We start from the raw sequence: 60,948 nt of genomic DNA on the forward strand, positions 1-60,948 counted from the left end.
CTACTTGCCCAGGCTTATCTCATAGAGGGTTCAATTGCACAGAAGAATCTGCAGTTCCGTACCATGTCAGCATCAGGATAAGGAGAGGGAGAAAGAATAGACATGCTAATAAGCAATACCTTCTAAGTAGAATTTACATGGGTTCGGACTAGGAAATTTTTAAAAGAAATCATATTAATAATAATAATAGTAATCACTTTGTAGGCGGAAAAGTGAAAAACTACCATATTTACATTGAAAACTTACGTATAATCGGAAATGAGACCAAACAAACCAGTTGGGTTCCAAGTGAAGAAGTCCTCCTTTACATGTCATGGTTTGTCTTAGTTTGTTTGATGATACTCCTTTGTCTTCTACTCTTTAGTTTGTTTCCTCGGTTAGGTGAAATGTATTAAAATAAAAAGAAAGCACATAATTGTGTGGCGGCGTCTATAAGGATTAAATATATAGAGCATAAAAGTATTTGCATGTTTGCAAATTACGAAAATATTAAACGTTGGTTAGGGTTGGTCGGTTTGGATGCTATAAACATAATCCAAAATAAATAGAGAAGCAAAAATATAAATCATGAGACCAGTAAGAAATAAGTACCATGTGGATTAATGGACCAATGCAATAGAAACTGCAAGAATACCTGGAAGCCAGGAGGTGGTTGAAGGTTCAACCTATCTATTGCAGGAATCGAATATTTAATTTTTTTTGTTTGAAGGATCCTGAGATGGGTCCATTGGTCGTTTTCCCTTGTCCACCATCAGGTTCAATCCTTCATAGAAATTGTACGCTCAAAATTTAAAATGGAGAAAAGAAAAGGAATGGTAATTAGCTATAAGAAACATTGATTTTTTATAGTTAAGAGTGCAATCCTTAGAAGATGCGATAAGATGCCACGAGAAAAGAATACATGTCCAAAGAAGGATACATGTCTACGTAACATAGCTATAATTACATTATGTGAAAGCTAGAATGAGGATAATTATTCATACTAGCATAGTGCACGCCCTCTGGGCGTCAAATTGAATCGGGGGGATGATGCATTTTTTTTAATGTTGACTCACTTGTAAATATACTCAGTAGTAAATATTTGTCTTTCGCTTGCAATGTAGGCCTTCTCAGCCTCAACTTATCCCTTATTGATGGAATTTCACTTTACTTGAGCCAAAAAATAAAATCATATTCACAGAAAAACAAAAGTACATTATCAACTACAATGCTTTTTCTGTTTCCAAAATTGCATTGGTAGCAATCATATTCACAGAGATATACTGAATTGGACCATTCAAAGTTATCACTGCATCCAAAATAATTCCCGTGATGAACCCTTAAACAAAAAAAAACGTACATAGATATTTGCAAGAAATGATCACGTATCAGTGACTGCAAGTTTTCTACTTTTTCCATAGCTGCTGTATGTACCAGTGTACTTGTACCCCTACGAACGATCATCATTGGGTACTACTATAAGAGCCACCCACTAATGAGGCGTGCTTGCTTGCCCACTACCATGGCAGTCCCGCTTGCCTACTAGTGAGGCGTACTTGCTTGCCCGCTACTGTGACATCATTTGCCTACTAGTGAGGCGGGCTTTGCTTGCCATTCATTGTGGCAATCCCGCTTTGCCTACTAGTGTGGCATTCGGGCATGCCCTATTGGAGCAATGACACCGCCCACTAATATGGCACCCAAGTTATATATAGCAGTGTCGGAGATATGTCAAGGATTTTTTTTCCATATGAAGCTTTTGAAAAGATTTCATACAAAGAGAGAAATATCTCATCAAATAAGGAAAGGGTATTTTAATCAATAAGATTCCTATAAATACCCAACAATCATTTCAAACAAAAAACTACGCACATGGAGACTTGATTCTGGAAAACACTCTGGATACGTAGGCAACCACCTGGTTTAGTCTCTCCTCTGCCACAATCAATACCCCTTACAACTTCATTAATGTGTTTAGGTGAATCATTACCCAAAGCGGTGCCCTCTGAGTGTGCTTGTAAAACGTATGCGATTCAACTTGCCTATATACCCAGGACCATAGCTTCCTACACTTCAACTAAGATTGTACGTGTGTTGTTTGTGAGCCCTTCCACTTCCAAATACAGAGTCGTACTAAAAGGGATTGCTGGAAAATTGCTCACATATTGTCTACTGAATCAACCTGACGTTAAAAATAAAATAAAGAAGCAATAATAATTTTTAAAAAAGGCTAAAAGAAAACTGGAGAGATGTAATCACACCACCGCATCACACAATGGAAAGATAGGTTCTCACATGAGGAGGCATCCTTGATTGTTATTATACATCAGGAGAACGTGTGCTTTTGTAAATCAATATGTTTTTTCACCAGCAGTCCTTTAAAGCATGCTACAGTAGCATCAATTCAAGGTGGCTGCTTAAGTTGACATAGTTCCATACATGAAAGCAAAAACAACAATATGAAAATTAAATACGATACCAACGGGACCTCAACAGTATAACGTCAGTACAACGTATGTAAAAGGTGTTATTTGATGAAGCAAGAGCGCGCAAAAGATCCTCTCAAAGTGGAGATCATGGAGTCCTAACAAACACTCATTTCTAGCCTTCTAGGTGTAAACAGAAATGTCGAACCAACCAATAAGCCCTGACATCCTATTGCAATGGTTCGGTCACTTTCTGCAAGGGAAAAACAAATCGGTAATCGTATCGTTTAGATATCATGCCAATTATTACATTTTCTATCACCACCAAAATATCACATACAACCGATACCGAAACAGAGTAGAAATAGAACGTATATACTTTCATGCTCACTAGAGGAACAACAAAAGCACAGGTATTTTTCATATAAGATAGGGAAAATAGAGTTCCTAGAAGAAATGTTCAAATGATTTGCTTAATAGTTTCTGACATATATTAACAGCTAATGGGCGTCTATCAAGTCTGAGAAATCTAAAATAAGGTCAAAGTATAACCTAACCAAGGACAAAGTATAACCTACCCATCACTATGAAAGGTTTTAATTATCACTTTAGTTGAAACAAAAATTTTGTTTATGTACGTTTACATATAAATAGGTAAGTTAAATTTCTGAGACAGTATTTTTTTTTCAATATTTGTAGGGTTAGGCATAATTTCAGAAAGAGGTTCGATAATTTCAATATAACCGGTTATGTGTTTATGATGCATGGTGCACCGGTTAGTTGGAGGTCTATGTTACAGGCTACAGTTGCTCTATCTACTACTGAGGCAGAGTATATGGCAGTGGCAGAGATAGTGAAAGAGGCATTATGGCTTCGAGGTCTTCTAGATGATATGGGTATTGAGCAGAACAGTGTTGCTTTGTATTGTGATAGTCAGAGTGCTATTCATTTGGCGAAGAACCAAGTTCATCATGCTCGGACCAAGCATATTAATGTCCGTTATCACTTTATACGGGATGTCGTTGAGGATGGTGATGTAGCACTTGAGAAAGTGGACACCCATGACAATCCTGCTGATATGCTGATGAAAGTTGTCACCGGAACACTGTTTGGACTTGCTCCAAATCCTACATGTTTGAAAGAGCCCTGTGTGGGCATAGCCGCGCTTGAAAGATTATTCATGAGTCTTCCTTACCTTTGGATGTGTTCCCTCTTTGGATGTGTTCGGCTTGGTTTTATGTGTTAAAACCTCATCGAGGTGGAGAATGTAGAGAAAACGGGATTTTTTTTTCTCTTCCACGTTTAGGGCGCACCTGCACTCAGAGTAGGCGCGACCTGCGCTCAACATTCCAGTGTTTTAGCGCACTGCCTCCGAGTAAGCGCGACTGCGCTCGGCATTCCGGTGTTTTAGGGCGACTGCGCTCAGCCAGAGTAAGCACTGCTAAGTCCAAGTCTTTTTTCGTGGACCTCGCTACAGTAACATCGAAATTTGTTTTTTGGTATAAAAACAAAATCAAGGTTTTGGAAAACCTAACTTTTTCCAAAACCAAGAAAGAGAGAGATTACAAGAGAGCAATTCTTTATGAGTTGAGTGTTCATTCTTTGTGAGTGAATTGAGAGACTTATAATCTGTTACTCCGGACATCTAGTAAAGCTTGGAACTCGCAGTGTGGACGTAGGCAAATTGTCGAACCACGATATATCTCGTCTTGTGGTTTGTTCTTCTTTTACATTAATTGTTTTACTTTATATGCTTGTTATTTGATATTGAGAAGTGTTGGAAGATTGTTTGAAGGGTGTTGAAGTCTTGTCTATTGAGAAGGATCGATCCTTGTGTTGGATTGATCCGTTAGTTGTGGGTAACGTTGTTTCCGCAGTTTATTATTCCCAACAATTATCATTTATAATTATACTAGCATTACTCATGTCAAAACATACAATACATGCAGAGAGTCATTTTCGCACGTCAAGGCAAATCAAGCACTTAAATATCAATAAATGTAAAACGGACTTATAATCAAACAAATACAATTTACATAACCACACTCATATACACAAATAAAGTAAACAAATAGTTCATTAGCCCAAATTTAAGTCCACACACACTAATGTCGAAAACAGATCCACATATACTAAAGTCTATATTCATATACAACTTCTATCTCACACATATATATTTATGTAGTCTCAAAATAACAATAATTTCTAACACAATCACATAGTTATCACACAAACTAATATATATATATATATATATATATATATATATATATATATATATATATATATATATATATATATATATATATATATATTATAGATATAGTGTAGTGTAGTGGCTGCACTTTGCTCAAAGCTGCCTACGTATCCAAATCTTTTAAGATTGGAATCAAGTCTTCGTAGTTCTTACCAGCCACATAGTCAATGTATAGTTTTTCCTACATTCATCCAAATGACATGTAACTTAAATATTTAGAAACTAAGGTATGTAGACATACTTTTTCATGTAGAACTCGAAGTCCCAACCTCAGCCCATCTAGAAGATAACTTAAGTTGAAAACGGTAAAAATCCTAATTTTTCAGCAAACTAGATTTCTGACGGACTATCTTCTGAATGGCACAACTCATTCCACAGGTATCCAAACGCTACAAGGCTTTTTGCTTTGAAAAGAAGACTCAGAAATTACTCTTTCATGTTTTACAAAAATACTAACTCTCACTATAACTATATGAAAACTGGACCCGAACACGGTCTTTGAAGCGGAATTCGACGACTTGTTTTTTCATCAACCAAACTTCCCGACATCATAGTTGTCTCTACAGACCTCGGAATACATCGAGTCTAATTGGGTTGGAAAGAATACTAAAAAAATCACTCTTTTATGTTTTGGAGAGTTTGAATCGGAACCTAACTATGTGAAAAAAGTGGTTCAAAACAGTACACATTCGGATTTCTGCAGTCGAGAAAAATTTTGACGTATTAACTTCCGAACACCGTAACCATATCCACAAACCTCGAATGCAACAAGGTCAATCGGGTTGAAAAGAAGACTTCCAGACCTTACTTTTTAGTGTTTTCTAAAAACTAGTTCGCACTCTAACTAAACCAAAATTGAGCTCAAGTCAGACCAGCTAACCTTTCTTAAAATTTCAGCAAATCTATTCTTACCTTCAATAATTGTTTTCACATCAGCTATAGCTATACCGAACTTTTACATACTCATAAGAATCAAAGATTCAAATATATATTAAGGGCTTCCAAATAATCAATGCCCTACTGCAGGACCAACCAACGACAATTACAAAGCAAACCCATATATACGCGGAGTATAGAGAGAATCAATGTCGGACTGTATAAAACTATACTCACATGTAATTAATTCCTTGGATCTATCTGGACACACTTTTTCTTGGATTTTATAACTGTTTTGTACTTTTGTAGAATCTATATTATGACAGTCCATTTATGTCAGAGAGCATTTAAACTATGGTTAACTAGTATTACCCCACTAGATGAGCCAATTAGGATTTCCCCCACTAGATGAAATTAGGGTCTCCCCTAAATACACACACAAAAAAAGTCAAAGTGGGTTGACCGAAATTTTTTTGTGTGTATTTAGGGGGGAGACCCTAATTTCCCATCTAGGGGGGGGGGGGGTAATACTAGTTAACCCTTTAAACTATAACCAAAAATAGTGGCTCCATGAAGAAGGAATTGAATTGCTTGATAAAACTTTCAAGTCTGTAAACACATAACTAGAATAAACAATTATTGTCAATCAACTATATATATAAAGTTAGTCTACTCACTCGTGATACACTCCTGTTACCAGCAAATCCCCCAGCAAAAAACATCCATTTCTTCTTTGAGTAAAACTCTTTCTCTCTCCACTCAAGCACTCTCCCCCAGTAAACACTCCTTTTCCTTTTTCTCTCTCAGACGTTTCTTTTTTTTTTTTTTTTTTTTTTTTTTTTTCCTTTTTTTTCAAAACCAGAAAAACCAACAAAAAGAAGAGTTCGGTTGTAACCAAACCCCTCTAACTCTCCCGTTTTTATCTTATCTTATTTTATCTTTATCCTTTTCTTTTCTTTTTAATATTATTATATTTTTTTTAAAACCCTAATAAATAGGGAAAACAAAGAAAATAAACGGGGTGTTATAGAAGATGTCGTTGTAGATAACATTTTTAGTGTAAGTTCCAAAGAGACCCCGTAATGTTCCTTTCTTCACTAAAACTTTAGTCGAAGATTGTGACACTCCTCTTGATAAAGCAACATAGAGTTGGCCGTGGGAGAAAACATGATCGGATAAATATACTCTAACATTTGGTATTGTTTGACCTTGTGATTTGTTTATTATAAAAGCAAAGCTTAGCTTTATAGGAAATTGTTTCCTAGTCAACTCAAAAGGTAGCCTTGCATCTTGAGAAGGGTGCTTGTGGAATTGGGGCAAGAAAACTCTAGCACCAGCAAAATTTCCAGTAACAATTTCTGCATCAATTACATGTGTGTCGAACCCTCTACGTATTAGTCGTGTTCCATTAGATAGGCCATTCTTACAATCTAAATTTCTTATAAATTTACAAAACCAGCACAAACAACATAAATTTAAAAATTAATAAATAAAAAAAAAAATAGTCTACACTTGAATAAAAGACACAAATAAGTTAAACATACCTCCAAGCACCTGAGGCTCATAAGCAAAAAGAATCAAATATATAGTTGTTGATGCTCCAAACAATTAAAATAACATCATCATATTTGGTCAGGCACTAAAGTAATATTTAAATTAAAAGAAGTTGCGGAATGTAGTTATAGTTTATCTTGAAGTGCATGCTGACAAATTTGTTATCCAAATTATTCAAATTCGATGCATGAAAAGCTGGTAAATACGAAAGTGTATTTCATTTGATTGAAGAGAGGAGGAGCATAATCAAAAGTAGATCCAAAATATCCCAATAGACACTTTTTATTCAAATAATACCGGTTTCGAGAAAGAATAAGATGTTCAAGAGTGAAACCATCTCACCTAAATTTCAACTGGACGAAGATAAACTTATCTTTATAGCGATGCACACAACTTGAAAGATCGACAGAGTGCGTTTGAACCGTATTGATTTGCAAACAACAAAAGACAACATGTTGAAAAACTTGTGGAAACGTACAAAAGGCTACATACCCCTCGCAAAAATAGTGAAGTGAAAGATGGGAGAGGAGGATGATAAATGAAGGGGATGAGAATGGATGGTGGTACTTTAATTTATTTATTTATTTTGTTTTGTTATACGGTTCCCTTACTGTCGAACCATTTAAGGCGCATATCTATTAACCATCTAATAAAAATGAAAACAATATCTTAAACAACTGAAAAGAAGCCAATTTACTAACCCTTCATTGAGCCCAGTTGAACTCCTGATATAGATATGGCATTAGGACATCCTCAAGAAACGGGATCCTCCATGACAACGAAAGAATGTAAATCCTAGAAGACAAAAAGTCAACTTTCAAAATGTTCAAAGCACATAAATAACAACTTTTGATTAGAATGATGTCACGCAAATGTCACATATTACAACATAAACTTAAGGATTCAGTGAACTGTCTCTTAGATTCTCAGTTATATAGATTGTCCTAAATCCTATCCCCAGATCTTCTTGGTGTCCTCGTTTCATTGAACAGTGCAGATAGACATTATCTCCAAGCCAGCAACTGCATAGTAATTCATCAACTCCAATTTATTAACTTGGACCAAACAATAGTTCTAAGGAAGCATCATTCCTAAAACTATAAATTGATGACCATGAATAAAGCAATAACAATAGTCGTGTGCTTGGAAGTACCATTGAATTTATCCTTGGTTGCACCGTTGTACACTATCATTGACAATATATGAAATCAAACCCTAGTCAACCCCCACACGCTCATTTTTATCCTTGATCATTATTAGGCCACATAATATAAGCGTAAGTCTATATATAAATAAAGCTAAGAACATGAAACCCCAGTCAACCCTCAAGACACGCATAGCTTTAAAACATGAAAGATACAACACTTATACTTGACAACAATCATCAATATAGAAATAATGTATTTTCTTTCTATTGATTATAGAAATTCTAAAAAGAACATACAATTAAAAATTGCTTACCTGCAATTGGCTATTGGATGAGAGGATAGAAAACTAGCAAAAGTAATTATGGAGGTTGATTGACCACGGGAGTTTCTGATTTTCGTTTTGAGCGGGCATCCCTTCTTTTGCTTCAACTGTCTGGTGCAGTCCATTACTCCATCGTCTAGGGTTTAGGTTATCTAAAAATGAGCAGGCATACAATTCGCATCCCGTATCAAGCACTCCACATTGGTCTAGATGGTTTATGTTACCTAATTGAAAGTCTATTCCTGGAGACTAATGAAAAATGTACAACCTACACTCAGTTTTATACCCTCCCAAAGTATTCTAGTAAGTTCTCTCTCACATAACCGTGAATAATACAGAAACCAGCACAATAAAACAATCTCTAATATATGTATTAGCCCCCGCTACCCAAAGGTTATTCTTAGGCAAGTAGCAAATGCTATTGTATATCTACAACAGGAAAGTTAAAGCTTTATTTAAACACTCCTAATGGTTATATATTATAAGCCTAGGCCCAGTAACCCGTATCCTAGCTACAACATTTAACGGTCTAGCCGGCGCCTTGAAATGCATAGAATAAGAATCATAATTCTGTAAACTACACCAGCATATGACAATGATCAAGAGCGATAATAAATTATTAAAATGCGGAATTCAAATATAAGAAATACCAAAACTCGAGCAAAAATTACAACTATATTAATTCCTGAGGAGATGAATTATCATAAACTTCGTGCTCTGTGGCAATGAGAAAGTAACTTCTTTTCCTTTGACGACTTGATAGGAAAGACTACTAGAGTTGGGTGAACTCTCATATCTAAATTATTCGAAAATGTAAGAGTTATAACTTATAATCATAATTTTGAAAACTTTACCAACATCTGAGAAACATCAAAGCAACAATAGTTTATCAAAAAGGAGGAAGTCAATTTTAAGAAAACCCAAAACCCGAGGAAAGTTATATTTATTATCACCTCAGGAGATGAATGATCAAGCATAGCAAACCTTCTTCATGATCTGACAATGAGACCTCGACTCCTCATCCTCTAATGAAGAATGGCCTGAGAGGAAAGAGAACAGAACGTATGATTTCAAGTGTAAAAGATTTTCACATTTTGCTTTTCTATGGAAAATTGGCCCATAAAGAACTGTAAAACTGAATCCGCTCTGGACGAATTAGGCTTCAAGCCATACACCATTATAAACATTTATGAGTTAGCTTTCTAACGCAAAAAATGGATTGCCAAACTGATTCTTGAGCAGAAAGTTATCGCAAATTTCGTCAATTCTGTCATAACAGTCCGAATTTCGAACGAAGTTGGACTCGTGAATTACAAAAGAAGAAAATCCATTAGAGTAATCTTTCTAATAACATGTTAGTCACTTGCATCATGAACCATAAACATCATCATTTTTTACTTTAAGTGAATCCTTCCTTCCATAAGAAAGAACATTGCACGCTTAATGTCATGTAGTTAAAGCAACTTCACACATACAAAAAGAAATAGGTTAACATGATGTTTACACACCTGACCTATACATCAAGATGGTCAACAAAGTGTCTGTGTTAAATACTCAAATCCCTTTTGGCTATACTTTCTTTTACTTAGCTTGAACAGTTCTACTTCAATTGTCGTTAATATCGTGATGTATAGCCAGACAAAACACAATGTAAATTGGCTTAATTGTCAAAATCATGGTCGTAGGTAGGAGTGTAAAAAAAAAACCGTTGACCCATCATCCAGTAGGGTATCCGGTCTTCACCCACCACCCAAACCCACACCGACCCGAAAATAGACCCACCCCACCCGCCACTTTTTTTTATGCGGTCGGGCTATGAGTGTAGGTTCTATGCTCAAACCCGACCGTCAAACCGTCAGGCACCTTGCCAGGTGTCAAAAGCCGTTGACCCAACCGGATTGACCCACACAATTTCAAGACTCTAACTCTAATATTTTTGTATTTTGTTTATAATTTCTTTTTAACTTTTGTAGGAATTTGAGAGATATGAATACAAACTTATGAGTTCAACATCAATTTCACATATTCAAGTTTGAACATTGAGAAAATATCAAAAGTTCAAATTTAACTTTCGAATTTTGGAAAAGATAAATCATTTATCCTTGTATTCATTTCGAATTCTTTTAGTTTATATTTTATTGTTTTGTACCATAGATCCTTGCTCCCATCTTCATTTTATCATACTATGGAAAATAATCAATTTACAAATAGTAAATCACGATAAATAAGTTTCAAATTTACAGATATGGTTTTGGGTTCAAATTCAAATTTTTTTTATTTTTGTTTATTTTTTATTGATTGATTCCATTTTTTCTCTATGCTGTGAATTAGAAATATATTACTTGCAGAATTAGAAAGTTTTTTTTGAATGAAATTGGGTTAAAATGATAATTTCCACGACGCCGGATGACCGCTTAAAAACCCGTCCCCAGAACCTGACCTAACGGGCGGGTGATGGTACTAAGACATGACACTTCAACCTGCCCGCCCTGCCCTGCCCCGGTCGGGGACCGGATTTGTATCCCTAGACCCGCCCGCCCCACCCATCACTATTTGACCCATGAATTGACCCGCCGCCCATATTACACCCCCTAGTAGTAGGCATTTCATTAGTTATTTCATGGGAACGTCGATATATCATGTGATGAACTTATAAGTTATATCGATCATAGAAGAAAAAATTGTTTGCGTAAAAAGCATAGACTTGGCTAAATACATACCTTTTCAAGGGACCTTCTTTGACATAAATAATGATATTATAGTCACATAAAAAGGAAAAAGAATATTGGCATCGTGGAGTCAGGTAACAGCCACATCCAAGAAACTGGTTTTGAGTAGTGGGGCTGTTTTGAAACAGAGATTTTTTTTTTCTTTGCTTCTAATAATATTTGGCAGTGGAGAGATAATCAATGAGAGAGGGATCTTTTTTTTTTTAAAGAGAGCGAATGAGGGGAGATTTGAGAGAGATAAAACTCATAAAAGAGAAAAAACGTCGGTTTCTTAGCATTTAAATTCGGTATAAATGGTAATAATTTGACAATTAATGTGAAGGCTAAGTCGCGAACAATTGAATAGTGGCGTGTAGTTGATTTCCAACTTGAATTTACACATACGTCCTTAAGGTACTATGTAATCCTAAGAGTATAAATGGTAGTAAATTTTGAAATGACGAAGTAGTCCTTCTTAAAAGCATTGAATAATTTGTTTGAATATTTTATCAAGAGTATTTAGTGGTAGAAAAAAGGTTGATCCAATTTAAATGTCTATGTTAATTATGGTGTACTCTACTAATTGAGATAATGCATGAGTATAAACGAAAAATCAATGTTTTTGTTATTAATTTGGTTATATACTATTGAAACTACAAATACATCGAATAATAAATAGATGTTATTGTGATTTTCTATTATTATTTTTGTTATTTACTATAGAAACTACAAATACACGTTGCCTCAACATAGAACATTCTCATGTTATTATTTTTGTTATTTACTATAGAAACTACAAATACACGTAGCCTCAATATACAACTTTTTTATATTAATGAAAACTCACAACTGTAATATAAGGAATAAGGCATTAGAAACTTTAAATCTATATATATAAGAGAAAAAGGGTCCATCAGTAGAGAAACTTAAAGAATATAAAGGAGAAAGGGGGTCGTTGCCGATTATGGAAAGGGAAGTTAGTGTCACCAATAATTTATAGGCGTGAACTAACTTATCCAACAGGTACGGTGCCATTTGGAAGAGGTAAACTTTTGATTGTGTCTGGTTGAGGAGTGTCAATGAGAAGTCAAGGTTTGGGTGATTGGGGTAATTGGGTTACATTATGCTGCTGTATTTAGATACCATTATCAAGTTGCTAATGTCTAAAAGGTAATATCTTGGTACAGTGAGCATTCTCTTTTTTATATATAGTAGTTGAATTTTTTGCTTACCTTGTTTCCTTGCGCTCCGCCCTTTCTGTCTTCTGCGCAATGCTGAAACACTTGTTGAGCCCAGTGATGAATATCCTTGTGCTGTGGAGAAACTATGCCACTAGCTGCTCTATGAAGTTATCGTTTATTTCTTTCAATCTCAGTCAAGGCGCACACGCAAACATTATTACACTGATGTTAGTTAGCATTCTTTGCTTGGACTGGGAGAGAAACAATTACAGTTGCCAGCCATTGGAAGAGACATCACAACAATCAAACACTTGAACCACCAAAGCAAATTTGGTTCTTAGAGTTTCTCTAATTTCCACTTCATGCTTGACAGGTACTGTTGTTCCAATGCTTGAAGCTGTAATGTCTGTCGTTCCATTAGAGAAGCTCGCTGTTCATTTCCATGACACTTATGGGCAATCTCTTTCCAATATTTTGGCGTCATTCCAAGTAAGTCACGTTTATACTTGACTTTTTAATAACATAACAATCCAGAGACCTGCTCATGTCAATATCAATTTGGTTGAAGATTGTGTTGGGTTTTGGGAAATGAGAAGCAGCCAAGCAGGACAGCATGTTACTTGATTGTATCTTTCTAATAGGGGTTTAATTTCTCACTCCTTTGATTGCCAAAATAGAAATAGGGGTTAAAAAGAAACCTTACAAAGTTCAAATAAAAAGTTTCTCCTCCACAAGCCCGCATGCTATGTCTTCCAATTTGCACCCCTATTGACTAAAGGACGAGGGTTTACTAAATTTCACAGAAATATAACGAACTCGGTAAAGTCTCAGGTAAAGTGGTTGGACCAGTGGAAACATTTTAAGATTTGTGTAAAACATGGATAAGAAGAGAGAAAACAGGAATGAGGCTGTTGAGGACTTGAGGGCAACCCCCACTCTCTATCATCTATATTCCTATAAAGAAGGCAAATGAATCATGATGCTAATGGCCTGCGTGGCTTGTCTCAGTCCATCACGGGGATTCTAAAAATGCCTGAGCTGGAGAGAGTTGTGTTATGTTTCCCATATAATATCGACTCAATTGGATGCCTTAGCTTCCAATTTTTACTTATCGCCTTTCCAATTCCTTTGTGCTAAATCATGAATGATTCTGAAGTAGAATTGGTAAATGGTAATCAATGGATTGGGAAATCGATCTGTACATACTCAAAATGTCTATGCAATTTGGTTATTAAGACGAAGCACTGTTTCAGTTGGTAGGACATGGTCCTCCTATGCATCAGAAAGCTTATGTTCCTAAGCGCGCTTTTTGTGAAACAGTTCCTTACGGCTCGATTGTAGCTTCAGTGTATTGGAAAATTCATACATTGAACTGTTCCTTACTGCTAAAAGTTTTTTTTCTTCACAGATGGGAATCAGTATTGTCGATTCATCTGTTGCGGGCCTTGGAGGTTGCCCGTATGCCAAAGGTGCTTCTGGGAATGTTGCAACAGAGGATGTGGTGTACATGCTCAACGAGCTTGGCGTGAAAACCAATGTAGACCTTGGCAAGCTCATGTCAGCTGGGGAATTCATCTGCAAGCATTTGGGACGTGCATCTGGCTCAAAGGCAGCCGTTGCTTTAAGCAGAATCACATCAAATGCCTCTAAAATATAACTTAATGTAAATCTGGTTCCTGCCAAAGAAGACTCCAAAAGCCAAAAATTTGGCGGTGATTTTTTAATTTGGATTGCACATTGATGCTTGATATATGTACACAAGTTAGGGTGTCTCTTTTGCCGAAATTTTTTTAATGCAAATTGGTTAAGCTTTGGGTTAGTTTTAGAGCCGATTTTGATTTGAAAATTCAAAAAAAAAAATTGGATCGGATTTGGATATGTTAAAATTCAATCATCCAAAAAGATATTATTCAAATTTAGCAAAAATATATACTTTTTTCACTATCCACTTGATTAGATCTCGACCGTTCATTCATTTTCTAGTTTTTTACTTTCAAAAAAAAACAAAAACATAACTTTGAAATTTACGTAGGATCCAACAATGATTGAAAAAATGGATACACTCATACAATTACTTGGAGGATAAATTTCAATAGATAGAATATTATGTCATTAAAGTTCAAGACCATAATCCATTATTTAGATTATTTCTGTGATTTTTCCACACACAAAAAAGATTTTTCAAATATAATGCAATGACTTGCTAAAGGTACGGAGGTTCTTTTTCTGTTTTTTCTTTGGATCACTTGTTTGAATGAAAATGGGTTTTCGACGGAAACAAGTCTCGTATTGTTGTTGGTACATTGGTGTTGTAGACATGGTTTTCACATCCCTACAATGAACATATGATATTCAAAAATAATTGAAATAAAGAGATCTTTGAAAATTAGGAAGTATTAGAAATTAGGGAATATTATTGAAATTTCGAAAAGTTCAAATTGGAAATATATTTTGAATCCGAAAAAAAATTGGATCGGATTTGGCTAGCATATTAGGTTCCGAAAAAAATTCGGAAAAATTCCGAATGAGATTAATCCGATCCGAAGTCACCCCTAACACAAGTACACAAATAATGCAATAAGATGAGTTTGGATTTAGAGCCCTTGATGAAACGGATGTATGATGTATCAGTGAATATGTTCCGATTCTCATCGAAGAGACATTCTCATAAGCAATAATAATACTTTTTTTTTGTACCAATATGCTATGTTACTTCCATTATCGGAAAAAAAAAATGCTATGTTACTTTGAAATTTACGTAGGATCCGTGTTGAATTAATGGATACACTGTTATATGTAGGATATATTTCACACATATATTGTCATTTGCCTTAGATTATTACTGTGATTTTTTCTTTTAAAAGTTGAAATAGGCTAACGACGAACTAAAGAAACTCGTCTGAAATCTACTATAATGCGCTTTTAAGGTAAAAGTTGGGACATCTCAAAGTCATGTACCTGCAGTGGTACATGACGTTCAATTGTGACGGGGAATATTATTATAGATGTTATATTAGGAATGTTATATTAGTGTTAGGGAATATTGTGTTTTCATTATAATTATCCCAAATACATTGCCTTCAAAGTGCCCTCACCAGACTGTTTCTTTTCTTGTTTTACTGAAATGCTTTGAACATTTCAAAGTATTAGCAGTACCATATCATCTAAGATCTGGCCTGTTGTTAACACTTGCGGTAAGAGCAAATCACAAAGTCATTATTTAAAAAAGAAAAGAAAAATCACTTATTTGAGACTGTAATTAACCCGTAATTAATACTTAAATCTCGAGTAGTAGCAGATAGGGGTGGGCCGGGCCAGCCCAACCCTAAAGTCCCCATAGGGCCGGGTCGGATCGGATCATAAGTCTAAATTTCAAGCCCTGACCTTACCTTAATCTCTCTTTAACAGTTTAGGGCGGCCCGGGCCTATATATTTATTTTATTTTTTTATGCATCGGTTTTAAAACTCATTTATATTACAAAAAAAATCAAAAGATTCAAACTCAAAGTCCACCACTTTGAAATTTGAATAACAACCAATCTAATAATAATTCGATAAGTCCAACAATTTAAAATGTATATCCACAATCTAATAAACTCAAGACATGAGACTTATATATTTATATTTCAAAATTACAGTTAAAATGCACAAGACACATTTTGGAATGAGTTTTCACCGACATAAGTCCGTTATTTTTTCAGACTCAAATCTCACCAAAATTACATTTAACATTGAAGAACACAAAGCAAATAAGAGTATGGAATGAGTTTTACCGACGTCAACCTATTTTTTATTAGGCTAGTGCCCGGTGCATTCATTATTATTCTTGGTGACTAAGTTAGGCGGGGAGTTGTGAAGTGCACGTGAGTTGTGAGATAGAAACAATTAAGTTTACAAATTTTTATGATATAAGACAAGTTATTAGAAGTACCCCATACGGTAAGTGATAAATTCTGAAAGGGCGGTGTTATTTTAATTAAAAATATGTAACAAGGAGTTGGATAATTTTAGTTGTGTATTTTATAGTGAAATTATAACTAGGGCTTGGTTAGGGTCGGGACTATGTTTTAACCTTAGCCACCCCGCTTTAAGGCATTAGAGCCGGGTTGGCCCTGCCCTAAACTCTATGAGGGTTTTAGTTGTGAGGGCTTTATAGGGCTTAGGGTCGGGTCGGTCAGGGCCGGGTTAGGGTCGTTAGGGCCAAATTTCCACCCCTAGTAACAGAACCGCCAAAATGATTTATTCAAACTTGAGTTATCGAACTTAAATTTCGAGTTGTTAACTTCACCAAAAAAACAAACTTGAATTTTGGTCCCAACTCGGCTTAGGCTTCCAAACCAACACACTCCAAGTTGTGCCTTGGGTAGCAATCATAGCCTAAGCGGGCAACCGCATTGGGGCATGAGTGGCAACTGAGTCAGACGTTACAAAGGTACAATCACACACCTTAGACACGTTAATGGTTGCTCAACTTTTTAGCCTACTTAAAAGTATCAACAGTAATTTGGAGAATTGGAGTCCTGGTTTATTAGGTCCTCTCAAATTGTTTTAGTAATTCCAAGTTCAATCACAATGTCTTCCCATCAACAAATTAGAGGTAATATAAGCCAAGACCATGACCATCATGTTTGCGATCATGGTGAGAAAAGCACATCACAATCTCCCTCTCTCTCTCTCTTCCAACCAGTTTGGTGGGTCTATTGGCGTGAAATCTGATCAGATGAAAGACAACAAGCCATATGTTGAAGATGGGTCTGGGAATACCAAGGAAGGATGTCCAAGCTGCACAGGCCGTGCCCAGCAAGCTGACCACTTCAGGTGTATGGACTAGATCAGAGATCATCTAGACCGAGGTAATAAAAAATTCATAAATAGCACGCCTTTTTGTCTGTAATGTAATGCAACAATGTGCTTCATGCTTGAGCATCTGGCTCAATTCATCGTGTAGCAAAGGCTTATGTAGCTATTCTTGACTCAGAAAATAAGAATGAAAGAATCTACTGCTTGGATATCAAATTTACCTTTAGAAAAGCATCGCCAGCAAACCTTTCTTTGGTTTCTTGTTCTTTTCATTTCTCAAAAATATTTTAAAGCCACTTTTTGTTTGCTATGGTGTCGACCAAAAATATTTGAATTGTAAATGCTATGGACATAACACTTATTACTAGTATTACTACAATGAATTTCATTAAATAGAATAGAATCACAAAGAACCCAATTACCATTTTGTTTTATTGACAGAAACAATACAGTAGAATATATATCCAATTATTCACCTTAGACAAACTTTTGAGCCACTCCAATCAGTACTACTAGAATACTGGCATACTGCTAGTGACGGGAATGCCGAGAAAGAAGACCAGAAGCAGCCAAAATCTGGAAGAAGGAAGGACATAGAGAAGATGAAATTTGAATGGGAAAGATGAAATTGGAGTTGATAATATGAATATTTTAGCTGAGAAGAGGAAGATTTGAATTTATTTCAGTGGAAAACCAAGTCAGAATTTTTTTTCCCCCACCCCAAGAGACCTGACGTTCGGATAAATTATCTGAAATAAAGAAGATTATAATTATTCCACCAAGTGACCAAGACATCATCCTTTTCTTTTCATTAAGTTACTCTGTAAATTCTTTGCCATTTGGCCATAGGCAGAACACGACCAGGGCAATATTTCAAGTTTGAGTTTGGCAAACATTTCCCCTGCTGGTCAAAGTATAAGTCTAGAAAAAGTAAATCAAATTTGCATGAACTCCATGAAGTAGATGATTAAATTTCTTGAGGTCAGGTGGAATCTTCATCTACTGCTTCATTGGAATCTTCTCCCTTGGACTGCCTTAATCATTTGCTCTATTCAAATCTCCATACCTATAAACTATATAAAGTAATCTTGTATGAGTTGAAAAGAAGAATATTTTGTGCCAAAAATAAAATTGAGGTGGATGAAACATAAATAAAGAAAGAGGAACAAGGTTTAGCACTTCACCTTCAAAAGGGTTTGCAATTCGGCCTTGATTCTTTGGTCGTCCCACTCCAGCTTATTGAACCACTCCTGGTTCGTAATACGAAATTCTTCAAGTTTGGGTACACTGTGAGTACCCAGGGGTAGTCTCTTCAAATTCGAGCATTCAAACACAGTTAGGGATTTTGCGGAGGGCCAATCAACAACAAGTGAATCGTTTCCACTGAAACTTGACAGTTTTGGTAAATCGAAAAGACTGAATTCCTTCAGAAGAGGGTGACTGGCCTTGTCTTTATCTACATCTCCACTCTCTATATCACTGTCATCTGGAAACAGTATCTCCAAAGCGGAGCACCATACCACATGCATCACTTCCAACTTGGAAAGACGTTGAAATACTCTCAATGGGAAGAGGTGCTTCAACTTAGGGCAACTTCTAATATCCAGATCTGTTAAATTATGGAAAATTGGAGAAGGGGGCAAGTAACAGAGTCGGGTCGAAGACGACCCCTGCTCCACCTCATCTCCCACATCTTCTCCCTTATATTGATTGACACTTTCCGGTACAAAATCACGACAAGGTATAAGAGTGACTAACTTGCCGATTACAACTAACTCCCTTAAATTAGGGAATGACACCTCAATTTTATCAACCTGTAGTACATTCTCAATCCCCTCGCACTTTAAATACAAAGAGATTGTTTTTGGTAACAACACTTGGATCAAATGTGAAATTGAAATTGATGAGAGTGTAAGGAACAAACTTCTCTGGAATTTCGTCCTTCCCCGTCGGTACCTGATGATTGAAATATCGTGTTTTCCAAGTGAAATTTTAAATCTTGTCATCTTTTTCCATGGACTAGAATCGTTTTCTGAAGAGAATTCAAGATTTTCTATATAATTTCCAGAGAATTCTTCTAACCGAAACAACTTTGATATAACTTTCGGTGAGATGGTTGTATAAGGCGGGGTTGTTCTTAAAAAGTTCAACGACTTCAGACTAGTTAGCCTACCCATCTCTTCTGGAAATTTTTCAATTCGAGATTGATTAAGACAGAGTATTTCAAGGCGGTTAAGTTTTACAACTGGGGATATATTCTTCAGCTTATAACACTTATTCATGTGAAGCGTACGGAGGTTTGTAAGGCTTGAGAGTGATGCTGGAAGTGATCTAATATTGGTGTTACTTAGATCTAGAGTCAAAAGGTTTGTCATTTCTTGAAAAAAATGGAAGGAATTTCATCTAAATCATTGAAGCTAGTCAAAGATAAGGTTAAGAGGTTTGGAGCTTTAATCTGAGAGGGGAGATGATACCTGATTTCTGTATCCATCAATGACAATCGCTTGCATTTTTCCAACTCCATATCTGGCCACTCTCTGAAATTCATTTTAGCTTTAACAATAAATTCATTTCTTTGTTCACATGCAATTGATACTGCCACATCGCGGACGACATCATGCATCATAATGTCTCCATAGTCGTCTTTCAACAACAAACCTGCAGATGTAAGCTTCTCAACTGTGGCCTGCAATCTGTTCCTTGCTTCCTCGAAAGTGTCTACATCTCTAATCAGCTTTTCTCCCATCATGTAACCAAATAGCACATCAGTTCGGATCTGAAAGTCTTCTGGAAACATACAGCAAAACAAGAAGCACATTTTGGTTGTCTCATCTTGCAGAAAGTCATAGCTCAATCTTATGGAAGCATTTACAGGCTCCATATCTTTAGAGATTGACTTCTTTAGTCGTTTTAGTGTATCGTCCCAAACAGCAATATCATCCTTGTTTCTCAAAGCCAAACCCAATGTAACGATTGCCAAGGGCAAACCTTTACATTCCTTCACAATATTTCCAGCAACCGTTTCGAAAAGAGGCGAGTCCACAACAACACCAGCTTTACTTCGAAATAGATACGATGAGTCTCTTTTTGATAAGACTCCAACTTCAATCTTTTCGTCCATTTCCATACGTTCACACACGCCTTGGATCCTTGTTGTGAAAATGACCTTGCAGCGATTTCCCGCATTTTTGTAAGGAATGCCTACTTCAACTAACTCCATCGGCTCCCATACATCATCTAAGCACAAAAGAGTCTTTCTTTCTTGATGAAGTCTCTCCCGCAGTTCTGCTGCTCTCGTAGAAAACAATTTTCCTTTAAATTTCAGGTCCAATTTCTCTGCAATAGCATCTTGGATCTTTTCCAAGTCAGGCTTCTGAGACACGACAACCATCACAACCTCATCAAAGACTTTCTCCTTTTTCAGTTGGGCCATTACTGCTTTCATCAACATGGTCTTGCCAACTCCCGGCATCCCATATATCCCGACTAAGCTGTTTTCATCAGCTCTCAATGTTGCAATGACTTCCGATTTAGTCGCCTCCCTTGATGCAAAAGTTTTAAAATCACCAACAGGCTCGAGTTCATAGCTTTGAACAGGCATAGGGTTGGACACATTATTTTCGCCGAACTTAGACCCCTCTCCCAAGTGTTTCTGGATATCAACATTTTTCTTTGCTGCTTTTCTACCAAGACTAAAACGAGAGCAAGTAACCCACCCTTTCCACCAGCTATTAATATCACCTGCTTCACTTTTTAGCCGTGTTGCTTCTTCAAATAAACGATCTGCCTGTTCCAACCATGTGTCCACAGTGTTCCTTATCAAATGGTTATTATTCCGGGCTGCATCGACCCAGGACCGAACATCTCTTATATTTGCGTCTAGTGCAGTAATATTGTCACCAAGGTTTTTGATATTTCTTTTGAAACGGAAAATATAATTAAGCTCACGTTCACCATGAGTAATAACAGACTTGGTCGCTTCTCCAGCAACGCCACTGACGGCCTCCATTGTAGTTATCTGGTGTCATTAAGAACTACAAAATGATAATATAATTTGGTTTGGAATTCAATTGGTGATTGTTGAAGTGAGAGCATCATCAACGCGTTTCTAAATTTCATTGTCACACACCAGCAATTTAGATCGATCCAAATGGTTAAATTAACTTTACGGCAAAACTTTGTCTATTACTATTTAACTCTTTTCATAGCGAGACTTTCATGGTCCCTTTTTGTGTTTTTTAATGTTTCTATTTCATTTTTCTTTTTGTTGTGCGTATTTTTGGAGTTCTGCATGTTTACGACAGGATTCAAAGTCAAGAAAAGCAGGTAGTCTATGCCCAAATAATAAACCAACAAATATATATATTTTACTCATCGTCAAATTCTATATGATTTTTTGTTAATGATCTGACCGGCAGATAAAAATAATTTCAATTGTTTTTTAACGTTGGCTTCAACTCGTGCAGAAAGCGCCCTCTGTGGCGTACGGCCACAGACAAACCCTAGTTGTTGATAATATAGTCTCATTTAATTTTGAATTCTATATGTTTGATAAATATAATTTGTGCTTCTAGATTTTGGTCTCTAATTCCAGTTTTTTTTACCAGCTTGGCAAGATTATAAACTTGCAAGTACTTCGCCCAAAGATAAATTTACAAATAAAATGGACTTGTCAAGTTACAAATAAAATGAAGGAATTTGAATAAAGGTTTGTGTTGTACACTAAACATTCGAGCCAACAGTAACAACAGCCGAGAACAAAGTTTTTATTGACCTCTTTACCAAACTTTGAGAACTCTCATCAACACCCTCCCTTTCCACTCACTGTCATATTCATCAGTCTTCCAGTACTGCCTCCACTTACAATCAGGACCAAGTGGTCCTATATCGCTTCAAAAAATGTTATAATTATTGTTCTTTGGTCGCCTCCAACATCTCATTATTTTCATACATATATAATATTAAAAAAAAAATGTTAATGAAAAACATAATAACAAATAAGGATTCCAATGCATTTATATGATGTGAAGTTGTATCCTTGGAAAAAAGCTTTATAAAGAAAAACTAAACCCATGCTAATTTGTTGCTATCACAATATGAGTTTCGCTAGAAAGGAAAAAGATATGAAATATGGCACGCACTCATGTTGTGTTGGTCAGTTAAGTTAGGCGATACTCGAATTTGAACTATGAAAATATAAAGTACGTTCAGCGCTTTATTTCTTAACTGTCCAAGGACAAAAACTTAACTAACTTCACAAAACTCATGGTTTGTCTCATAAAGGGTTCAATTGCACAGAAGAATCTGCAGTTCCGTCAGCATCAGGATAAGGAGAAGGGAGAAAGAATAGACATGCTAATAAGCAATATCTTCTAAGTAGAATTTACATGGATTGGCACCAGGCAATTTTAAAAAAAAATCATATTAATCTTATCTTATCTTATCTTATCTTTATCTTATATATAATGGGAAAACTTTTCTCCTTTATTAGTCTCCGTATTTTCGGTTTTAACCCAATTTTTGTCCAAAAGGGTATCCAAAAGTTTCACCCAAGACAATTTTCTACCCTTCACGTTCAAAGGGTCAATTGGTAATTTAAAATATTTCCAAAACTATAAAACTCAACGTATTCAGAAAACAAAAACAAAGACACCTTTTTTTCGGTTTCCCAATTCCAAAAGTATCCAAAAAAACCCTTCACGTTCAAAAGGTCAATTGGTAATTTAAATTATTTCCAAAACTCGCTTCAATGTATTCAGAAAGAAAACAAGACACCGTTTTCTTCTCCGTTCATATATTCTCAAAACCGTAACCTCCAAAATGGAGTTTTGCCTTTGCCTTTGACTCCCAGAGAGTATGAATTTCAATTTTATTTGTTTTGTTCTTCTTCGTCCTTTTTTTTTAGATCATTATATGTTTTTTTAGCAGAGAGACAGGGATTGTGTTGCAAACCCCAAGCTTCTTTTCTCTAGCGTAAGGGTTCTGTTGTTGTTGGTCTCTTCTACACTCAATCATTGTGCCAACTTGATTTCATGCATGTATGTGTGCAAGTAGTTGTCGTCTAACATTGTTGATTAAGTTGTAACATAACATGCATCAATATTGATCTTCGGATTTATAGTTTGGAATTTTGGATTGAGATTTTTTTTTTATTTGTGGTTTAAGCAACTTCCAGGCTGCCAAATTGTTGGGCCTACTGTCACTACGTGCCAAATTCACCCTCGATTTTGGGCCTAAAACTATAAATTTACATGTCAGCAAACCCATTGAATTATGTCTATAAAACCTAAAATAGAGTAAGTGTGTCCAGTTAGATCTATTAAGGTTTTGGAATTTATTAGTTAGTTTGACTTGAACATGGACGCATTTCCATCATTGGCTACTGGAAGTTTGAATGAATGTTTTCCTCTAAGCGTCATAAGCCATATGGCATTATAGTTTGAACAAAGAAGTCAAAAAAAAAAAAAAAGAGTATAGACTTTTAAATGACTTTTATCTATAGAAATTATCAATTAAGAAAACAAACAATTTAATTTTAATGAACTAACCTACACAATTAATAATCTTGTTTACTCCTTATTAAGTATAATAGATGTGAGTTATGATTGTTCTTTCAAATAAAATTTCATTACGTAAACTTTAATATGTTTTGATTTTGAAAAGTTTATACTAAATTAATAAAGTTGTATGTTTGTAAAAAAAATCGAAATAGATTGACAAATCTTTTAAAGTAAAAAGAAAGTAAAAAATGGTTCTAATTGAACTGAAAACTAGTAGTGCTTTGATTTGTACACTACGATGTCACCATGAAGAAGTCCTTAAGGTTGGGCTCAGTCCATCATTGGAGATGCAATAAGACTATGTCATCTATCTTTTCGTTGTGCACACTTTCGGGTGAATTTCTTGCTGAGAATGATTCTTAAAATAAAAATGAAATTAATTCGTTCATCTTAATTACAAAAACCTTGGTTCTAGCAACAAATTTGTAATCGTTGAGATGCTAAACTATTGAGCGTTGTAATTTCTTATGATTCAATAAAAAATGTTTTATTAAAAGTCAAATTGTAATACTGAATAAGCACCCTATCGATGATTTCAATGTGATGTTTTTTTGGGTGTCACTTTTCTGTATTCATGGGCTCGAAGGACTTGCACTCAAGCCTCGTAGGCTTTTCTATTCTTAAGTAGCATGTAATTTTGTGAAATTACTTAACGATGTCAGTATTTGCAGGAGTGTCTTTCATCCAGACACAGAAGGTCATTTCCAGAAACTCGAGGAGATGGATCCCATCAACTTAAGAACGGTCAGTGTATCTGTAATTTTCTTCTCAATAAAACTTACGATAAGTCATTGAAGATTGAAAGATTCGGTTACTCTGGTTATCCGGATCAAGGGTGGTTGGTATTTTAACTAATTTTTTTCTTCTTCTCTTTATAGATTTTAGTTGCGTTGCTCTCTAAACTCTTTGTTGCTGTGGTTGGTATTCTTCATTGATGGGGAGAAAAGGCAAAGAAAATATGTTTGGATGTGTTTGTACAAGTCACAAACTTATTTTACGTTTTAATCTATTCTTTTACTACAAGTTCTGAATAAATTAATAATCTAACTTGATTAATTTCTTTGTAATTAGATTATGTTTGTTTTCGATCCTCAATCATTTTGCAAGGAGGTACTATTGGGGATGCAGATAATGAGTGATCAAGCTCCAAGTTGGTCAACTACTAGGTTAGTTGCTACCTTATTCCATTCTTTGGTTCTTCATTTTTTTTTTCTTACGTTTACTGCCATGTAGAATATACTCAGTTGTTGTCAGAACTGTGTTAGCAAAAGGAGAAGAAAGTTCCATTTTACATTCTTCTATGCTCACTAAGCCAATAATTTTATATATTTCATTTTAGTGTGCTGCGTACATGGTTTTCTCCGTCATAGTTTAGGGGTTAGTTTATTGATATGGGATAAGCTTTTCAGCGCATATGGTCAACCAAAAGAAGGAAAATATTGTTTGAATGATTGTACCATTCTTTGTAGTAAATTATCTGTCTCTTTGTTCTTGAGACAACAACATAGATAGCGAGTTAAACTGCCAATTGTTCTTTGTTCTTGGATGCACCCATCGCATCGATAATTGAATATAATATTTTTCACCTTCTTGAAGATGAAAACTTTCCTGATCATGTTTTCACCAATGTCTCAAGCATTGTCGAGGTGCATCTCAAGCATTAACATAAAACTTTTAGTAAAAAACAGAACCTTAACTAAACATAGTGGAACTTGCACTAGAAGTATAGTATATCGGGACATGTTGCTTTCAGACGATGATGATGCTATGGATGATTTACATTGAACTTTTTTTCATTTCATTAATTATGCTATCATTCAATGAATCATTGTTTGTTTTTGTTTTTTTTTTTTCCCCCCCTCTTCTTGATTTTCACGTATGCAATAAAATGTTGTGTATAACTGCATTACCTATTTACCTTTATAATATGATTATTTTTTATGCCGTTCAAATAAACAATATGGTTAGTTTGGGATATCCACCCACAATTAATCGTTGCAGTTTGGGATACATCTTCCACAACCCTCCCCACTTTCTAAAACCCAAAAAAAAAATTAAAAATTAAAAATGGAATACCCGCAAAGTTAACCATTCCCCAGCGCTTAAACTTTTTTTGTCGTAAACAAATTCTGTTAAGGTTGCCTTTTGTTTGTACAATACACGAGTGCCTTTTGTTTTTGGACTCTTACTGTAAACAAAGCAAATGGCCCGACAATAAGATTAGCAACTGTTAAAGGGGAGGGTATCCACGACTAGCCAAAAAAAAAATTTAACTCTGCCAATGCATTCTATGCTCATGCATTGCTGGTCCCAAACCCAGATAAAGGAGGAAAAATAAAAATATTTTGATGTTCTATGCTCATAGTTATGCTTAGTCCGAATAACTACAGTTGGGACTTTTAACATAGCATGTCAGGCACTTGAACTTTTCTTAGGAAGTCTTGACTATCCAATTTATTACTTACTTTCGTTTCAAACTTTTTCCATTTCAGAATTGCTTTTGATGCTTGAGCAATTTAATTATAACTGAATTTGTTTTCAGTTCCTGCGCCCCACAAATTTCCCTTTTAAACGCAAAGGTATGATATACTTCACATTCTTCATTTCCAAATTCTTTTATTGCTATGTGTACTGACTACTCATGCTTTTTTCCCCTTTTGGGATTAATGTGCACTACTTATAATTTATGCTTTAATCTGAAACGAGAAAATAGTTAACAACGAGAATTCAAACACATTTTGCGTTTTATTACTGAACTGAGTTTCTTTCTTTAAATTGCTCTAAGATGTGGAGAGCTATTTAACCATTATATTATTTGTTTTGTTCAGCATTGCTTGATTCTCTGGGCAAAGCAAGGGACTATGGTTTGGTTGCATTTTCTTTCATTCTTTGCTAAAGCATGATGTTCTTAACCTCCTACATATATAATTATATACTCTATACATGATTATCCCTTTATGTTCTTTGTTGTCCAAAAAAAAAACAGAGAGTAAGGCCTCTTTACATGCTATCCATGTAGGTTTGAATTTATTACTCTTATAACATTTTTGGTAGAATTTATTACTTTTCTTTTAATTCTGAAAAGGAATATGCAGGTGAAGACGGCACTAATAAAGAATCCCAAGTCTTATGGAGCATGGTATCATAGGAAATGGATTTTGAATAAACGGTTGCTGTCTTCATATGATCAGGAAGCTAATGGGCGGAACTTCCATGTTTAGAACTATAGGAGGTGGTTATCTGGCTTTGGTTGGGGCAAGGTTCCATAATGTGCCGTAACTCTTTAATTTTTGCTATCCTTTTCCAAATTTGTTGCTGCACTAAAGAATGTGCCGAAAGAAGAGGAGAGATAAACTTCACAACAGAGATGATATGTCACAATTTCAGTAATTATTCTGCATGGCATAATCGTAAGTAAAATTTTGTCTTGCCTGGTTTATGTGCTTCATTGTGTTCTAATATTTTTAACTTCTAGATCTTATTCATATTATTATAAATAACCCCTCAACATATAACACCATAGTCGATTCTATATTTCTCCCTTACACAAGGGCGATCAATGTAGAATAAATAATGTATACTATGTGTCAAGTTCTCGGCTGCTAGGTTATGCAAACTAACACACTCTTGCGGTGTAAAAATTTAAAACCAACAACAAACAACTCATAACTTAAAGTCAATAGCAGACCAATGCCAAATATCATTATAACAATATATGGACAATTGATTTCCACATTTTCGTCAAGTACATTGCCCGGGGAAGGGTCTTTGTTAGGATTTTGGTGTTTGCCCGTTTTAGACCCTCGGTGCCCTTGAAGTAATATCTCAATCAGCTTTGTGCTTTTGGAGCAAAATGATTAACATACTATCGGATTAGTTGATTCTAAGAGGTATAGGCTTAGCTTTTCAATCCAGTGTGTGCACTGAGGTCGTTGTTGTGAAATCTGTACCTACATGGTCTATCGAGGTTCTTACAAACTTTGGGTTTTCTTTTTTATGTATCATTTAAAAGGTCGGATTTTATGTATCACAGCAATAACAAATGGATTTGGTGCATGTGAGCCTTCCTAATGTATCCACTGAATAGGTTATTTTTTATGTTGTTGACAATGCATTCCAATAGCCGTCAAATTCTCATGACACGTACATTGTGCGCTTTTAAGCCGTTACTTTTGCTGATAATGAATATTAGAGTTGATTGTATTCAACATGAATGAATGTGACAATCATTCACCGTGGTACGAGAAAATTTATGAAACCATCTGATCGAATTTGATTTTTCATAAGTGCCATTTGATTATTTTTTTATGTGCACCCAGTATTTGGTCTATAAGATTTGTAATTACGAATTTAACTCTGTACAAGACTGTTTTTTTTTAGAGTTGATCTATGCAGTTTCCTTACAATATGTGGACTGACCTCTTTTGGAATCCAACAGAAGTATAGTTCTATTTGCCCATCATCTTATCAGCTTTCCTGTTATTCTCCACGTGCTAACCTCTTTCTTCTTAACTTTGTGCAGTTTGTTCAAAATAAACAGGTCAGCACGCCTAACTTTTTTATAATTAACAATGGATTGTGACTCTGAATAGACCAATAGAGTCAATGGTGTCGCAGAGTATGGGATATGGATTGTGCTTTGGTGAACAAAATGCAAGGAACAGATCTCGGAGGATCGGTCCCCACCCCATTGCGAGTTTGCGGCGGCTTTCATACATATCTCACCGTGTACCCATGGCGGTTGCAATAGTCTAACACCATCTCAACTATCTGAGTAGCAGGAACTACATACAAGGTCATGGTATGATGTGATTAAAAATAACTGCAACTTCACCCTGAATGGCAGTTCTAGATTTAAGTGATAAAGATCCAAGATACTTGACGAACGAGTGTTCCAATTTCTGACATGGTGGAAGGGACACAAATGCTTCCACTATGTAATGGCTCATGTACAGAATGTGCACACTTCCCCACTTGCAAGAAAAGGTAGTACGAGATATTAAGGAGGCAACCCAACTTAAGTAAACTATAACCGTTACCGCAGTTCTTAGAAAATACAAGCTGCAATATCTTCATGCTGCTCTATCTGAGCCTCTTAGACTCCACCCTCCAAGTACCCAAAGCATTATGTTCATGTCTGGTCAGATGGTGGCGCCTATTGGTTTGTCGCAGGACAACCCGATTATGGCGAGAGGGGAAGCTTACTCATTGTTGACGTTCACTGATTTCAGCAGATGTTTAGAATGGTTCTGATTCGTTTCAATTTAGATAGGATCTTACGTCAACTCCTATTAATCACTGCAAGGATCCAAAATCCAAGCCTCAAAATAGAAGAGCAGTACATTTTTTTTGTGCTAATAGGCTATATTGAAGTTTATTGATTGATTTCTCTGACATACCCTGCATCTCTTTAGGAAACAACAAATGGAATAGAAGGGACTCCAACAACAGTTGAACCGCAGGAAGAAGTGAAGTTCCTCGGTGGTACAATGAAAGGATTGCAAAGCGCATAAGACCCTCGAATGAAGCAGAATAAATTGAAGCAACACATGTACTTTCTCAAGAGTGAACACGCTCCATCATAAAGAAGCCACTCAAAAATAACGAGAAGAATTGGATGATCGTTTACCATAAACCGATGTTATCACAAGGTTTAATTCTCCAAGCCGGGGTAACAACGTATTTAAGGACATCACATTTCTCATATGCAAAGGGAAGATCAAGAAACAACCACTTTCGAGAATACAAATTTGAAAAAAAAAAAAATGCTTGCCCCGGGGAAAGACCAAGAATTTGAGCTCGTTGGCGTCTCACGAAATATGTAACTCATCGAGATTAATCTCCCGCGTACCCGCATTGTTTTGATCCAAATTGGTCGGATAGTGGTGCCACTTGGTTCGATCACGATTTCGCATATGTTTATCATGGTCCTTATTCGCATACTGAGTTTCGATTGGATCCGAGGTTGCCAAAATTTTTGATGAGGTTTTAGTTACACGCGCAGGAGCTTTCGGAGACAAAGATCTGAAAGGGCGTTATAGAGATGTTACCGGGGCATATAGGAGGCCCCCTACTTTCCTCAATCCATTCGGATGGTTCAGAGAGAATTCCTGATCGGGGTCTTCACATGTGCCGATACATGAACATGTCGCATGATCCAAGAATGAAAAGTCTTGAGAATTTGTACGTCCTGCTATGTATGTTTGCTTGATTTTCCATCGAGTTTTAAACATACGTATTATAATGGAGTTTCCCTTTGGTACTGAACTCTTGCAGAACTGGGAGTGCCTCTTATTCTCTTTGAACAAACAATCCACAGAGGTGATTGGGAAGGACTACCCATGTGACTCATGTTGCAAAAGGAAAGCATGGGATATTCGTTGCTGCAGATGCAAGCTGTCGGGTCTTGGTTGATGTTCGAAAATAATAGGCTGAAAAGCTTTTTTCTTTGTCGCCGATTATCTAACTTGCCAAATTTGTGTTTCTAGGGCGCCGGATAAGCGATGTTGCTAGCATTTTGTGATTTGTCTATTATCTTGATCTAACTAACATCTAATAGGTTAGGTTCGGATGAGGCCTTAGTTGCACGCAGCGCGAGGAACGTCGAGACATAGATCGGAAAGGTCGTTCTGAGAGATGTTACCGGGGCATATAGGAGGCCACCCTACTTTCCTCAATCCATTCCAGATGGTGCAGCAGAGAATTCATGGTCGGGGTCTTGACATGTGCCAATACATGAACATGCCGCAGTCCAAGATTGAAAAGTCTGGAGTATTGGAGCGTCCTCCTATGTATTTTTGCTTGATTTGCTATCGAGTGTTTAACAGTTGTATTATAATGGAGTTTCCCATTGTTACTGCGATCTTGCAGAAATGGGAGTGCCTCCTTTTCTCTTTGAGCAAATAGTACACATAGATGATTGGGAAGGTCTAGGCCATGTCACTCATGTTGCAAAAGGAAAATATGGGATATTCGTTGCTGCTGATGAGAGCTGCCGACGCTTGGTTGATGTCCAAATTTAAAGCTGGACAGCTTGCTGATGTCGTCAATATCTAACTTGCCAAAGTTGGGTTTCTAGGAGCACTTGAAATATGAAATAGGACTTAAACTCTATACGAGACTATATTGTTGTCGTCAGTGTTAATGTACGATACTGGGAATTCATTTTGACATATATAACACACTGGGCTTTGTTCCTTCATATGAATTCATACAGCGATACCTTTAATTAGATCGTTTTCACTAGTTTGAAATTTAGCAGTTCAACCCTTTGTCTCTGTCTTCAACATTCTTTTAACATTATTTGTGTTCATGTGTCAATTTCCAAAAACTATCATCGCTAACATTGCTTTTAAAGTTCAATATAGGCTTGCCTAACCAAAAAATATATAATAATTCTTTTTGAAAAAAAATTATTACTATGTAACATTGTTTGTTTTGATTTGAATCAGCATTTTTAAACACATTTTAAAGTCACATACAAGCATTTTATCAGGAATTAATCTACATTTTACAGATTTTTTTTTCCGGACTAAAATGGTGGATACTTATTTCATTTTTTTCTTGCAAGAATTGGCCTCGCTTGGATATATGCCCATTTAGACATCTTAACCGCCATAGTTTCTCAGTTATAAGCAGTTACTCAACTACTTCCCTTGAAGCCAATATTCTCGGGCTGCTGTTTAGTTCATTTGAAAAGAGATACTGGACTCATTCATAAAATAAGATCCGCGTTATATTTAAAACTTTCAAATTGTAATCTTGCCACATAGCTATTTTCTGAAAAGCTACTATTTACACATTCAATTTACTCCACATATTATATCCGACTTAATAGATTTATAGAACAAATATTAAAAGTGTCCAATGTATTTTTTCTAATTTTTTATCATTTCTAAATAAATAAATAAATAAATAAATTGCTTTTGTTATCTAGCTACAAATTCTTTATCTTTCCAAGCTACCTACTTATTTAAACTGACAAAAGAAACAAAAAAGTTGATGGATTATTTAGATCATTTTGAAGATTCTAAAAATGATAAAAAAAAAGTTATACTATTCTAATTTAATTTGCATTATTCCTTTTTTTTTTTTAGATTTTTTATTCTCCAGTGTATAATAACAATTATGTTGCACACCATAATATAATATTCTTATATCTTACAGATAGTACACTCATATGAATCCAACAACGACAAGATAATTACACAACTAGCAGCACAAAAGTTAACTAGCAGCACATTGAAAACTTACGTATAATCAGAAATGAGACCAAACAAACCAGTTGGGTTCCACGTAAAGAAGTCCTTCTTACAAAACCGGTGGCCAGTATTCAAAAGCTTTGTATTATTTTGAATTGATGAAAGGGACAAATATCCGTCCTGATACAATCACCCTTAACATAGTCATAAATTGCCTAGTAAAAGTGGGAGAATATGGGAAAGCTGTAGACATATTCAACTCAATGAGGGAGAAAAGAGCAGAGAGCAATCCTGATATTTTGAGTTTTATTAGTATCGGTTGAACAAGCAAGTATCCTTGAGACCCTGGTCCTTTAGGACATCAAAGTTACCGAAAGTTTCATGAAAATTTCGTTCTCAGTTGCTAAGTGAGCCTGTCATAAATAGTTTTGGTCGGATTTTTCAATGTTTTCTGAAAATTTCACAAAATTTTCATGAAATTTTGTTTTACGGTGCTACACTAAACATTCTTCGAAACCGAAATTTAGTTTCTTACCCATGACATTTGGGTTTCTTACCCATGACATTTGGGAATAATTTTATGGAATTTGTACTCGCTGCTAAATATAATGTCCAAGTTCAAGTGGGCGCTCACACACACGACCGAGAAAATGAGCTAACATTCTACAAGTGTGAACGAATGCGCTAACATTCTTCCGAGCTAGTGCTTTACACGTTACAACTTACAAGTACGTTACAACTTACAAGTAACACACTAACGCCTAGTGAGCCACAATAGGACGGGTAAACAAACCAAATAACAGTCAGAGGCTTCATCCTATGGTACATTGGTGACAAATTCATATATTCATTTTCCGACCTCATTCATTTTATATATATTCGTTTTCTTTCTAACGCTTATGTGTATCTCAGACATTAGACAATACAGGGCCAAACTTAAAATCACTGAGAAATTACACTTTCGAGTGAGACAAATAGATTGACGATTGAAACATGAAAGCAAACCCCAACAGACTTCATTAAGATAGCGTTACCATGGCACTGAGCAGACGTTTTCAGTGACTTAAGTTCAGAATTGTCTAAAATCAACAGGCAGTTATACTGCTTTATTTGAAATATATTTGTAACTAAGCGAGAAAACTCAGATGCTGACAAAATTCTTCTCCTTCAAGCTTTCGACAGTTTCCTTCAAGCTCACTTCCACAGGAATAAAGTCAATGCCCAAGTTTTTGGTCTTCTCTTTGGAGACCTTGTAGGTTGGTACAAAAGGCTTGTCATCAGCACACCTGCGAAAATGTCGATAAGGAGTTAAACCTTGGAAGGAAAGGTATCAAATGATACATTCCTCCCCATTGTAGACAAGCAGATAATTAGCATAGCTTTAATAGAGGGTATACAAATTCTTGAGTTCATTAGACAGTATAAAGTAAATTGTTCTCGGCCAATGCGTTTTGGCTTTCCAATTATTTATGTGTTGTAGCCCCATGGCGTTTTCCCTTCACATAAATCGATTTGTTTAGGAAGAAACAAGCAGCAAATCATCATTGGAAGTAGTAAAAATGTCAATACCCAGAAAGTAAACGCACACACCAAAAATTCCAGAAAATTGCTTAGTTTTCTTTGAGTTAAAAGTTATCTCAAAGACATTCAAGTTGGAACTGTTAATAGAACACTAAGAAATGAAAATGCAATTACATCAAAGAGGTGAATAGACTTACTTTTCAGGAAGTTGAATGCCAGGGTAGAGTTCCCGTAAGATCTTTACAACCCCTGAATAGTGAAGAACTTCATCAACTAAACAATACCTTCCATTAGCTGAAGGAACCTCAAATGCAAGAATATGTGCCTTGGTGACATCTCTAACATCAACCCATCCAAAAGTTGCATTGCTATATGTTTGTGATCCTGCATTAAGTAAAATCTTTACACCCCATGAACAAATTGTAATCTATCCAACAATACGTAAAGAAATCAGATGAAAGGTAAATGTGAAGTCAAGCCTGTTGACCACTGTAAACTATAGCAACCATGTATAACACCACATCTAAAATATGTTCCTAATGGAGGACTCCTATAGTTGAGATGGATGAATTTCTGACAGAGTAACAATGTTTTTTATCCCTGATAATTATCAATTCAGCATCAACTCCTAGAGAGACTTTGAAGAAGAAAATCTGTTGCTTCTAGGAAGAAAGCTGGAATATCTTGGTAACTTGGTTCCTTCAAGTTGTAACAAGGATATAGCAAATTAACTCCACAGACACATAATGAGGGCATCATGGGGATCAGAAGGAGCGATGATAAGGGCAGATTTTGGAGAGAATAATCTCCTCGTAAAGCTTTCTAAGTTATTAATTGGCCGAAACTTTAATTAATGTTGTTGGCATAAGGTTTCAGAAGATGCCATTTGAACAAAAGCTAGTGGAGTATCCTAAATTCTTCCATCGTGTTATAAGAAGTTTTTAGAGACAAATTAATTGGGCTAAATTTCTTAATGATGAAAAGTACATCGAAAGCATGTGCAAGAATTGTACACTTTTAACAGTATAGAAAAGTTTACCATTTAACAAGTTCCCAATGGCTTCAGCACTTGTATTAAGAGTTGGCTGCAGAAGAGGACCAATAACCATCGCTGGATTTATAGTAACCATGTCAATCCCATGTTCTTTTGCAAATTTCCAAGCAGAATCTTCAGCTAAAGTCTTCGAAAGTACGTACCAAAACTGGTCAAATAACATACTGTTAATTATTTCTATTGCAATACAGATGTACATTTCTTCAATAACTGTAGTACTAAACAAAGGTCCAAGTAGACATAAAACAATTATTAAGCAGTTCCATAAACTGATCATAATGACCAGCACGAGAATATTGGTGGTGCCAGGATTTGGATCCACTGCAGTTACTGCTTTACTAGTTCTAGACAATGACTAACCAAAAAAAACCTGCTCCAAATCTTGAGGGGAAAGTATCACTGATGAATCAGTATAAGTACCTCAACTGTTATTTGTAAAAAAAATAATATTATTATTATTTTGATGACCCATAGACAAATGACAATGCATGTATTCTAGCTCTTTACCAGTCTCCATAAAATGCTCTTAGTTATGCAGGAAGAAAATGAAAGTTCATGGCTTAAATTTTCCGTCAAGGTCAGTTTTCACTAAGCTACTTCTTTCAGGTTCAAAGTGAAGAATACAAAACAGAAGGAGACAGGTTATAAGCTTATAGCACAAGAAAAAACAAATAGATTATTATAAATTTTAGTATGCCCCGTATTACGTAACAATGTTTACACAGTGTGTTCTAAATCTTGCCTAATTCTTGTCTCTCTACCAATTGATCAAGCAAATGAGAGCTTCCTACCCATAAAAAATGACTATACATAGATAAATAATGTAAATTCAGTAAGATATGAAGAAATTACATGCTCAAACTGACATCATAAAAGGGAGATAACAAGAAAACTTTTCATACTTCTTATTTCAAGAGCTCCTACAAAACAGAAACAGGTAAAGAAAAACACCTTTGACTCCTCACACAGTTCAGCATTAGAAAACCACGTCTCGTCAACTACAACTTCAGGAGTTCGAGGTTTTCATTGTAAGTAACTGCAGCCATAGAGGATGTCACGATCACCCTTTTAACAGAGGGTGTTTTTGCACAAGAACCGAGAACATTAAGAGTTCCTTTCACAGCAGGCTCAATTAGTTCGGCCTGAAACATGGAGACATCAGAAAAGTTCAAGAATGCCTCCGCCAATAGTTCATGGTAATATATAAATAAGGGAAAATAACCTATCATATATAATCGTTAACCGGAGAAGAACAAGCAAACAACTTCTACATTTCAGAAGCACTATTCCCTCGTGTAGGGAGGAAATACTATTTTCTATAAACACTATTCCCTCTTGTATCCACGACTTATACTAAACCACAGTTTTTGTTGAAAATATTAAATACACTCGAAAGAGGATCCTATAACACAAGAACTCTACTCCCTTCAATATGAAGATAGCACCAAGAGGGAGGAGAAAATTTCTTAGGCAGACTGGACCGCTTAGCTAACTGTGACTATGAAAATCTACTCACTAACTACCATAATAAACAACTTTAGACCCCCTTCATGATCTCCAAAAACTAGACAACAATGTAATCTTATAATAAAGCATCCTTTCTATTAGATTCCAGCACGTCTTACATTAGAAATAGATCACTCTTTAATATACTGCTCAAGGTCCTTTTTCCTTATGGGTAAGAAGTTTGGATCCTAATTCAATTTCCTATTACTTAAAGCATATGGTTGAGACGAAAGAAGAAACATTTCAAAGTGCAATCTCATGAGCTTTAACAACCCGTATTAGACATCAACTGGTATACAATTCATCCAAGATGCTGAGGTGCCTTTTGAGACTTACATGTAAGTGGAATTCAAAATTGAGACAGCAGTTTAATAAAAAAAAAAAAAAAAAACACACACACACAAAAAAACACAAGGGGAATATAACAAACCTTAGGATCTGTGACTTGCATAAAAAAGGGAGACGCAGTATGAAAAACACCTTCACAGCCATCAACAATGGAATCAAAAGATCCTTGATCCAACAAGTTAGCTTTGAACAAATGAAGTCTTTTGTCAGCTCCAGGAAGTCCACGTAAGTGCGCAGTCTTTTTAGGATCATCTACAAGATCAAAATTACTACAAAATCAACATCAAATAAAACATTTGTAGGCATAATCCTAAAAAGAGTAATCTTTTATCGAAATTGAATAAAAAAATAGGAAAGGGATACTGACTTGGGTCACGAACAGAAGCTTTAACAGTGTAACCACGTTGAAGAAGAAGCTTAACAAGCCATGAAGCTATGTAACCTGAAGCACCAGTGACACACACTGTCTTCCCTTCTCCTGAATTACTACTCATTTTTTTGAATATTGAGGAACTGCCTCAAATTTTTTATTTTTGTTTCAAAGGATGGATGGTTTTTTTTTTGGGTTTTGTCTTATCAATCAAATTTCAAAGGGTCCCACAAAATATGCCATTTGTACAAAATCTCGCCAATTTTGCGATTGATTTGGGTCGTACAAGGCCCAGAATTTTTTTTTTTTTTTTTTTTTTTTTTCCCGATATTAAAGGCCCAGAATCAATCTATTGATTTACCGAGTGGCATATTTGTAGGACCTTTAAAATTTGATTGATTATTATACGACAGAGATCTAGAAAAAAATAAAGGACACGTTTTTTTTTTTTTTAATCACTCACAGAATTAAGTATATCATTTACGCGGAATTAAAAACGGTTTGAATAGATGAAAAATTAAGTATATTCATAATGGAAAATAATAAACGATTCAGCCCAACCAAAATGACTCAGTGTATATAGTATGAACAATAATTGTTTATACTTCATTGTGAACTATAAACAAGTATACATATTTGGGGTATGAACAATCGATATTCATACCTCAAAATAATGCATAATCAATAAAAATACCTATTGGAGTATGTTCATACCTCAATATAATGTATGATTAGTAATAACACTTATTAGAGTATGAATATTTATTTGAAGTATGAATATGGGTATGAACAATCAATGTTTATATCTCAATATAATATATGATCAATAAGAGCATCTATTGAAGTATGAACAATTATTTTTCATATCTCAACATGAGCTATGAATACTTATTGTTCATATGAACAATCATTGTTCTTACTGATCATACATTATGTGATGTATGAACAATATGAACACTTATTAGAGTATGAATAATCATTGTTCATACATATTTAAGGTATGAACAATCAATGTTCATAAACAATCAATGTTCATACCTCAATATAATGTATAATCAATAAGAGCACATATTGTAGTATAAAGAATCATTGTTCATATATCAACATGAGTTATGAATATTTATTGTTCATATGAACAATCATTATTTAAATATATATATTTGGAGTATGAACAATCACTGTTCACACCTTAACGTAATGTATGATCAGTAAGAACACATATTAGAGTATGAACAATCATTATTCATACTTATTTAGACAACATGAGCTATGAACAATCATTGTTCATACCTATTTGGAGTATGAACAATTAATGCTAATACCTCACATATAATGTATGATTAGTAAGAATACATATTGGAGTACGAACAATCATTGTTCATATCTCAACATATTGTATGAAGTACGTTAACCTATTTGGGTACATTAAACACAATTCATTCGATCCTTTTGGTTTTCAAAATTTTGTGAGAACAAGAGTGTATTGTTTGTTTTAAGCACATTTATCGTTCGTGATTTCAAATGGAATTTTAGGATTCCCTTAAATATTTCCGTTTTTGGAGAAATCGAAATAACATTATTAGTATTAGGGTTGAAAAATGTAAATTATGAAATTTAGCCACGATACGTTGGAATTTTAGTTTTTGAAACTTTCTACTTTGAAAATGCCAAAATCCTAATGACGTGATCCATGCTTATATTTTGTAGCAATCAGAAAAGACAATCTAACTATTTTAAAAAATATGGTTCGGTGAAGTGGCATTTTTTCCATTATACTCCTGTCCAGTTTCGATTATTATATTTTTTTTGTTAAAGAGAATTGCTAGCGTCCTACCCCTCTACCGGGGTAGGACCATTCTAACCCGCAAGAAGACAAGAAAAAGTACCAGACCACTTAATCAACCAGTTTCTCGTTCATTGAGAAAAAACTTGTTCTCATCTTCTCTAAGTTTCAAACCATACAACACCGCCAAGTTGCAAACCACTACAACCACCGGCGACCACACCAAATTTACTTGTAAATCAGTTAAGATTATTTATCTAAATCTTCTTCTTGGCTTTGGCCAATAATTAACGATGATAATTTAGATCCAATGAAGCAACCCATGTTGAAACTCAAAAGTTTCATTTTATTTTTTTTCTACAAATTCGACCCAAAGATCCAAAATAACATCTAAATGATTCCATGCCAATATTAAAGTTTTTAAAAAAGAAAAAAAAAAATGGAAAAGAGAGAGAGAGAGAGAGAGAGAGAGAGATTATTTCTAAATGAATGGGTTATACATACACAACTCTAGATACTATTCATCCATTATTGACTCCATTACAGCCCACTCCATCAGTTTCGCCTTCTAAAAAATCTTGATTGGCAATTGATGGCTGGTTTTTGGCGTAAAGAGTTTTTACTTCATGTTTTTATTATCCTGTTTTATTTCAAAACCATGTAGAGTCCAACCGGCCAAACAATTGTGAAGTTAGTGATTTCTGTCTTTTAGTGGGTTAGGATGGTTAAAAGAGAAAGCATGTAATAACATATCTCAGGAGATAATAAAATTGACATTTAACCAGTAAAATTTAGACAACTTTCTCTTGATTGATCACATTACATACCCCACATTTAACCATTACATACCCCATATTTAACCGGTAAAATTTAGACAACTCTCTCTGGATTGATCACATTACATACCCCTATGTTAACAATGAATGACGAAATTGTCACACTTTAAATTACAAAACAGCCCCTATATTTTACGTAAATTACAGAACATTCCATATATTTTTGGTGATTACTAAACAATCTCTATATTTTATGATAAATTATATACCAGTCCATATATTTTGCATAAATTATAAAATAGTCCATATAGTGATTTTAAATCACAAAACTGCTCTTATATTATAAATTACGAAATTACCCCCATTATTTTGTTGTGTTTTTTTTGTTTTTTTAGTACCAAATAAGAGTATAACTGGCGCCGGCGCATCGCACCGTGCCGGAATGCAAGTAAAAAAAAGAAAAGACAGAATATACCTCGGGCGGCATGGAAATTTGGATTAAGGGAGGTCAAAGTTAGGGATGTGAATGAATGTGCCCGTATCAAAAACCAGATCCAAGGTACATGGTGCATACTGGTTTGGACGTTCGGTTTTTTTTTTGGATAGTGGACGTTTTGTTATTACGATGTCTACCTAATGGCGTCCATCAGTCCATGGGGTCCTGTGTGTTTATTACTTATCTGGATATGTTTAATGGTATTAGATTAGATTGTGACGATATTATTATCGGAAGAAAAGAAGATTGTGACTACACATAATTTAGTTGCCCATATGAATCATTTTACAAAATTATTGAGCCACATTTATATAGACTATAAACTGAATTGAATGGGTTATGTATGCGCTCTGTGTACTGTCAGAGTGTCAATATAATGGCAGGCACAACTTTGGAAGTTTTGTAGAGGACTATGGGTCATCTGATTCCTGAATACGGACCACTTGCAATGTGAACATGAGTCAGTGGGCCGCCAGTCCACCATATATATATAAGTGTACTGTGTACGTTTGATGAGAAAACAACTTATTGAAAAATGAATAAATAAATAAAATAATGTACGTTTAATGTTGATATTTTGTTTTGACCCTGTTGTTTTTTTTTGCTGGAAACGTTTTAATGAATGTGAATAACTTAAGAGAAATCGTTGTTGTATTTGAGATACTTCCGAAGGATGAATAGTGTGGTTTAATGCTAAGTCCAATAATTTTGTGTGTTATCTCACTATAGCACAATAACACATGGACAGTGTTAGCGGGATGGTCTAAGTCGCTCCCACCAATGCTAAAGGTGTAAAGAAAATATTCGAATTTCTAACCGTCTCTCCCAATGGCGTGTAGCCCAAATTAAGCAAGGATTACCAAAGTATTATCTAACACCACTCCTAGTGGCATACAAACACTTTCTACCCGCTATTTGTAGTGGCGTGCTAGCAAAATATATTATACAGCCTAGGGGTGATAAAAGGGTTGGCCCAAAAATTTTTCATACTTTCTGCCCCTCAAACTATAAAAAAATTCTCATTTTGATTGAAATCAGTCGGGTCAACCCGACATTTAACATAAATTATATTTTTATTTTGTATTAACAATTAAAGGGCCAAATTTAATAAAAACATAGAAACCTTTATTCCTTTCGAGAAAAATGACAAAAAATTCATAATTTAAAACTTTTCCAATTTATTTTTCGTTTATAAATTATATTTTAACATTAAATTAAATCTAAAATTATATTTGTTTGAATTTTTAGGGCCAAAATGAGTAAATAACTAAACCGGCCCAGACATTTTTAATGTTAAATGTAATTATACTTTACTAGTTTAATTTTTTTTTTGTGATTTATTATTTATTTTTATCATATTTTGATTATGAATTTCAATCTTAACTAACTATATAAAACTAATTCTTATGTCTTTAGAAAAAATAAAATAAACAAATAGATAGAGATGGTAAAAGAGATGATATTCTTAAAACATCTATATTTTTCATACTTAATTACATTATTAGGTTGGATTTGCTTTTATGTATGACTTATATACCTATCATTAAATCAATTACAAAAGTGTTATATTATGTTATAATTTATCCCCTATTGAAAACTAATTTAATTATTTTTTTATACAATTTAAATAATTATAGTATAATACATAAATATAATGTAAAATAACAAAAAACTTAAAAAAAAAAAAAAAAAAAAAATGAAGGTAAAAAGATGATATTGAAGGCTTGGATTTTTCATACTTAATTACAAATGGGGGCGGGCCCATGTTCCATAATCTAGTTATAATTTATCCCCTATTGAAAACTAATTTAATGATTTTTTTATACAATTTAAATAATTATAGTATAATACATAAATATAATGTAAAATAACAAAAACCTATGGAAGGCAGTGAAGGCTTGGAAATCTGTGAGGGCCAACTTTTGAGGGTTTTGACATGCATTTTTGAGGGCCAGGTTAAGAGCCTGAGGGCCAAATTATCACCCCTAGTTTAGACCATACGTCATTCTGCTAAAACTCATGATATTTATTGATAAATTAATAGCAATAACATTAACATATTGGTGTTTTGATGCACCATTGGATCATGATTTTTGCCATATTTAATAGGATGGCGCACCATTGGATTTGGCCTAAGTTTAATGCAATATCTCTTTTAAGTGAAATATGACAAAAAAATACAGATGGGGTGACCCGATTGATTCAAGTCCGTTGAAGTAACATTATTGACATGTTGATTAAGTGCTCTGGAAATAGGGCAGGGGATCGGGTCGGGTTTGACCCAAATCTGCCCCGATATGAATCCGAATAGTTTGGGTTTAAGTCAATTTTTATATCCGTTTATTTATTCAGGTTGGATTCAGATTTGGATCTGTTGGGTTTAGGTTTGGGTTTAGATGTATTTTTTGGGTTTTTTTTGTATTTTTAATATTATCCGATCGGATTCAATTCGGGTTTGGGTCGGATTCAGATATAAGATTTTGGTTTTATTCAAATTTGGGTTCGGATATTGTCACACTAATCGGATTCGGATAGAGCCATACCCGACCCGTTCCCTGCCCTATCTGGAAAGCAAACCACAGCTGATAATTTTCAATAACATTGATTACTAAAACTGTTGACGATGATTTTTCTTTTCAGAAAGCAAACCATCAGAGCTAGCGAGCGTTTGTTGTTGGCAACATAGTACAAAATATCAGGATATGGATATTTATCGATACTCAATTTCTAAGTATGTATCGTGGATATATCCCACTCTTTGGAGATATTTGACATTGTTTCACATGCAAATATCGTGGATATATTCAAAATATCGATAAATATCGTAGATATTGTAGATATTTCTTGATATATCATGATACATTATTTATATTTATTTAAAATATAATGGTAAATATTAAATAAAATTGTTATATACACAAAACATCACTAAATATCATAAAATATTGTAAATATCATTGATATTTGCAGTCGTATATATCTTAACATATTGTGATATTTATATATATTTTTTTGAAATCTAGATAGATATCTCCAAATATCACGATATATCGGGATATTTTGATATATCGGGATATTTTGTACTATGGTTGGCAAAGGGTTTGTTTCCTCTCTCTCTCTCTCCATGCCAGCTAATATGTTGGTTCGCGTGTTACGCTCAAATAATATCACGTGTGAATAGGAACTACTATTGAGAGATGTGTACTCCCCGTGTACTCGCGCATATTAGATTTCAATATATATGGTGCAATCCGAACTAACTGCAAGTCTGTAACTCCATTATATCTCTTGGATGTTCTTATAATATTGGTTGTGTTGTCGTTTGCTTGGTTTGTCAGATATACAATGAAATATTGAAATCTAATGACTAAATTAGCAGCTGGACGAATTTTTTTGTCATTTCATATGTCATGGAAGAAGATGCTCGATCGTTGCAGCAGTATAACAATATTGACTTGTGACTTACATACTGAGTGCAAAGCGACAGTGACACAATAACGCCTGAAGTTTGCCGACGGTAACGTATGATATATATTTGTCTTATATATATACTAGTATTTGCCCGGTACCGTACGTTACAAATACACATATTTTGGCGCCCCCAACGCACATCTGCTCCCTCCGTACTACAGATACGCACACTTTCAATGTTCCGATCGCATCCGCCCCCCGTACGGCACAGATACATGCGTCTTTGGCGCCCCAAATGCAAATTTGCCTCTTGTAATGCACAGATATGCGCGCCTTGGGCTCCCTCGATGCACATTCACCCCCTGTACTAAAAACTTCAACCGAAGTCCCGACTAAAAAAACTCCAATCAAACCCATTAGAAGCCCGACCATACATGCGCCTTCGGCACCCAGTCGCGCATCCGCCCCCGTACAACACAGATATGCGCGCCTTCGGTGTCCCCGACATGCATCCTCCCCTCTCCCCGTTTACGGATATCGCGTGCCTTGGCCTAACGCAGCGTATCCGCCCCATCACGACACAAATAAAGCGCATCTTCTACTACGACATGCAAAAACTCCAATCGAAGCCCATTAGAAGCCCGACAAAAAAACCCAACTGAAGTCCACTAAAAGTCTAGCCGCATTTGTTGACTTCAATAATGGTACAACACTCTTGTTCCACACTATTAAACATTTTACACCTCATAAACCCTAGGATTTGCCACCTCATAAGCTAGATCCAAAGGTTAGGGGGTGGTGTTGGATGTCCAGCACCACCCTTATTTGTTATATAGTAATATAGATATATATGCCGGATGGTCTTATCTACCAGTAATTACACATGGATTCATAAAAAAAAAAAAAAATTACATATGAGCTTAGCTGAACTTTGAAATTTCTATGACCAAAAATAAAATTGTATAACTTTTAAGACCAAGTTTTGATACCAAAAAGTAGACTAATCAATTAAGGGGTAAGTTATATTAACGCAAAAATGCAATGTTCTATTACCATTTTTTTTTTTCAAAATTAAAAACAGTGCATGATTCTCTCCCTTATCTTATCTGTTTTTGTCGCCATTAAGCCTCTTCATTTTTCAATAAGAAGTTAAAATACCCCATTTACTTCTTCTTCATATTTACATCAATAATTGATATAAATAAACAACATGTTCAACAACTTCAAAATTAAAAAAGAAAATTTAGAGTTTGTGTAAAAATTTTAAAATAACATTTTAATTATAAGAAATATATTTAATTAGAGTGTTTATTGGTTTGATAAGATGATGAGGAGAAAAAGGAAATGGTGAAATGAAATAAATAATTAACTTAAAAAGAAAAGAGAATGGATATAGATGTGAGAATATTTAAGTAAATCACTTTCCGGATTCTTAAATTTAAAACATAGTAAGATTATTAGTTTATATATATATATAATATATATATATATGAAAAAAAAAAATACGCTCTTTTGAGTTAGTCTTACCCGACTCACCCAGTTAGTATGGTTTTTTGTAACAAAAATTATAGATTATCATGAGTCCTGTTACTGCCAGACCCCAATTTGTGTTGGGTAGACCCCGAGTTGGGTCGGGGTCTGCCAATTGTGTTGGGCGCAACTTGGAATCATACACCCCCCAACCAAATACCCAAGAAACCGGAAAACCGGCTACCACCTTTATCCTTCAAACCCTCGATTTCGCGATTTCTCTCGACCAAAATCAAACCCACAAAATCAAACTCGCGATTTCTATTTTAATTACTGCTTGATCTCGATCAAACCCACCATTAGTGAGTTTCAATTACTGCTCGATCTCGATCAATTGGTGGTTTTAATTACTGCTCGATCTCGATCAATTGGTGGTTTCAATTACTGCTCGATCTCGATCAATTGGTAGTTTCAATTACTGCTCGATCTCGATCCCAAGTTCTTCTATCAACACCAATTTCAAAGTGAGTTTTTTGCTTTCAAAGTGAGTTTTTTTATGCATTGTAGTTTGTTCATACATTGTAGTTTGAGTGTTCAAGGTGTTTGTTTATACATTGTACATTGTATTTGGTTGGTTCATACAAGTAAAAAAACAATGCCGTAATTCATACCTATTAGATATATTTTTGCAAGAGGCAGATTCTACGGAAGACTATAGTTGGTGAGACTGTTGATGAGTCTAGAGGGTCGTCTGTTAGTTCTGATAATCCGAGCTGGATTGAACCTTGTTCGGAATCTACTAGGTTTATAGATGATGATGATGATTAGAGAGTTGAGTTGAGAAGGAAGGTTTCTACTGAGATTTGGTCTGATTCCAGTAGCGATGAGTCAACTGTTATCATGTCTTTTAATAATCTGTAACTTGACAGCTACTTGTTTGAAAACTGCTCTTAAGTTTCACATGTTTGGATATGTTCAATTTGTTCTAGTAATTTTTGGTTATATGCGTGCCCGTTTGTTTGTGTTTTCCTCTACTGATATGACTTATAAGATATTAAGATAGTAGACTATGCTAAGAAGAGCTATGCTTCTTGGAGGAACTTTAGTTGTAGGTTATAACTTAATATCAGTGAGGTTCTTAGAGTGTTTTACTACCTTGCTTGATTGAACCACCGATGCGGATGATTGTTGAGTACGTTATATCTTTGTTACATGGACCATTTATTTCGAAACTGGAAAAAAAAAAAAAGTAGCGATTTAGATTTTAGAGCATATTATCGTAGTTGAAAATGTAGACTATGGGGTTCGTCTCTCACCTTCCTACTATTAGAAAACTGAGATTTGATTCTATTGTAACTTAATGGGAAGGCTCTTTGTAACAATAACTTCCGGTTTGTGGTATGGTTTGTTACACCATCTTTGACTTCCTAAACGGAGAAGAAAGTTGAGGCTTTGTTGTTGACTTTAAATTTGATTATGTTCACTCATTTATATGATTGTTATTATTGTTTCTCATGATTTTGTCAAACACAAAACCTTATAGAGCTTGTTTTTCTAGTCCATAAGTTAGAATGTATATATGTCCAATTTTGATTTTGACTCCTGTAAGTTTACCTTTCACAAAATATTTTTGCTTAATAGTGGCGTTGTAAACTTGATATTGGCTTTCATACCTGTTTTTTCTAACCATTCCATTCGACATCTCCTATCTTCTCTTGTTCCTTGTTAACTAAGCAATTTGCTGATAAACACTTACAAGTTTATCACTTCCTTGGCCACTATGGGTTCCTCTACTTTCTTGATCACTGCCATGGGTTAAGTTCCTTCACTTCCTTGGCTACTATGGGATCCTTCACTTCCTCGGCTACCATAGCTTCTTTTACTTCCTCGGCTACCATAGCTTCCTTTACTTCCTCGGCTACCTCGACATTGTCAATTATCTTGGGTGGTAACTTATACTCAAGTTGTATCTTGACTTCAGGGTTGTCGAATGCTGAAAATGGATAAGTCTGGTAAAGACCGGCCAATCCCTTGAAAGCAATCCTTCCATCGACAGGATTGTCGATAGAAATTTCATTCAAACTAACCCAAATTAACATCTCCTTTATCTTGACACCCGGTCGATTTCGATCTTATACTTATCAACATAGGCGTTGATCTCGTACCATATATGACCTGCCTTCCAATCTTCTCAAACTTGTGTTCTATTTTATTCTTTTGCTTTAGCCATACAAAGCCAGTATCTTCCATGTAACCACATTCTAGTATGTCTCTCAATGGAAGGAGGTCGGTGGGCAGTCCCACTTCCTTGAGCAAGAACTTGCTTCTCTCTTTTCCTTCCTCATCTCCAAAGCAAAGGTCAGCCTTGGCTCTCATTTCTTCTATGATCACAACCATTTTCTCTCTCTTTTCTCTGCTAAGTGTGTTTAGAATGAAAAGGAGATGTTGTTTGTGGGGCACCAAGGGGGTGTTAATATAGTGGAGAAGTTGCAAGTTAATTTGGACTACTTTCTCAAAAGAACTACCAGTCTACCACAGCAAACTTTCTTTGTTAATTGTTAGTGATGAAGCAAACAAGTAAAATTAAAAGAGAAGGCTTCAATATTTGTAGACTATGTTTGGCCATAGAATTAGAGGAAGCTATGGATATGCATGTTTTAGACTTTAGTTAGTGAACTCCAAAGTTAATAAACACTTACAAGTTGAATGTCTTAGTATTGGAAGTTGTGCATTTGCTTGTTAGTATTAGAAGTTGTGCATTTGCTTGTTAATAAACAATTTGAATTAGTTGAATGTCTTATTTTTAACTCCTATTTATTTTGTAGCAATGCCTCGAACAAAGAATGTGAATGTGAATAATGTAGCAAAAAGTGTTTTCACGGGTGCTAAGAAGTTGTTAGGTGGGGGGAGAAGTGGTTCGGGTCGCAAGGAGCCTGAGAAAAAGAGAGAAAGGGCAACAACCACCTCGGCATCAGTTCGTAAAGGGGATCGGAAAGCGGATGATCCCAGTAATGTAGTAAGTGGTGTAGAGTTAGGAAATCAAAAGAGAAGAAAGCAGACAGTTTTGAGTGATGTAGATGTAGATTTAGATTTAGATGTAGATGTAGATGTAGATTTAGATTTAGATGAAGATGTAGATGTAGATGATATAAATATGGATCGTAGGAAGAGTGTAGCTGTAGGTGATGGTGTAGCTGTAGGCAAAGCAGTGACTGGGGACACTGATTTGACCGTGGAACAAACAAAAAGACTCCTCCACCAAGGTCTTGGCATACCCATGGACAAGATAGATGCGGAGATGAAATCCAATAAGTTCACTTTCAAAGTTAGGATGGATTTCTTGATGAAGCAGTTTGCTGGAAAGATAACGGATGAAGATTTACGGGATGAAAATGGGGTTGTTATGAAGAAGGCATCAACCCAAAAAGAGTTGCGGTTTGCTGTGAGAGCTTATTTGTTGTTTTTCTTTGGATGTACCGCCTTCACCGACACGTTTGGAACTACAATTCCCGTTTGTTATCTGAGACTATGAAATTTGCTGAGATCAGAGACTACGCGTGGGGTGCAGCCTTACTGGCTTACTTGTACAGGGGACTACCACAAGTGCCAAGGTGAAGGGTGTTTTAGGCTATTTCACTCTCCTACAGGTATTAGTTTTTTTGTTTTTCTTTTCAATGTCAATTTTATCTATCTATTACAATATTAACTGGGTGTCTATATTAATCTAGGCATGGATTTATGAGTACTTTCCAGTGTTCAAGCCATTCCCAAACGATGATTATCAGTTGAGCATGTCGCGTACTCATAAGTACTCAATTACTCAGTCTTTTTATGCTAGCACAACAGCTGCATTGAAGCATACCCGAGCGATGATTGATAATATGACTTGTACCGATGTAAGCATTTTTGTATGTAAATAGTTTTATTTATTAATTGATATTATTAGTATGTGGTTAATGATTAATTTCCTCGATCATATGCTATTTGATAGGTTGAATGGTATCCCTATGCTGAAGTCCGAGCTATATGGCCGGTGGATGAAATAGCATTTTTCGAGGGATTTATATGCTTTCTTGATAATGTCGAGCAGTACAATGTTTCGAGGGTTGTGCGTCAGTTGGGTCATATGCAGTTTGTACCTTCAGATCCTCCAAGACCAATGACATCGACGCGAATTACTTCCGGACGCGGGTACGATGTGAAATTTAATATTGTGTCTTCCTATTTGAGTAAATGACATAATCACTTGATACAACTTGAACATCGAGGACCCATTCCGTCTTATCCATGGGAGTGTGTTAGTATATACATGAGTTGGTACAAAAACAATAGTCATATTCGAATGATAAACCCTGATCATCTTAATCACTACTCCCTACAGAGTCTTCCATATCATAATCTGGTGAGTTAATACTTTACAACGTTATTTTTAATTTTTTTTTATTTTTTTTTTTGGTATTTTATAAATGTAAATGTATATACTAATGTAGTTTTTCATTTTAATTTTGACAACACTCCATCGTCGATGAAATTTCTCGTTTGCTCAACCAAGGCCTGCAATTGGGTGGGACTACGATTCCAGACGATGCACGGAATGAGTTCATGGAGGCATACAATTTGACCCGGTGCAAGTTCATTGGCGGACGATATCGTTAAGGAGCATTGGATTTAGTAATGTTGAGTTTGGTTAGTTTAGGGTTAAGTGTGTTGAGCATTAATGGCAGTCTTGCTAGAAGTCTTGTTGGAAATGTGTTATAGAGCCAATCTTTTATATTCTGTAGCTTACCTCTTTTTATCTTGTGTTGGAAGAGAATGATGTAACTTACTCTTGCTGGTTATGTTAAACTAAGTTCTAATTATTTACTGGTTATTTATGTGAATGATTTGTTTGTCAGTTCTCAATCTTATGTGTGCATGCTAGTGTTTAGTTTCCTCATAGAGTTCTGAAAACTTCTTCAAGGATGGCAGTGATTTGTTCATCATTGAATTGAACTCTTGGGTTTACAGAGATTACCAGAGATGACATTTCTTTTGTGTTGAGTCCTCCGTCTTTGTTCTTGTCAAACTTTTGGAATATCTTCTTCACTTTCTCCACTCTCATTTCTCTTATGTCATGTATAAAACATTGATAAATTGCCAAAACACGAAACATCTGTTTTTTTGCCAAAACACGAAACAACACAAAACATTTGTTTTTTTGCCTCTTGAACGGTGTGGCCACACCGTTCAAGAGGCAAAAAAATAGAGAAGTCATTTTTTTCCAAGTTTTAGTCTCAAACGACATGACCACACCGTTCAAGACCTAGTCCAAACGGTGTGGCCACACTGTTCAAGTGGTAAAAAAACAGACAAGTCATTTTTTCAAGTTCAAATCTCAAACGACATGGCCACACCGTTTGGGACCTAGTCCAAATGATGTGGCCATGTCGTTTCAGACTAACTCCAAACGGTGTGGCCACACCGTTCAAGTGGCAAAAAAACAGACAAATCGTTTTTTCCAAGTTCAAATCCCAAACGACATGGCCACACCGTTTAGGACCTAGTCCAAACGGTGTGGCCATGTCATTTCAAACTAACTCCAAAGTCCAAACGGTGTGGCCACACCGTTCAAGTGGCAAAAAAACATACAAGTCTTTTTTTCCAAGTTCAAATCCCAAAAGTCATTTTTTTCCAAAATCAAACAAACATACATACATCCATACAATTAATTCGACAAAAAAATACCATCAAATTTAAGAAAATTGTATCAAAAACCAAATTACAATTCCAACCACAATAACATTAATTACATAGACTTATTCCTAGTCAACATCTATTATTGGTATTTCGGACCCATCATTAGTATGCTCGTCTTCCAATACTAAATTGGGAATGTTCAATGCCGTAAATTGCGTTTGTCTTGCTTGTAATGCAGTATCCCAACTATCTGCAATTAAGTGTCGAGCTCTACGCCATCTTTGCATCGGTTTTGGAACCGGACAAACATCAACAAGTTCAACATGGACAAAATGACATCCCTATACGTAAGCGGTACCCAACACTTTCTTTACTCTCTCAGGATTTACTTGGGTTCTCAGTGGCAAAATAAGATGGTAGTACATACTTCCTAAATGTACGAGGACAACATTAAATCTCGAAGCAAATAGATATCCAGCAAAGGGCATGCTCATCCACTTACCAGGGGGTGCCCAACCGCATTCATGGGAAATTGTAGGTTTCACGTACCTAATCTCACTGTGAGTGTACAATGTACAATATAGGGGGAGGTTGTCATTAAGTTCTTATAACAACTCATTTCTCATCCACGACCACTTTTCCTGACTTCTTCCTAGTGCAATGCACATTGCTCTATACCCGCAATTGCCATCACCCACAGGGTCATCCACTTTAACATTATATTTGTGCAGTTCTTTTGGAATGTCCAAACCGTAATGTCTCGGCCCCCTCAGGATGCCAATGTCTAACTTTTGAGGTAATTTTTGAGAAGAGTTATTCCGTGGTGTGGTTGTTTTAGGTGGTAAAAGTAATTTTTGAGAAGAGTTATTCCGTGGTGTGGTTTTTTTTTGTGGCAAAGGTGGTTTCGGAGAAGACTTCTCTACAGGTGGGTTTGGAGTAGCGTATTTCGATGGTGTGGGTGTTTTATGAGAAGGCTTGGAATTTGGCGTACATTCCGATTGTTGCGACGAGACCCACTCTTCATGCTCACGTTGGGAATGTTCAAAACCAAATGAATCTCGCTTTGAAGAGTTCTCATCCTCAGTTGGAAGCTTTCTCTTGCAGCTACTCTTAGGCCAACCTTTGATTTTCGACTCCTCATGAGGTGGTTCTAGCCATGTACTTTCTGGCACAACAATCTCCATAAGTTTTCTAACCATAACCATATGCTTTTCTTCAGAAGCCATTTCATATCTTTTCATAAACATATCCATCGAAGGTCTACAATCGGGACCAACACCCACCGACACACTTGGAAAAACAGACAAAGTTTTCCAAAAGGGATCGATAGCACTCAAAGATATGGAAAGTTCTTGCTTTTGAAGTTCAATGATTTCGTGAGCACATGACAATCCATGACTGGTGCGCAAATAACACCCACAAATGAACTCAGAGTCCTTAGCAGAACAGCTTACACGGGTATCTAGTTCTTCATAAAGCAAGTCCAAACATTTTCTTGAGACCAGGTTTCTGAGTTCACGAAATAAAGGAATCCGTGGTGGTGGTCTTTGGGTTACAATCAGACTCTTCTCGAACGTACCTCTAATCTCAGACAGCTGGATCTCTAAAATCGGGTGGATCAAGTAAAACATACTTAGAAAATCATGTATGTTTGTGTTTCCTAGAACACGTTTCATCTGAGCATGAGACCCTTCGACTCTATTGGTCGTTGTACTCCCAAAGTGAATGTGTTGATATGTCCAACAACATATGAATCGATCCTTGTAAGGCAACCAAGTCTCTTGCAGATAACTAACAAAATTGGAGTACTCAACCCTATAATGTTTTTCCAAAGCAGCAATTCTACGGTTGAAGATATCCTCGATCCTCGATTTCCTTCTGGTGTTCCACGAACCGGCCTTTATCTATAAGTTACGTGGTGGGAAAAAATCATTGCATTTGAAAAGAGGCATACGTAGATATGCCATCTGAGAGATGCTTGCGCGCGTCAGGAAACACAATATCAGCGGCACTCATCAAGGCCAAGTCCCTATCAGACACGATCACAGATGGCCTTTCTTCACCCAACAAACCGTTAAACTGACGCAAAGCCCACTCATAGTCTATCGTTGTTTCGGACTGGAGCAACACTTGACAAACCGTGAAAAACTTCCAGGTTAAAGTCACCCCCACAAATTGTACAAAAGGCCACCGATACTTATTGGTTTTGTAGGTTGCGTCTATGATGAAAACTTTTAGAAAAGTCCGAGCCATTTTAACACCGTCCGGATGGGCCCAGAACAATCCTGTTATCTCATCCATATTCATATCCCCTCTCACCTCCTCGAAATAATGGTTTTCTGCTAATAACTCACGCAATCTCTGCATTTGTGAGCGATCGTTCATATCCAATATCCTCACCTTGTGCCTGGCATTGTAGACTTGATATATGCTAGATAGGTTATCAGGAAACCTAAGCTATGTCTGATGGACTTCAAAACTTCTTTAGGCTTAACTCCATTTTGAGTCATCTCTGACAAGAACTCGAATTGTGGAACAGTCAGTCGAGTAGCAAATGCATGTCCTTCAAGGGTATTCTCCAATGGATGGTTGTGAACACCATTAAGAACGATAATTTTCCAACTATCGACAGTACCGCGTTGGAAAATGCATCTTAATTTAAATGGACATCCACGTTTCTTGGTTCCCGTATTTTTCTTATTAGCTTTCTCTGCTTTTTTGTGTGAACGATACACGCCCGAACTCTCGCAATCTAAATCCAGCTTTGGTACTCGGTTCCCATTAGCATTCTGCGACTTCCCAATTACCACAACCACATTACATTGTTTTCCCCGAGCAGTTGCCCAACCAATTACGTCACTACATGTATGAAATACCTAAAGATATGAAAAAAAACAACAATCAATAAACTAATATAATTTCATTTAGAAAATAAAAACAAGTGAAAACAATGCCTACTATGTACCTTTTCCGTAGTAAATATTTCTGTTGTATCCATTGAAAGCGGTTGAACATCATCCACGTCATTCGAGTTTCGAGTTCTCAAAACACACCGAAGGATCCTAAATAAAAACGGTTGTTAATTGATGTTTGGCTTAAGTACCAAATGCCACAAACACACCGTTTTTACCGCTTTGTTTGTTTTTCTATGTTCAAATCTAAAAGCGACATGGCCACACCGTTAGAGATTCCAAAAATAGAACTTCATATTTTTCCAAGTTCAAAAAACGAACTGTTTTGGGACTTTTTCCAAGCGGTGTGCCACACAAATCAAGTGGCAAAAAAATGGACAAGTCTTTTTCTAAGTTCAAATCTCAAAGTCATGGCAACCGTTTGCGCCATGTCCCGTCTCGGCCTTGTGGCAAAAAGTTTGAGATTGATGTCTTTTTCCAAGTTCAAATCTCAAACGATTAACAAAAAAAAAAACAGACAAGTCTTTTTGGGAGTTCAAATCTAAACGACGTGGCCACACCATTTGGGACCCAAATTAAGCGGTATTAATACATCTTTGTTTGGGGACTAAAGTTCAACGCGGTGTGAATAACCGACAAGTTTTTTAGTCCATATGTTAAAGCGACATGCCCACATCGTTTTGGGACACAATCTAGGCGTGTTTGGACCGTTGGTGTGAAATACAAACGACTGGCAGGGGTTGTTTAATTACTACATGCATAATTATTACACCGTTTGGTGTGAAATACAAAATTACTAGGGTCGATAATTATTTAATTACATGTATAATTATTACATGTATAATTATTTACCTTATAATTATTAAATGTATAATCATCCATTCTTCTACATCAATAATTACTACATGCATAATTATTACGAATAATTGGCAAACACGTTATAATTACGTTTAATTTAGATTTACATTTATTCTTATTAATCTTCATCATCATCCATTGGGGGTTGGGCTTTTTCTTGTGTTTAGTTTAGGGTTTAAGAGTTTAATGGTTTATTTTTATGGTGGAAGAGAAAAAATAGAAAATCACTAAAACCGTTTCAATATATTTTCTTCTTGAATGGGGTCATAATACATTACATTTTCTTTGTCATCTTCATGTTCTAAAATGGGAGTTGGGCTTTTTCATTAGTGTTTAGTGTTAGGGTTTAAGAGTTTAATGGTTTATAGTTTTTTACGGTGGAAGAGAAAAAAAATAGAAAAGAAAAGCTAAAAAAGTTGCAATAATTCAAATTCACTTTGGTTTGGGTAGACCCAACACAAAACAATTTTTGGTAAGTGACACATTTGTAATAATTGTTTTAGTTTTTGGAGTATGCACAACACAATATCCGACAGTAACAAACACCGTTATAATCATTTTGCTTGTCATGTTTAGACCACTAGTTTTTGGTCATAGAAATTTAAAAGTTCCACCCGCGTGTACTTTTCCGAAAAAAAAAGATAAGACGTCTTCATTTTACTTAACTTGGTCAACTAACAAATTTGCACACAAGATACATAGTTAAAAGATCAGTTACATGATAGTTTCCGGTCTAGACTATTTTTACAAAATTCCTGAACTAAAACCACATCCGGACTTTGAACTCTCTGGTGTTATTCAAAATGTTCTCTGCCTGCATGTTCTGAGGTTAATCAAGCTGGTCAAATGTTCTCTTGTGTGAAGAAGACTTCCTCAACTTGTGTAGTCTGCCAGCTAATTCTTGCAATCTTGTTTTCAGTAAACCAGGAGATCTTTCCAATCCATCAGATATCTGTGATCAAAACAATACATAAACAAAAACTAATGTTAGTTATAAATATTAATGAAGCAATTAAGCTGGGCTTGTAAAATAAAAGGAGTGTTCGTGCTACTCTCATGTCATGCATACAAATATATAAGATGCAAATGTGAGTATGAACACTCCTTGTCAACAAATATATGCACCACAAATCCACAATGAATAAGAAAGTAATTGCAACATTAAAAAAAAAAAAAAATGAACAAGAAACAAAACTACAAAAAGAATAATAAATAGTTAAAAACACCGACCTTGCTCTCAGAATGATGTAGTACTTTACTTCCATCGCGACAATGAGTAGAACGAACCAACTCCAGATTATGAGCGTCAAGTTCATCAAAAATAGCAGACAACAACAAAGTTTGAGCTGCACCCTTTGTATCCGTCAGAGAAACATTAACTCTATCACCTCTAACTCGAATAGCAACAGAAGCAGAAGGTTCAGGAGCAACTCTAATATCACAATCAGTTGAATTTGAAGAACCTGCTGACTTCCTATCCGAAACTAGAATCGAAGGAGAAGCTAGTTTAGGCCGGGCTGATAAAGGGGTAGACTCCTTTCGGTTCTGAAGTGATTTAAGACGAGCTGAAGCTAATGGAATGTACTTGATAATTTCATCTAGAATAGAGGATTGTTCTTTTCTAACTGTATTGCCATGAGGAAGTAAATCATGAAGTGATAAAAACAGCTCTCGCATAGACTTTCTTCGCTCTCGTTCTGCTAACTTATGTCGTTCTCGTGCATCTATTGGTGCTCCTGATGATTTTCCTTCCGATGACACTGTTTCCCAATCGTTGGGATTTTCTATTGGCATCTTGAATCTTTCTTTCAATGGAGTTATTCTATTCTATGTTTACAGAAAAGATAGCAACCGAGGAAGCAGAGTGCTCTATTAAGAACAGAGTCACGTACTTTTCCACTAAGCACATGTCCTCTCTCTTGCTTTGCAGACACATTTATAGAAAATTTAACACGCATGTGGAAACAATAGTGTAATGATAGGTTATTCTAATCTCCACAGCGCACCTAATAAGAGAATAAGACTAGACTTAAAATATGAATTCTTCATCTGGTGGTGGGGCAGAATTTCACGTGAAAGTTGATTTGTAAGTGGTCGTTGATTGATTATTATATGGAGACTTTGGTAAATATATTGGACCTTTCAGGTGTACTATGACTAAGGATTTTGAAACATTTTTAGATAAGCCACTGGGTGTCTAAGTTCATTTAATGGAAATTATGGAAGTATATTTGCACTTGTTATCGACAGCGGAAAACGGGCCATAGTCCACTACTGAGTTTTAATTTTGGTTTTAGTTTGGGTCGACATATAATTATGACTAAACGACTTTTGGCCTTCCAGTCCATGAATTTGGGCAAAAATATGTCTCTGCTTTTGTTTGATCGTTTTTCTCTTTTATCTTTTTATTCATCTCCATTTACCAACTTTTGGAAATCAAATTTAATGAAAGAGAATGGAAGATTCAAATTTTAGCAACGAATTTACATATAAATAGGTGTATGTATTTTTTAATACACATGCATAATAATGTTTGTATGTGTGTTGTACACATATATAATTGTGTGTATATGTGTGATATGCACATACATAGTAATATTTTCATGCTTGTTATACACATACGTAATAATGTTTGCATGTATATTATATAAATGCATAATGGTGTGTGCATGTTGATATACACATGCATAATGATATTTGCATGTGTATCAGACTTAGGGTAGGGAATGGGTCGGGTTCGGGTCGGATATGGCTATATTCAAATCCGAACCCGATTAGTTTGACAATATTCGAACCCGAATCCGAATAAAACCGAAACCTTATATCCGAATCTAACCCGAATCTGAACTGAACCCGACCAACTCGATCGGATAACACTAAAAATGCAAAAAAAGCCAAAAAAAAAATCCGAACCCGAATTGGAATCCGATAGATCCGAATCCGAATCCGATCCGAATAAATAAACGGATATGAAAATTGACCCGAATATGAACTATTTGGATTCGGTTCGGGTCAGATTTGAGTCAAATCCCCCGATTTCCTGCCCTAATCAAACCACTACTCTCAAGTCCCAACTTAAAAATATTATCAACGTCAATAATATTAAAATCGAGATAAATCACACGATTTATTAACATAAAATTCAAAATTTGAAGAGAAAATTCAATAGCTTGTCAAATCAGTGTCAAAATCGATCAAATTATTTTTCAATCGACAATAACCTATAATTGAAAAGTGAAAAAGTTGATTGTAAATTGAGAAGAGTGTTTGTCATGAGAAAATTAGATATTACATCTTAAATCAATAATCACAACACACAAGTCAACTAACTCAAACATAGAAACAACTAGATTTCAAAAAAAATTACAAGTTTATATATGAAGTTTTTTTTTCCCTCTCTCTCTCTCTAGATGGAGAAGAAGGTATATGTTTGTCATGAGAATAAGGAATTTATAGATAGAAATGGAACTAAGATTTGGAAAATAAGAGTTTGCTCACATAAAAATTGGGTTGAGTTTAAAAAATTTCAATTTCTATTATGTGAGAGGAGAAGAAAGTTATTATAGGAAAAAAATAAGACAAAAATATAAATTTTTGTCATGGACCCATAATTACTAACACTGGCTATTTTATTTGTCCTGAAATCATAAATAAAAGTAATTCGGCACTACAACCATAATTACTCTAAAGACCTAATTTTGTGTTCTCGACAGTCAACACGACCAAGGGCGAAACTATATAGTATATATGTATAGTTCATTCAAATAACACTACTATAATATATGGATCGGTTTTGGTCAAATTTTGGAAAATCTGAAACTGAACCGACCCGAACTGACAACTATAAAACCAATCAAATCCAAAAATAAATCAATTATTTTCAACCACATAATTACATAATTGATAAAACTTGTACCAAACTAATTATAAAATGTTACTAAAATGCCATTGTATCGGTTCAGTGGAGGGCAAATAGCCTGAAACCAAACCAATATCTTATCAAAACTCAAAATTGAACTCATTACCGAACCGAACCCGAATTACTAAATTAAAACTGAAACTACTTTTTATCAGTTTGGTTCGGGTCGGTTTTTGGATATTAACAGTCATAATTGTAGCCTATAGGTTCGCCCTTAGACACGACAACACATATATTTTGTATATCATTTCCATTGTTTGTTTTTTTTCCCTAGTTTAAGGTAATTGAATTAATGAGATAAAGTTTACAAATTACAAAGAATGGCTAGAAGTAAGGGTGACTTCGGATCAGATCAAATCAAAAGCTTTCAGAAAAATTTCCAAATCTTTTCAGATGGCAATATCCTTTCCAATTTTGATCTAATTTTTGTTCGAATGTACAAATTTTTGTCCAAATTCATAAATTTCAAAATATCATAAAAAAACAGTAAAATTTGAAAGAAAATAAGAAATTTTTAGATATATATTATAGCTATACCCTCTTGGCTTTATTTTTCAAGGCTTTACAGAGTCTCCAATTTTTTGTAAACTCTAATACTAATTATGAAAAAAAAAATAATTCCAACTCCTTAGATATATATTATAGCTATACCCTCACCAATCTATTTTTTGGAGCACTAACAGAGACTCAAGTTTTTTCTAAACTCTATTACTAATTACGAAAAAAAGTATGATATAAATAAAGAAACAATCCCATCTAGAGTTTCACATAATCTCAAACTTTTTTTAAACAATATGGCTAATTACGAAAAAAAAAACTAAATTGCTAAAGACAATAGTTTTAACCAAAAACGATTTCCTACAACTCTTACGCTACAAAGAATAGTTTCCACACTAATCTCATGTGAAGTTTAACATAACAAAGGTTCTTTTTAGAAAATGACAATGAAACTACGAAAGAACAAATGAAAAAATGAATTGAGTTGCTTTAACATTTGTTAACCACACATGTGACTGGAAAAAAATGAAAAAATATAAACTAATCATAAAATAAGTAACAGTGTACACCCAAAACAAATAAAATTGTATTGTATGCACTATATATATGGGCCTAACAAATAAAGTTAGATCAATTTGAGGAGTCATCCACTGTGAGGTTTAGACATTTAGTCATAGTTAAAGATTTCAAAAACCATAATTCCGACAACAATAATTACGACATATTCCAATTAAATTTCTGAATTTTCTAATTTCTAATTTTAGCGGAATAATGATATTCAGTTAAAGTGGACGTTGGGCTTAAATAAATTATATACCAAACCAAAACAAAACAAATTACATGTGGAATGTGGAAAATTAAATTATACAAAAACTAACATCATAAAATATATATATATATATATATATATATATATATATATATATATTATATGATATTATATATTTATATATATTTTATGTTAGTTTTTTTTAATTATATATATATAACCAAGCGGGGATGTCCATAAGCGGACTTCTTGAAAATTGGTTGTTTTATGTAAGTTAAAACCCACTATCTCTCTCACATGCAGTCAAATAATATTTAACTGGTGATATACACATTTTGTTACGTTAGAGATTTGAATCTCTTCTTATGCGAAAGTGCGAATTTAAAGATTTTCCTTACTCACGATCTTCGTGTTCATATAGTTTAGAGTAAGGATTCGAACCAACCTAAATTCTAGGACCACTTACAATTTGGTTTTTACTTTTTTAGGGAACTAGTGAGTAAGTTTAAATATGATTATATTAATACTAAATATTTGGTTTCTTACTACACAAAAATTAAAAACATTAAGTTACGAAATCATGCAACTAAGACACAATAAAATTTTACTAAAACAAAAGTGGAGAGTTAATTCTCCTCATGTGAAGATTACTTTTGTTATTTAATTTTTATAAGTAGTGCATTAAAATTTTCCTAGAACTCATAGACAAGTTCTACTAAAAGAAACTTGATCCCTAACAAATATGACTCATCTTTAAGCTCATACATGCTAGCATGTGGAACTAAGCAATGACTTATCTCTAAGCTCACCACTTGATCCCTAACTAGACTATACACCAACTATCATTTTGGGATAGGGTGTAGGCCTAGTTGTTCTTCCTAAACACTTACTAAACCAAATAACAAGACTTTTCCCTCACATGAGTGTTATTAACTCCCCACAAAGGGAAGGTTTAGCTCATGATCCTTAGGCTAAAACTAAATCAAGTGTGGAATGTAAAAAGAGAGAGAGAGAACAAAAAGAATAAACTATTTATTTATAAACTCACTTGCATGAAGAAGTGAGAATTTTTCAAGAGGAATACAAAGTTTCCTCCATTAAAACTATTACAAGTTTTTTTTTTTTCAAAACCAAAAACTAAAAACTATCTAAAACTAAGGAACTAAAATAATACATGGTAAATGAAAATAAGTCAAGGGAGTAAATGGAGTGTCCCCCCTTGTTTTGTTTTCTTCTCCATTTGAGAGAAATTTCATTTTCTCCCACGTGAAACATAAAACCACATTTACTTTTTTTTATCCACCACATTAAAACAAAATGACACCTTAACCTCAAGAAATAATTAATGGAAAATCGGAAACTGGATGCAAATTCATTGAACTAACCTCAAACAATAATTAACGGGAAATCAGAAACTAAATGCAAATGCAACCTCATCGAATAATAAACAATAAATCAGAAACTAGATGTAAATGTATTAAACTAATATCAAAGAATGATTAACGCGAAATCGAAAATTGGATACAAATGCATTGAACTAATTACAAATAATAATTAGCAAGAAATCTG

General features: G+C 35.1%; 5 protein-coding genes and 2 long non-coding RNA genes across 10 annotated transcripts; 3 read left to right on the top strand and 4 right to left on the bottom strand.

Annotated features, from left to right (window-relative positions):
* The first annotated feature begins 12,191 nt into the window (after positions 1 to 12,191).
* Positions 12,192 to 14,208, top strand: LOC147485124 (hydroxymethylglutaryl-CoA lyase, mitochondrial-like). Its single transcript, XM_086572476.1, has 3 exons — positions 12,192 to 12,440; positions 12,825 to 12,940; positions 13,860 to 14,208. The coding sequence occupies exons 2-3, from the start codon at positions 12,839 to 12,841 to the stop codon at positions 14,106 to 14,108; spliced, it is 351 nt and encodes a 116-aa protein (XP_086428602.1). The 5' UTR covers positions 12,192 to 12,440; positions 12,825 to 12,838; the 3' UTR covers positions 14,109 to 14,208.
* Positions 14,209 to 18,021: 3,813 nt separating this feature from the next.
* On the bottom strand, positions 18,022 to 21,500 carry LOC147485125 (putative disease resistance protein At1g61300). The gene is given in 3 exon segments (XM_086571448.1): positions 18,022 to 18,324; positions 18,436 to 19,626; positions 19,629 to 21,500. Coding segments are annotated over 3 exon segments (2,844 nt in total). The 5' UTR covers positions 21,261 to 21,500; the 3' UTR covers positions 18,022 to 18,303.
* Positions 21,501 to 23,045: 1,545 nt separating this feature from the next.
* On the top strand, positions 23,046 to 24,997 carry LOC147485126 (uncharacterized). Of its 3 annotated transcripts, none has more exons than XR_015203075.1 (4): positions 23,046 to 23,105; positions 24,483 to 24,555; positions 24,690 to 24,791; positions 24,883 to 24,997. It is a non-coding gene; the product is annotated as an uncharacterized LOC147485126 (long non-coding RNA). The 3 variants fall into 3 exon arrangements; XR_015203076.1 differs by lacking the exon at positions 23,046 to 23,105 and adding an exon at positions 23,118 to 23,224; XR_015203074.1 differs by lacking the exon at positions 23,046 to 23,105 and having other exon boundaries at positions 24,361 to 24,555.
* A 1,724-nt stretch (positions 24,998 to 26,721) lies between these two features.
* On the top strand, positions 26,722 to 29,325 carry LOC147485127 (uncharacterized). 2 transcript variants are annotated; one of them, XR_015203078.1, is made up of 5 exons: positions 26,722 to 26,826; positions 26,907 to 27,221; positions 28,192 to 28,251; positions 28,334 to 28,351; positions 29,226 to 29,325. It is a non-coding gene; the product is annotated as an uncharacterized LOC147485127 (long non-coding RNA). The 2 variants fall into 2 exon arrangements; XR_015203077.1 differs by lacking the exon at positions 26,722 to 26,826 and having other exon boundaries at positions 26,833 to 27,221.
* Positions 29,326 to 33,006: 3,681 nt separating this feature from the next.
* On the bottom strand, positions 33,007 to 37,020 carry LOC147485128 (phenylacetaldehyde reductase-like). Its single transcript, XM_086569835.1, is given in 7 exon segments — positions 33,007 to 33,298; positions 33,731 to 33,917; positions 34,573 to 34,735; positions 35,539 to 35,609; positions 35,612 to 35,729; positions 36,524 to 36,693; positions 36,809 to 37,020. Coding segments are annotated over 7 exon segments (981 nt in total). The 5' UTR covers positions 36,936 to 37,020; the 3' UTR covers positions 33,007 to 33,153.
* Positions 37,021 to 46,549: 9,529 nt separating this feature from the next.
* Positions 46,550 to 47,144, bottom strand: LOC147485129 (uncharacterized). Its single transcript, XM_086571138.1, has 2 exons — positions 46,835 to 47,144; positions 46,550 to 46,740 (listed from the first exon to the last, which is right to left on the bottom strand). The coding sequence occupies exons 1-2, from the start codon at positions 47,142 to 47,144 to the stop codon at positions 46,550 to 46,552; spliced, it is 501 nt and encodes a 166-aa protein (XP_086427264.1).
* Positions 47,145 to 54,817: 7,673 nt separating this feature from the next.
* On the bottom strand, positions 54,818 to 56,197 carry LOC147485130 (uncharacterized). Its single transcript, XM_086570820.1, has 2 exons — positions 55,424 to 56,197; positions 54,818 to 55,145 (listed from the first exon to the last, which is right to left on the bottom strand). Exons 1-2 carry the CDS (start codon positions 55,985 to 55,987, stop codon positions 55,023 to 55,025), a joined length of 687 nt encoding a protein of 228 aa, XP_086426946.1. The 5' UTR covers positions 55,988 to 56,197; the 3' UTR covers positions 54,818 to 55,022.
* Between the last annotated feature and the right edge of the window lie 4,751 nt (positions 56,198 to 60,948).

The sequence above is a fragment of the Coptis chinensis genome, chromosome 7 (genome assembly GCF_015680905.1).
Source record: "Coptis chinensis isolate HL-2020 chromosome 7, ASM1568090v1, whole genome shotgun sequence".
NCBI lineage: Eukaryota > Viridiplantae > Streptophyta > Magnoliopsida > Ranunculales > Ranunculaceae > Coptis > Coptis chinensis.

Coding starts and splice junctions, on each gene's coding strand:
- LOC147485129 (XM_086571138.1), bottom strand. CDS start 47,144: ATGGTTGTGATCATAGAAGAAATGAGAGCCAAGGCTGACCTTTGCTTT. Junction 46,741..46,834: donor TAAAGGAGATGTTAATTTGG/GTTAGTTTGAAT, acceptor ATCCATTTTCAG/CATTCGACAACCCTGAAGTC.
- LOC147485124 (XM_086572476.1), top strand. CDS start 12,839: ATGCTTGAAGCTGTAATGTCTGTCGTTCCATTAGAGAAGCTCGCTGTT. Junction 12,941..13,859: donor ATATTTTGGCGTCATTCCAA/GTAAGTCACGTT, acceptor TTTTCTTCACAG/ATGGGAATCAGTATTGTCGA.
- LOC147485130 (XM_086570820.1), bottom strand. CDS start 55,987: ATGCCAATAGAAAATCCCAACGATTGGGAAACAGTGTCATCGGAAGGA. Junction 55,146..55,423: donor TACATCATTCTGAGAGCAAG/GTCGGTGTTTTT, acceptor TTTTGATCACAG/ATATCTGATGGATTGGAAAG.